This window comes from Tachypleus tridentatus, chromosome 1, assembly GCF_004210375.1.
Source record: "Tachypleus tridentatus isolate NWPU-2018 chromosome 1, ASM421037v1, whole genome shotgun sequence".
Lineage (NCBI taxonomy): Eukaryota > Metazoa > Arthropoda > Merostomata > Xiphosura > Limulidae > Tachypleus > Tachypleus tridentatus.
The window spans coordinates 47,267,609-47,339,697 of record NC_134825.1 but is presented as its reverse complement, the minus strand read 5'-3'; the positions used below and the strand labels follow the sequence as shown (position 1 = coordinate 47,339,697).

Sequence of the window (72,089 nt, the reverse complement as noted above, 5' to 3'; positions counted from 1 at the left end):
ACTGATAGATGGAAGACAGCTAGAAAACAGCATCCACAATCAACTTATCGGTCACTGTAATCAAATATAGTCGATAGATTTGAACGTCACTCTTATAGAGCACCTAAAACTCTAAAATGCAGTGTGCAGCTTTGAGGCAACAAGGCTCAAGTTATGATCTCTCTCACACTCCTAGTCGAATCCCACCGCACCAAACCTTTCAGCGGTGGGGGCGTTATAATGTTTCGGTCAGTCCCACTATTCATTAGTAAAAGAGTATCCCAAGAGTTGGCGGTGAGAGCTACTGACAGCTGCCTTCCCCTTAGTCTTAAACTGCGAAATTAGGGACAGCTAGCGCAAGTAGCCCTCTTATAGCTTTGTGCGAAATTAAAAACAAACAAAAATACATTCCATAAGCACCAACCATATATCCGTGATTGGCCGTGTGTTTGATTATATTGCGTCTTTTGACAAAACATAAACGTATTTAATTTTATTTTGTTAATATGATACACTGGTTATAAACAATATATAGTTTTTAACTTTTGCTATGGCGATTGCAGCTATTGTTTATTTGTTGTTTTTTTGCAATTTTAAATGCTTGTAAAGATATATAGAATTCAGTAATACATAATATAATTAGAATTAGTTTACTTCTCGATAGGTAACAACTCTCCAAAGAAACATGCGGATCATGACAAATTTAATGCAATTTAAAAATAATGGATAAATAAATAACTGTGTATGAATGATGAAATTCAGCTGAAAAAATTTAACGGTAACAGATACGTTGAAGAAATTTTTTTGTTTTTTTGTTATAATACAGAAAATTCGTTGGCGCACGATTATTTAACGACATGATAAATTATTAAATTCTAAAATCGAAATTTATTCCTAAGTTTTTATAGAGATAATAAAATTGTCGTATAGTAAAGATTGAAGTGTTGAAATGAATAAAGTTTATCAACTACGATTTTTACGTCCCTGACCGCCAGATTATATAATTACCTTATTTAATTAATAAACAACTAAAACATTTTATTGTTAAGAAGTAAGATAACACAAATAAAAATTAAATATATACGCTCACGTGATTAGGAAATATTTCATTATCCGTTACATTTACAATTTCATAATCAGTTCATCACCTCGCCCTCTGGTAAATTAAGATGGAATGGCTATCCCTCTAGTAGCTTCAGCAGGAACTATTACGTCTTATGAGGCGCTTAGTGTTGAACCAACTTAATACCCCTTACAACGTCGAAAGTCATGTAACTCAAAACCATACAGTGAAACTAAACCTTCCCAAATATTTGAACTTTTGTAAAGTTTTATTTTACGTATTAAGAAAAGTATTTAAATTAACATTGGTTTGCTATCCGTCCCTAATCTAGTAGTATGAGACTAGAGTGAAGGCAACTAGTCATCACCACCCACCGACAACTCTTAGGCTACTCTTTTACAAACGAATATTGGGATTGACCGTAACTTATAACGCCCCCACGGCTAAGGGGGCGAGCATGTTTGGTGTAACAAAGATTTGAACCCACGACCCTCGGATTACGAGTCGAGTGCCTTAGCCACCTGGCCATGCCGGGGCAAATAAACCTGAAAAATCTGTTTAACGTTACTCTCAGTTCCCGAAGTTAGCGAATCACAATAGTGTTGAAATTCTTATATCAAATGTTTCGCAGTATGTGTTACATTTTCTGAAGTTTTTATTTTAACTGCTGTTTCATATCTTCTAACTTTTTGTTTAATATTTCCATAAATGTTTTCTATTATAAAAGTTTATTTTGTGGGAAGTAGAAAATGCATGGAATCCATTTGTAGAAGAACTGGGTAAAAGTAATTGAAAACCGTACAGAGAAAAATATATAACATTTCCATAAACATCTTCTATTATCAATTTCTCTAAGTACAATATCCAATTAGTTCCCTCCCCCCTATAGTACAGCGGTATGTCTTCGGATTTACAATCCTAGAATCAACGGTTCTATTCTCCTTGGTAAGCTCAGCAGATAACCCGATGTGGCTTTACTATAAGAAAACACAAAAAATTACTTTTTCTTCTTGGTACTTCTACGAATACTTTTGCGTTTTCGATTTCCTTCAAAATAAACTTTCATGACTGCTTTTACATATACTTTTGTATATAAATGTCCACCATTTGTTTCTCAGGTAGTACCTTTATTATGATTATTTTGGCTACTTTTGTAATATTTTCACTACTCATTTCTAGCATTGTTTCTTTCTTTTTTCATTTTTTGTACTGCCTTCATTACACATTTTCATAACTCTTCTGTACTTAAGACTTCTGTCACTGTTTCTGTACGTTCTATTTCCGTTACTTTAGTACACACTTCCATCGTGGTTTCTGTATCTTTAACATCTGTCGGTTATCTTTTTTCCACTCCTCTCTCTCTCTCAATATATAGTTCCATTTTTATCTCTGTATTTCGTAAGTCTCTCTCAGTATATACTTGCGTTATTGTTTCCATGTTGTTTTTCCCTTTATCACTCATTTCCTTTAATGTATTGAATTCTCTTTCAATATAATTTTTTTTCACAATTATTTTCGCATCTCCTTCAGTTTACCGTTCTAACTTATGACATTAAACACTAGGTTTTGTTACCAGTGGTGGGCAGAACACAGTCCATTCATTGTTTAGTTTTGCGTTCAACAACAACCAAGCTAAGTATATCTTACTTTTCTTGATACTTAGCTGTTTAGATAGTTCTATAGTTGTGGGTTATTAACCCATCATCGTTAGAGCTATTGTAAACATTACTTTTTCACTGCGGTAAAAATGAACTTGTCAAATCCAGCTTATAAAACACGGATAGTGATTTCGGTTGACCTTCTTAAATTTGAAAGTTTTTAACCATAGAATTACTGTTGTATTTAGCTTTTTAAGCACATTACATTTTAAAACTATTTACAACAAACTGTGTGTTGTTAAGAAATTAATTACATTCCAGTCATATCTTTATACAGCAAGAACATAAAATTACACAATATGTTTAATCCACTAGAAGTGAAATATAGAGAAATAAGTCAGTAATTTAAGGATTGCTATATGGCTTTCTATCCAGTTAAACGTTTTGTCTCTTAACTTAAAAGTAATAAACTTTTCGTGAATTCTTTTCTCTGCTTGTTGTTCTTGTGTATTTTAATTTTACATTAAATATTTTTAAAGGATCAATGCAAGGAATAGATATTTAACTGAAAATCAAATACTGAAGATCACAACTTATGGAATCCATATAACAGTTTTCAACATTTTATATTTAAATAAACATTTTTTCTCAATTTTTTTCAAAATTGAGACGTGATTTCTAGAGTTGAATAGAAGATAAAATACTTCAAAAAATATTAGGAATAGTCAAATGTATAAATATAGTTCCCTGTTGTTCAGCAGTAACTTTGAGGATTTATAACGCTAAAGATCAGATTTTGTTAACCGAAAATGGCGCAGCACAGATAGCCCTATGTAGTTTTGTGCTCAAAAATGAACAAATATAAACATAATTTTATGTTTAATAGCACAAAGTGTTAGAATTAAACATTAAATACAAACAACTGCAACAGCTCTTTGCGTTATTTTAAAAATTTATTTTTATTTTTTCATTCGCCTATCAGTCACAACAGTTCATAACCCTAAAGTATGAGCTCGATGACATAGGTAAAAAAACTTGGAGAAGTTTACCCTATTTTTTAAAAAGTAGTTGAGTTCCCTATTTAAAAAACACAAAAAACTATAGTATTAAAAATACAATGAAATCAATACAGCAGCATGTACAACCTAAACATGTAGGGCGCGTTCAGTATTCTTATTGGTTCAATTTAAGATGGTATTTTTTTTTTGACAAATCATTAAAAAAATGCAAAAGGTTCCACAATTTTAGATTCAAAGTGCTTTCGCAGCCTATGTTTGTTTTTGAATTTCACACAAAGCTACTCGAGAGCTATCTGTCCCTAATTTAGCAGTGTAAGACTAGAGGAAAGGCAGCTAGTCATCACCACCCACCGCCAACTCTTTTACCAACGAATACTGGGAATGACCGTAACATTATAACGCCCCCACGGCTGTAAGGGCGAGCATGTTTGGCGCAACGGGGATGCAAATCCGCGACCCTCAGATTACGAGTCGTACGCCTTAACACGCTTGGCTATGCCGGGCCCGCAGACTATCAGCAGGAACGTGCAAAAGTCATGTTGAAACATGTTGAACTTTGCAGAGTTTTTTTACATTTGTATGTAGTGCAGATAGCCTTTTAAACTTTCATTTTCATCATCTGCTCACGTCGATATAAGAAAACAGATTATCTCAAAACTCGTAAAATTAAGAGTAAGATAAGAATAATCAAACTGCTAAATCTTGATTCATTTTGTTCAGTAGTCATTACTGAATTTGGTCAAGTTTATTAAAGCACACTTCAACTGCGTGATTAATAAGAGGAGAAAAAACTTTGTCTTTTATAAGAGGTAAAAAATATTTACGTACTTTGTAAAAACACAAGACTTACAAGAAATAATACCTTGCTGGTTTTCCAGCACATTTAACATCTTAAAAAAGTTTCCCCAAAACCAAAAAGTGGAGAAATGTTAATATCTACTGTTTTTTATTTTAACCTTTACATTTTAAACATTATAATTAAGGTAAAAAAATAGCTTAAGTCGGTTTGTTGAATTATTAAATAATAAATATAATGAATTAACTACTAGGACTTGACGTTCGTTTCCCCGCATTAGTGAGATTAACCCACGGCTTTTGACCTAAAATGCGGTCGCTTAAATTATTGAAGCTAGACAGGAAGTAGAAAATTGAGTGTCGTGCGCAACTCAGTAGTCTGTTCATGTGCCCTATCGAGCGTGTTGAAAAGCATTGGATCAGCCCGGAAAATCGCTGCCCTGGAAACGACCTAGTTCGAATGATTAGTTCTGTAATTAAATCAGTAATTGTTAGCATATGTTTCCTTTGCCTATTTGACTGAACAAATTTTGGAGACGAACATACAAATAAATTACACATTACTTATTCTTACTGTAATACTTTCGTAGTATGAAGTGGTTGACTTACGTATTAATATCATTTGTACAAGAATTATAGTGCCGATTTTTCTTAGCAAGTTCGCAACAGATATTCATTCTTTGTACCAATTACTTTTCGTAACTGAGTAAGCAACATTCTTTAACGAGAGGTTTGTTACACGTTCATTTGGTAAGTATATGTCTTGTTTTCAGCCTTCATTATTATTCACTCATTCACTGAACTCGGTTAGTCAGCGGGTTTTTGGACTTAAAATGCTAAAATCCGGGGTTACATTCCCTGAAATGAACAGAGTGCCTGTTGTGTAGCTTTGCCCTAAGACAAACAAGAAAGTCATTCACCACCAATTTTATAAAAAGAATACACAACGTAGTTGTGGTGGGTGTTTCCGTTTAAACTGTAAAACTGGCATACTTTATTTTGCAAATTTGCATAGTATAGTATATATCTATTTTCATCTTATAAGCTACGTTTGGACTGGTATGGCCAGGTGTGCTCGACTCGCGATCTGAGGATCGCGGGTTTGAATCCCTGCCATACCAAAGATGCTCGCCCTTTCAGCCCTGCAGGCGTTATCCGTTGGTAAAAGAGTAGCCCAAGAGTTGGCGAGGGATGGTGTTGACTAGTTGCTTTCCTTCTAGTTTTACACTACTAAATTAGCTGTCGTGTACCTGGCGCGAAATTCCAAAACAAACAAACAAACAGAGGTCAGTTGTAAGTCCGAGAGCTTAAAATACTGAAAATATTGTTTCGATACCCTCGGTAAGCAGAACATAAAAAGCCCACTGTACAGTTTTGAGCTTGAAAACAACACCATCAACCACAAAAAAAAAAAGACATGGTAGTTCAATACGCGAAGGAACAAACATATATTTTAAATAGTTTTATGTTATATTTTGTAGAGCTGGAAATGTCCTTCGATACATGAAAGGAATACTTTGTTGTAACATAATACTTAAGTAACCTCATGGAAAGAAATCTGACTAAACAACAACAACATAAGTAAAAATTAATATCATAACTGGCTACTGATAAATAGTATATTTGTTTACTCTAAGAAATTGGCAGAGGAAAATAACAACAAAGGTTTGATGTGTATTTAATAGTATACTCTTCTTTCCAATATCATAACATTTCACCTGCTTAATATAATTCACACCATAACAGTTGTTGTAAATGCAAACTGATGGTGTGTGTATGTATATATACAGGGTGTTTGGAAAGTCACTGTGTACTTATATATTTATTAACAGACAAAACTGCACAGTGATTTTCCGAACACCCTGTATTTATAAATGTTGTCTACACCATTACCATGACTGTCGTATCATACCCGACATGATGACTCCTAGTATTAGGTGAAACATCTCATTGCAACTTGGTATGAAACACATAGTGTGGTTAATATTTTACTGTGCTTTCACTCATGGGTTCTTAGAATTACTAATGTAGTTTATCTTACGCTGATACTATGGGTGCTTGGCCCGATACGATTGCAAAAATACTGCCTTGCTGGTTTTCCAGTTATTTTGAATGAAAATAAATTTAATTTAAATAAAATAATAATAACTAATTAAATAATCATGCAGTGTTAAAATAGTAAAGCAAATATGATGTTGGGTGACAATCGGTCCAGCGGTTCTCCAGTTATAGAAGAACACAATGCCCACTTTTGTCAAGTAATTTACAAATTACTGAGCTATTTGATCTCTATATCATGTTAGTGTTATATATTATGCACTACAAATATACATGTTATAGCATCACGTTTAGTGATTCAGCTATATCAAAATATCTTCCTGATGGACATAACAACGCCTGTGTTGAAGTCAAAGATCTTTAGGCGGAAACCAATTAAGTGTAGTCATGTCAATTTAATATATATATAGAGAAATAAGAATCCCAAAATTAACTCCTAAAGTCACATTTGTCAACATGTTTAGAAGGTACCATTCACAGATATCTAAATTGGGACAGGATAAAAATGTGTGAATATACTTTCTTAATGCTATCAAGAAGATGAGTGGTTTGTTTACTACACTTCCAAAGAAATAACGAAAAAAAATATAAAGGAAATGAGAATATGTTATATTTCCACAACACGCATTTGCTATGTTGTACGCCGACTACGTATTTTCTTAAATACCAGATCCCAACAGATAGGGGCCCGGCATGGCCAGGTGGGTTAAGGCGTTCGACTCAGAATTTGAGGGTCGCGGGTTCGAATCCCCGTCGCACCAAACATGCTCGCTCTTTCAGCCGTGGGGGCGTTATAACGAGACAGTCAATCCCACTATTCGTTGATAAAAGAGTAGCCAAAGAGTTGACGGTGTGTGGTGATGACTAGTTGCCTTCCCTCTAGTCTTACACTGCTAAATTAGGGACGGCTAGCACAGATAGCCCTCGAGTAGCTTTGTGCGAAATTCAAAAGCAAAAAAATTATTTTTATTTTAACACCTATTATCTATTTATATCTACTACTAATAAAACTTAACAACGAAAATAAATGCTAAATGGATTTATTTTGCAACGTTTCAGTATTATTCCAACTTTAGACAAAAAAAAGGATTATGGAGGAATGTCAATTGTAATTTGAATATTACATGAGACACGCAGGCGTGGAACGAGACAAGTTAACAGTACGCAATACAATATTAATAAAACATTGTTAGTGAAGTACAGGACAAAAGTATAATATATATATATATATATACATTCACTTGCATATATTATATTTACATAATACATATTAAAATCTTTGGCTGCTGAAACTATATTCATTATTATTATTTTTATTAGCTTTACTACTACTCAATGAAATGCTAGATAGTGAAACTATTGAATAGTTTGATAAAGAACAATAACACCCTTGGGGAGTTGTAGTTATCTTGAAACTTAAAACGAAAAAATGAAGGATGTGTTGACTTTGATTGTTTATAAAGTGAACATTACAAGAACATTATGAACAAAGTCGGTCATTGTATAGTCTCGATCGACTATTCAAAATCTAGTACCACACTAGAACTATACACAAAATTGTTTATAGTGTAGTCTTGACTGTTTACAAGGTTTATGTAATAGTATAATTGTATATCGAAAGTCAGTTAAGTAAATTCTCGACTTTCTACGAAGTCAGTATCACAGTACGATATATATCCAAAGTTGATTAAAGACAGTGATGACTTTTAATAAAGTCAGTATTACACAAAGATTTATGTCCAATGTCATTTAAGTAAAAATCTTGGCTTTTAATAAAGTTATAATAATGGGATGATCTATCTCAACGTTTTAAAAAGTACAGACTCACAGTTCTGACAAGTTCGAAGCAACAGCTTACTGTTAGTAAAATATAAAGAACAAACCTATTTATATCACTTGAATATTCACAATAGCTTGCTTGAAAAAGCGCATCTGATCAGGGATGGTGGCTATGGGGAGGAGGGGTTGTTAGAAATATGTCAAAGATTGTCCATTAATGATTATTGAATTCTAGTTTAACAACATTCTCTTAACATTTCAATATATTGTATATTTGAAGTTGTTTATTATGGAAAATTGACTGAAAAAGGCAAATATGCTAGTAAAATGAATTTAAATTGCCGATTGGCATTTAATTTTTACCTTTTTTCTAGGTGTTCTTCTGTCACTACGACAAGTTATATGGCAATGCTTCTGATTAACAGCACGTGTTTAGACGAAACTATTGCCTTTTTGAATTTGATAAAACCACTATTAGCGGTCTTATAAATATTTGAGCAGCAGCGATCAGGAAATAAACTCTCATAATAAAATAAACTTCATATATTGTGTTTCTGTTGTCGTCTGTTAACATAACCAATAGATGTCGCTAGTAAGAAACATGATTTTTAGACTGAACGATAATTTTTCCGAAGCATTTTCAAATAAATACATCAGTGACCGCTGAAGTATTCCAGTTTATTTCTTTTTTGGGGTTTAACCAAGATCGTTTCATAACATTCAAAATATGGACGATAATTATTATTCAATTTAGATGCTTTTTTCCCCCAGAATTTTGAGATGCTTGATTCAGAAAGTTAATATGACAAATCAAGTGAAACGGAATGCACGTGAAAGAAGAAGAGATATAACAGTAAATACACATATTATTATAAATAATTTTAGCACAACTATTAATAAATCTGGAAGTTTTGAAAATAGACAATTGACCAAGCTGTTAAATAAGTTTAGGAACACCGTAAGATAATGATGCAAATAATTTATTTAATTAATAAGTTGAAATATACAGTATAACGTAGTAAAACTCCTAATTTACAAAAGGACTTCGAAAAAGCCTTTGGACTAACAGTAATAAAATGTTAGAACTATAATATGAGTAACACGGGCATAATTTCACTTAACAATTAATAAATAATGGCTTGATCAAATGTTTGAATGTAATTTTTCAATATAACATACAATATAAATTGTTCAACATATTTAACATAAAAATGGAAAGTGAATAGAATATTACATCCACCTTAGAATTCTGAATATGTACGACTTGAAAATGTATACAACACAAACAGTAAGCACATTTTTCCTTTACTAATGTTTTCTGCAAATAAACTTGGATTAGATATGTGCTGAAAATGCTTAGATGCTTCATGGAGAATATCTAAAGTTTTAAAAAACTCTTCAAAGGTATATGTGTAAAATAGCGATGAAAGCATTGTGCTATTTCTTTATTATTTCATTTGGTAAGTAGAAACACGTCATTAATCTTACGGCTTGTATTTAGACTTTGTTTATTTAAATACGTAAGTATGCACTATTTTGTTCATTCGCCTTCATAAGTTACACTTCCAGTAACTTTTGATAATTATGTAAACTAGCATAACATACATACTCATGTTTCACTGTATGGATCAAAGGTTCCCTTCCATTATTATTCACAGTGACCTCAATGTACAAATCAAAGGTCGCTATTGTCCCTATTTCCTTGTATAGCTAACAACACAAACAGGGATCTTTACCCTGTACAAAAACTCGTTAGGCCACCAACCCATGGTAGCTGAGCACGTGTGCCAAGTTTTGTCCCGCTAATTTGTGAGAGAGAGGTACAAACACGGTTTCATATATGGCGTCCCTGGGATCATGAAGGGAAACAGACACACAAAAGCCAATTTCAGGTTCAGGTTCAGCTACCCTACAACCTACTCTTTTATTCCATCATGACTGATTGACTTTACGGGAATATCTTTGTAGAGGGCTAGAAAACATAGATAATGACACACAAATATGCTTCTTCTAACTCAAAAACAGTGTAAAGATATAGTTGGACAAAGATATATACATATATATGAAGCTACAAGTTATATTGATATAGGATGATCCCCTTGATATTTGCCCAAAAGAGCTATATGCACTAGTCGTTACTAGGCCTTGCGGAAGTTCGAGTATAGTGCCTTAAAATGACTTTGAATATGCAAATCAGATAGAAAAGAGGCAACCACAACTGATATAAAGTAGTGTTGAAGACACAAAATATTTAAGCACTTAAATCTTATCAAATAAGAAATTTAGAATTTCCAGGACGGAAATGTAATGTATGTAATGACGTTGGAAACCAATGAAATATAACACATCTTAGGTCACTAGGACCATCCAGAAAGAGACCCACAACATATCTTACATCAGCATTGGTAAGGAAAGTACGGTGTCTCGTAAGAGATGAAAATACACGAACACAATTTTCAGTACCAAAATCAGTCCATGTGCTTCAAGCAACAGCACAAAACCTAAGCAAGAAAGATCTCCATTTGAAAAAGAGCCCAACAGGCATAAATTCACTAACAACAGATTTCCCATGATACTCCCTGTTCGACCATCACAGACGTAAAATAGCTGGAGATTGAAACGAATGTTCATAATATTCCACAAGAAAACATACTGGTTAAGTTCAAGCCGCCTATGAATTTATGTGAAATCAGAATACCGAAACAGGCATTGAGAAACTTGTCCTCTCACACTAAATAGATTATGGAAAGCATGTAAGGACGAGTTATGTTCTTTGAATATGACAGTATTTTTTAATAGAAACTATCTTGCAGAATTATTATCAAGATGCACGGTCGTCAAAAAGATTACTACTGGGCGTGACAACATGGAATGTAATCTTTGATAGATTGTTTAGGCAGAGTATTCATCATGAAACTTTGTATAATGGACTGTAATCGTTCTAATATAATGTACTCAAATCTCTGTACTATGTATAAACATACATGTAAGGAAGAAGTTAGGACATTAATAATAAAGATATTAAGATACTTTTATTCTGTGTTTGTACCAGTCGTGAGGTTTTTAGCACTCCACTGATGTCAAAATTGTTCTTCAAGTGATAAATGAAATGTTTCATGAAGTCATGGTTCGCACAAAATAATATGAGAGCCGATTTTTTTCTTTGTAACTACCTTAACCAGAGCGTTTCATAAAACAGTCCAAAGTTCTTCATCTTAGCTAATAACAATAAACCTACACTGTATGATTATTATCAAGATGACCACTCATAAAGTAGAGAATGGCCGGACGTGCCGACATGGACTTAACGACGTGGAGAGGCTCCAAAATCACTTTAATGTCTCACTTATTCGACCTCTGTAAGCCGGTATACCAAAGAACATCTGGTAAACAGAACTCATCAATGACTGTGAAGCATCTTTTGTCTGATCGAATGACGGAATTCTTCGACTGTCAGCCTTATAATGCACCAATGATCCTAAAGTGCAGAGTGCGATTTTTTTCTTTGTGATAACGGAACGCGAATGAGGGACCAGTAAGCCCACAGTCTGGCATCCTAACTAATGCTTCACGCTTAGTGCAACTGTCTTATTTTTCGATTTAGGCAATACATTCGAAACGTTGACAGTTTTCTTTGGTTATTGCTGTGTGACAAAAAGGTAGTACCATGATTATAGAAGACGTACAAATAGCGACCATCGTCGATATAGGCTTGTTAACAGGGAACTGTTTAACACGTCTTGAATAAAAATGGCCATGTCTAATTAAGTTACACCCACACTCATATACTCCAAAAGTTACAGAATATTAAGATACTGCACGACCATGCAAGCCTTAACAACACCTGGAGACAAAGAAGCTCATGGAATTTGAAATGTAAATTTGAAAGGGGGACATTTGATTTGTCCTCCGCAACCGATTTTATATTTTCAAATATATCTGACCCCAAAGTGTTGTTTTATTTCGGAGGTACGTCGTCTTGTTGCCAATAAAATCGGTGCAAACGAACAAATCTCTCTGTAACTAAAGTACATCTATTTAATCATGATGCTGTAAGAAAAAAACTTAAAGTGACAAAACCAAGTGTCATAGTAAGCACTTAAATGCTTTAAGCATCTCCTTTGGTTCACCTTACAACTTTTGTTATTTGTCTGTTTTTGAGGTATCACGTGATAGTAAGCCCTATTTTTATAAGACCATTGCTGGTCATTTGCATTTTCCGGATAGATCTTTCTTTTCTCTACCATATATTACACGAACCTATTTACATAAAGAAGTATAACTACTTTTCACCTCTAAAATGTTTTTTATGAAAATAGTTACTACGTAATTGTTTCGAGGAATTTCATTTTTTTACTGTAAGGGGTGGGTAACTTTGATATCCAGGAGGTAAGAAATCTTCTAAAATTGGAAAGATCCTGAATGGAAGTGGCTGCCTATGATATTTTGCATCTTTATTTGACACATTATGTATTGATAAATCTTGATAGAAGAAACTAATCATTATGTTGGAAAACAATTATAAATATACAGAACAGCAGACTTCACTGTGATATGACTCTACTATTACAAAGTTTCATTTCAATGTTAGCATATTTTTGTTCATGTTTTACTTGTACTGCTTGTTAAAATTAGTATTTAGTTTTCATTGTTTTTTAACCTTGCAGTACTGATTAATTGATTAAAATAATATATATATATATATTATAATAATAATATATAGACAGGATGGTTTGTATAACCCCAGAAAATAGAAACCAGTTAGATGTTGAATTACTAAATACATTTTCTAAAACTGTTTTGATAATCATTAGTTCCCAATTTGTTGTTAAAGATGTAATATATTGTACTTCAATACAAAAGCAAACTTTACAATAATAAATACACTATAACTAATTCTAGTACGTTTAATTTTAGTAATAAGTACATTCATCTGCCTTACATAGAGTTATTGTTTTGCAAAGTTATACACAGGGCTATTACGTTGTACCCGAAGCAGGGATCGAAGCCAGAAATTTAGCTATATAAGCTCCGAAGTTTACTTGTGAATGATCAGAGGGGCACTATATTAGGAAAAATTATCTCTATATATTATAATCATACGTCACACAGAATGAAATGTGATCTCTTAAAATACGCATTTTTACAAATAAACCAGTAAAAAAAACAAAGATGGTAGAACTGTACGTTTGAAAAGGATGATTCTGGAAGACCCTAAACTCAACAGTAACATTTAGAAATTGTTAAGTTAGTATTAGCTCCGAAAAATGTAATACAATATTTTTAATAGGAAATCTAATTTCCGTAAGTCTTAATTTGCGTTTAACAGAAGGAAGGCTGAATTGTAAGATACTTTGTGAATAAGCTCTTGTTCTAATCCGGATATAACACGTTGACCACAAATTACATTACATACACACATAGACAGACAGAAATATATATACGTGGACAAAGCTCCTTACTATTTGATTTTATCAGGCCTAGAATGTGTAAGTTATAGCTATAGTTACTTTTATATTGTTTTTATAAATTTTTTTACACTTTAGCAATTTAGGCAAAACTTCCGGCTTTTCTTTAATGAACGGGGCATCCTTCAGATATGTTATGAAAAGGAAGTAAAAAGATAGATATAAAAAATAACATAAGAAATAAGAATAGGCTTACAACTTTCGAAACAAAAAGATATTTCCAGACTTGTGTTGTTTTAAACACACATGGTAATAAACGTATCTCCGAAGATTTAGCAAATATAAGACGAAAGTGAAGTTCAAGATGAACTAGAAATAATATTCCTCCTGGTGTACATATCTTGAACATGCAAACGAAAGTGGACCACAAGATGAAGAAAGCAAATACGTTGAGGCTGTATCTAAAACCTAATTGAGAAGATAAAACAAGGAGTTGCAAAGTATAAATTTTTTTTATAAAAAAACGTATATCTCATTAAATTCAACATTTACATAATAATATCTATGAAGATTATAGATTCATACATTTTGCTTTGAAAATTTTAGCTGCGATTATTCTACACTATCAAATTTATTGTAAAATACCATTTACTTAACTATTAGTTACAAATTTCTATTTTGGAATAAAGAATTTCTATAACAATATGATGCATATTTCACGCTACATGCTAATCAGTAGAAAACCACAAAGCATTATAAGTTTTTTATTGCATAACAAAATTTCACAAGCAAATGTTGTAAAACAACATCACAAGCCACCATCTGTTGTAAAACACGGAAAATATTTCTTAATTCAACGTTTCAAAATAATGAAAAAGACCACCCTAAGCCTTCATAAGGTACACAATTTTCTTAAGTTTATATAGAAAGTATAAAGGTTCAATATCCTCCTTAAGGTCCGTATAACCTTTGTAATTATATGTGGAGTTTATAGGACTATACGAAATGTTATGGATTTAAGTTGCTTGATCTAGAAGTGAGCGCAAGCTTTATCATGAATTTTATGACGTTCAGCACATATGTTTTCAAATACAGAACTTAAGTAAGCATTACCTAGAATATAATGTATTAGTTCCCATTGTTAATCTATTGTTTTCAACCTTTCGATTTTAGTACATCTATTTGCTAAATACAGAACTCAAGTAAGAACTAAGTGATCCCACTAATTTACAAGCCTCACCCAAAATATAATGTATTAGTTCCCATTGTTAATATATTGTTTTCAAATGCATCTTTTGATGTTTAGAAAATTCTTAATTTGTTTAAAGTTCTGCTGAGATAAAAATGGTGTGCTTTTCAGACAGTAGGGATGCACCCACTTGGTCGTTTGGCTACAATGTGTTCACATACTCAAAATATCCATACTACTCTTATTTAACACCTTCTAATAAGCAACCACACCAGATATGATGCTGCATAAACAGTCTGATTTATAAGCGGATTAAGTATTTATATCATCATTGCATTCTATTGCAACCAGTACATAAAATACTGTCAGCCTTGTATGAGAGAATTACTACTATTCATTGGTTGTACTTCCACATATCTAAAACCTGGTATGGTCTGGTGGTCAGGACATACGACCATCAAACTGCAGATCGTGGGTTGAAACTCTGTCACTGAACATGCTCGCCCTATTGTGACGGTCAAAGCAACTATTCGTTGGTAAAGGTAGCCAAAGAAAAAATGGTAATAAGTTGTTGACTAGTTGTCTTCCTTCGAGCCTATCGCTTCAAAATTAGATACGGCTGTTGAAAATAGCCCTCGAGTTCATGAAATTCAACAACAAACATTTCTCGTATTATAAATTAGTGGTTTCTGATTATTCAATTGACAAAACATTGCAGTAAAAGAATATATTTTAATATTTTTTGTGACATTGGAGAGTTTTTATTAGTAGCTTTGCAGTTGAAAACTGTTAGGCCTTAGCTTTCTGTAACTACTTTTATTCAGGTATATTTAAGGCTCTTTCCACAATTTCAGTCCACGTATAATGCATTTACTTTAATTACGTCTCATAAATATGATATAGGTAGTTCTGGAATTGCCTGAAACTTTACTTTTTGGTCAAAATTGCTCTCTCTCATGGTAATTCTAGAAGGTTTATACTCGGTTGTCTGGGCTATTGTGCAACCTCGTTCTCTCTCTCTTGGAGTATCGGTCATATTGAAAGGTGATGCAGGAGTTTAAACAAGAACGAAACGAGAAATATTACTGATTTAGGAATTATAGAATTGTGGGATACTGTACTAAAACTCTGATCTGACAACAAAATTTAATATTGATATGTTCCGTTACTCCTTTGTTTAATGAAGAAATATTTTCTCCTTGCTACAGTAGCTGGAATAAGAAAGCCCCCCAGTTTTAAATGTTAACAATAAGACACCGATACCTGTGTCTGTAGATAAAGAGTTGTTGTTTTTTTTTCTGCATTGCACTTGTATTAAAATCGTTTCGTTACTGTCTGTGTTAATTTTATTATTCTGCAAATTTTTTCTCCGAACCGGCAACATTGCAGTAGTTAATGTTTTTTGGTGACTAAGTGAACCTTGAAATACCATAATAGTATGGTCATATTTTTCATCATTTCACGTGGTTGTATATGGATAGTTTTATGCATCAACTTGGATGAACGTGAGTATTTGCATATGTTCTTCAAATAAAAATCGTTAATATTGGTGACCGAAAGTTTCGATTTTGAGATATCTTTAAGTTTGAAATACATTTAAGCTTACTTGGGATTTCATATAGAATGTGTGTTTGTGTGAATATGGTTTTCTAACAGCGAGTGTGATGCTTACGAAGTCAAATAAAAAAAAGACAGGAATAATCGTTATTTTTGAATTCTAGTTTGCTCAAAACGCTTCTGTATGAAACAGCTGAAGAAGTTCTCACACTCGAACAAGGAAATAATGTAGAAACTGACAGATCAGATGATAAATCAGGTTAAAGCACCCCAATATAGTAGAGAATGATTTAGTACACACAGGTATAATTGTGACGTAAAATTAACAAGTTTATGTTTCAAACAAGATAGGTTTAAGGGCAGATTTATTTTAAAAATTGGCGAGTCTGAATTAACCTATCTTTTTAGTAGACACAAATGTTACTTCTGAAAACTGTTACACTAAAAGCTAGAAAAAAAGGTGACTTTAAGTATGACCTTTACTAACACTAGGCATAATGTGAATGCACCTTTCCTAGTTTTATAACTGTTATTATTTATGATTACAACATATGCAATATTACATTAAGTGAGAAAAATGTCCCTTGTAGAAAACAGTTTGTTTATTTAGAACACAACAGTATTAAATATGAAGTACAAAATGTAGTCCGTTCAGAATTACATGCATTTAGTAGATTTTTAATATTGCCTTTGGTGTGGAAAGGATAAGCTGAAAATCATTCATGGTAAAATAACACAATCTGGGGTATAAGTTGAATCGATCATCACACTTTACTTCAAAGATGCAATGCAACAGATGTTGAATTTACAGTTTACATCCTATAAAATGGAGGGACAGAACTTTGATACTGTTAAATTCAAATGTTTTCTAGAGATAAGAGCACTAAAACGCCAGTGGTTAAAAATTTTAAAACTGTTATAACTTTATTTTATAAGCAAGTAAAATTTTTCAATTTTTCCAATGACCAACATGAGTAGTAGAAACCATTGAAATCCGTACCTTTATGGTGATGTCATCAACTAAGTTTGATCAAACTTTTTATAGAAACCATATTAGCCAAATCTGAGTGTTTACTTATAAAAACTACATTAGATTAAGTCTGACTGTGTACTCATAGAAGCAATGCTATACAGAATCACCTGTATCTATGGTAACATTATCACCAAGCTTAACTGTGTTTTATGGAAATTATATTATCCAAATGTGTATGTACAGAAATGTCAAATCATCATACAAGATCGAGTCAATAAATCTTGAGGGAAATGTCATCGTCTGAGTTTTATTATGTTTATACCAAAACACACATTAATCAAACCCCAGTGGGTAACAATGGAAACATTATGATCTAAACCTGAATGTGTTTCTACGGTGTTGATAAAAAGGAAGAAAAGAGTCAGTGCCATGGAAATCTCACTCAACCAAGTGTAAAAAAGCACACAAAAACCTGGTGATTTTTTACAAACATAAAGGTTTTTTACATACACTAGAGGTTTTTCAACTGTGAAGCTCTTTAAGCTATAACAGGTTTGAAACAAACAAGTGAGATCAAAAGCAAATAACGCAGACGGCGAAATAAAGCGAAAACGAAAGCTTTAAAAATCTATATGATTGAAAACTAAACAAATCTCAAAGCTAGTGAAGAAATTATCAGCGGAACTTCGCACAATAGCATATTCATAATAATTTCAAGGAATGAAAGGGAGAGTTCAGACAAACAAAAACGAATTTAGGGTAAAAAGTGTTTCTCCGATGTTTGGGGCACGGCTCTCTACAAATTTACAAGTATTCCGGTTACATATACAAATTCCTGCTTGTCTGAAAACTAAATCAACTAATAAAAACCTATGTTATTGTTGTTTTAGTTCATAGCTATAAAAATAGGTTACTTGTCCTTTGTTCACTGCCGAGAAGCGAACCCCGAATTTTAGTGTTGTAAACTTATCGTTAACCAAAAAAAAAGGATGAATTTTCTTGTACATATGCATTAGAAGCTAATCGACTAGTGAAATAAGTTGTGAAATAACTGCGAAAAAAGAGATTTTTGAGGTATTTAATGCATGTTTGTTTTTGAATTTCGCGCAAAGCTACACAAGGGCTATCTGCGTTAGTTGTCCTTAATTTAGCAGTGTAAGACTAGAGGAAATGCAGCTAGTCATCACCACTCACCGCCAACTCTTGAGCTACTCTTTTACCAACGAATAGTGGGATTGACTGTCACATTATAATAACGCCCCACGGCTGAAAGGGTGAGCATGTTTGGTGCGACGGAGATTCGAACCCGTGACCCTCAGATTACGAGTCGAGTGCCTTATCCACCTAGCCAATGATAAATAGAATAATAGCTAGAGCTTTGTTCCTGCGTCCTGAGAAGATTATTTTTTGAATTTCTTGCAAAGCATCACGAGAGCTATCTGCGCTATTCATTGCTAATTTAGTAGTTTAAGACTATAGGAAAAGCAGCTAGTTATCACCACCCACTGCCACTAACGTTTGGGCTACTCTTTTTGCCAACGAGTACTGGGATTAACCGTAACATTATAACGCTCCCACGGCCGAAAGGAAGAGCATGTTTGGTATGACAAGGATTTGAACCCGAGACGCTCAAATTAAGAGTCGAGCGTCTTAACCACCTGGCCATGCCGGGTCGTCCTGGCAAGACTTTTCAATGCAATAAATATGTTTGATAGGGTGATAAAAAACTTGAACTAATACCCTTCACTTGCCAAGGCTAAATAAATGATTTTATAAATCTTCTTGATCCTAAGTAAAAGAAATAAACTTCTTAACAGAAATTACTGTTTCTCAAATACATCACCTATTCTTTCGTTTGTCTAGAAAAGCTCCGTGCATTAGAATCTTGCCAAGTTCTGCGTGAGGAGAATTCGGAAGCAGCGTTAATCGATATCGTAATTGGGAAACAGTTCTGTTTTGTTGGCGCGAAAAAAAAAATAGTTCGGAAGCTTATACACTGAACTGAAAAGGTCATCTGATTTGCCTGTTTGTAGTTCCATATGTTAGAACCTTCATCCTTCCTGGAAGAAGAGAATTTAAAGACAGCATTAATTTATATCGTGACCGAAAAATAATTGCTTCACTGGTTTAAAACATATTAACTCGTAAACTAATAAACTAAACTCAGAATATTATGTGGATTTTCTGTTTCTCTTGTTATAAAACCAGTTTTCAGCATTTTCACACCGTGTTTAAAAAATATATTTTACCAAACACCCCTTTCTGGTTCGAATAGGCATCGCCAGTTGGGTTAAGGCGTTCGACCCGTAACCTAAGAGTCACGGGTTCAAATACCCGTCACACCAAACATACTCGCTCTTTCAGTCGTGGGGGCATTATAATGTGGAGATCAATCCCATTATTCGTTGGTAAAAGAGTAGCCCAAGAGTTGGCGGTGGGTGGTGATAACTAGCTGCCTTTCCTCTAGTCTTATATTGCTAAATTAAGGACGCTTAGCGCAGATAGCCCTCGAGTAGCTTTGCGCAAAATTCAAAACAAACAAACAATCTTTTCTGATTTTTCTTTTTGCATATCTTCAAATATTTCCATAGAAGCAAATGTTAATACTTGAGTGGTTACAGGGTACAATGATCTCCAATAGTTTTGGTTTATTCTTGACAACTCATTTCAACATGTATAACACATGTTGTTTTTCCATGTTTTGTGGATAAAGCTGTTAAGGGCCCTTTCTTTTTCAAATTTCAACCACTATTGTATTTGTTCAAGAATTTGTTAGTCTGTTCGCTTGGACAACCAACTTCTTGTTTCTTTACTAATATTAAGTTTAATTTCATTTTGTAGAAACGTTTTTAACTATTTTACACTGACATTCTGAGGTACAATATTTCACATATATTCTAAATTTTTGAGATATTAAAATGTAGTGTTCTGTAATGACCTGTGTCGAACATTTACCGAAGTGATTCTGGTCATTATAACACCAATAAACATTAACTACTGAAAACTTGTGTCTTAATCAAAGATATTATTAAATTTTTCGAGTTATAAATGAACACATTTCTATTAACAGAATAGAAAAGATTTAATATTAATTTTTTATTACTTGAACTGAAACACATCCATTGGTTGTAATGTTTAATATAATGAACTTTGCCATGGCTATATCAACCTTTTTATAACAGACGGTTTAGAAATATGTATACGACAATAATATCATCAAATAAATATCTATCTACTTATCAAAATTTTCATTTATACACATTATTGGAAATTAAACATAATAACCTCTGTGGTTTGGAATATAGTCTTAGCAGTTAAATACATGAGAAAGAAATCTTGATATGTTGTAGGCAGAATTAGGTAGGATTTGCTTAGGAAGAATGAAGGCATTGTTTAATCACATAGTCCACTAGCTTTAAAATGTCCAGTGGAGAAAAAACATAATTGGCCAAAAACTGGCCTTGAAAACCAGTAAATAGTAAGGTTTGTTTAGTCACTCATCTTCACCGTTTACGAGAATTCTTAAATGGACTTCACCCAAACAGTCATCAATATAATAATTTTGTGGTATGTATTTACATGTATATGCCTGTAAAATACTTCAACAGAGAAGGTCCATTGTAATTTATTATATGTTTCAAACAAAATAACGTAATTCAAGATAGTGATAGCGTATTCAGTTTAGTTGGACATAATAACAGAATCTGTGACGATCTGCTTAGTGCAGTGTAATGTGAACAAAAGTGGTAATACTACTTCTAGGGCTAACTGTTGTGTTACATCACGCATCTCGTTTAATCCAGTGTCATGTCTATGCACAGAAACTTCGGATTATATGTTGTTACTCTCAATTTATATAACATAATAGGCTGCTACTAGCGGATAATTCTCTGATGATTTCCAAGTTTTGTTGATTTTTACACGTAACACTGTTTGCACTGACATACTGAGATTCATGAGTAACCCAAGATAGTTTTGAGTGTGAAATGAAAATATGTCTCAGTTATTAGATGGTGTACTATAACACAATGAGTTTCTAATATGTTGTAATGTGCAGAGTTTCATGAACTATCTGACACTAAACTTAATCACAAAAGAGATGAAAATATTAAACGGCAAAAAGAGAAGAAAACATCTTCCAAAGATGGCACTACGAATAAAAAAACAACAATTCCATTAAGAACACACAAGCTGCATGTGGGTAAGTAGCTTTTAGAGATAACGATCCTGAGGAAACACATAGCCTGGATAATGATGATTCGAGTAAGAAAAGGATTCTAAAACGAACAAAATATTAGTATCGATAACACAATACGGTTTTTTAAAAACTAATACTTGACGAAAACAAAGTAAAGACATAATATGCTTGAAAATAAAGTTTTAAAAAGAACATTTAGACAGACTGATATTTTATCAGAAACTTAGATGAAGCACCACAATAATAAAGAAGAGTGGTGGATTTAGATTATAATGCTTATAATGAGTTGTTCAAATAGCTGTAAAAACATTTTTGTTTTACTTATTTCACTAAAATTCCACTAAAGGGTATGAACACATAGTTTGATAATGAGAAACTCTCAATAATACGTGTTATATCAAATGTAAGTACTGAATCAGATGGTGTACAGTTATACAGCAAGGATAAATAACACTATGTAACAAAATTTTTACTTTTTCTTGTTCCTGGGCAGAAAGTGTTATTTTTCAATTGCTTATGCCTAAAGTAAATGGAAAAGACCTATTTTTCTCTTAAGTTTTAGTTGGACATAATAACAGAATCTGTGACGATCTGCTTAGTGCAGTGTAATATGAACGATAGTGGTAATACTTCTAGAGCTAACTGTTGTGTTACATCACGCATCTCATTTTCCAGAACATTCCAGATTGATTTAGTGCTGAGTAGCTGATAGAGAAGTTTCTCGAACTCACAAAATATTTCAAGAACATTCTAGAATGTTGTAGAACTCACAAGAATTTTCTAGAATGCTGTAGAACATACGATAATTTTCAAGAGTCTTTTAGAATTTTCTAGAACTTTCCATAGTAATATATATACAGGGGCTCACCGTTCACCACTTTACTTTATTTCTAACTGCCTAAGTGAACGCATTGACCTATCTGATTTTATCATAGATTACATCAAGAAGCTGCAAGCATTCTCCAGACGCATTCTGCTACGTATGTGGCCAATTTATCAAGACAAGAGCGGAAAAGTACTTTGTGACAGCATCTGCTAAAATGTGTGAAGCTTATAATACATATTTTGGCATGCCTGTCGGGGAACAAGACAAACCCTGGGCACTTCGTTTTACCTGTGAGCACTGCAAAAAACTGTAGAAGGTAATACGGACAATTTTTGTTTGCTTGAATAGTAAGTTTTTATATTATACAAATCTTTGACCTTTTAAAATTTTATTATCTTTTAATTTATAATTATTTTTTTAATTTCCAATAGCATAGAAATAATATCACAAATAAAATATTTTGCATGAACTTCTTACACATTAGCTGTGGATGAAATAAATTTATTCTTCAAATAACAATTTTATTTTGCTCTTTTACAGTATGGTACAGAGGGGAAAAGAGAGCCATAAAGTTTGTTATTCCAAGAATTTGGCGTGAACCCACTGACCATTCAAGCAATTGCTACTTCTATCATCCATCGTCCCAGTGCCACACTGCCCTGAGCTCCCTGTAACCACTCTGCCAGAGAGAAAGCAGCCATCCTCAGAAGAGAGCAGCAAATCAGAAGAGGGAGTAGACTATGAAGATCCAGATTACAATTTCAGAGGTGCAACTGGTAATAGAAATCCACATTACCCCAACCAAAGAGATCTCAATGATTTGATCAGAGATCTTGGACTATCAAAGTCGAATGCTGAACTTTTGACATCTAGGCTAAAGGAGTGGAATTTGTTAGATGAAAGTGTGCAAGTCACAAATCAGAGGAATCGTCACCGGCATTTTTCAAGCTTCTTCACTCGTCAAGATGAGCTCTGCTTCTGCCACAATGCATCCGGTCTGTGCGAGGCAATTGGAATTGTCTGTAACTCGAACGAGTAGCGCCTTTTCATTGATAGCTCAAGTAAAAGCCTAAACGCTGTGCTACTTCATAACAGGAGTAAGTATCCGTTTCTTCCCCTGGTTCATTCGGTGCACCTCAAAGAGGAATACAACAGTGTCAAGACCTTGCTAGAAGCCTTGTACTATAATGAATATAGCTGGGAGGTTATCAGATATTCAAAATGGTAGCATTCCTGATGGGTCTCCAAAGACGCTTTACCATGTTTCCTTGTTATCTTTGCCTATGGAACAGCAGGGACACCGCAGCGCACTACAACAGGAAACACTCGCCACCACGGACCGAGTTCTTTGTGGGAAGGCACAGTGTCAAGTGTGAGCCACTAGCGGACCTTCAGAAGGTGTTGTTCTCACCATTGCACATAAAATTGTGTCTTATGAAACAATTTGTCACAGCTCTTCATAAGGAGTCTGCAGCCTTCATGTACCTTTGAGACTTCTTCTTTAAGCTGTCTGAGGCGAAAGTCAAAGTTGGTGTCTTCGTTGGACACAAATAAAGAAGATCCTGGAATGCACAGAATTCCCCAAGAAGTTCAGTAGCAAGGAAAAAAAGCTTGGGGCAGCTTTGTCACAGTGGTTTAAGGCTTCTTGGTCAATCACAAGGGCGAAAATTATTTAGAACTGGTTGAGGCTCTGGTGAAGAACTACGGTAAAATGAGCTGCAGGATGTTCCTGAAAGTCCATGTCCTTGACGCTCATCTTAATAAATTCAAGAAGAACATAGGAGCAAGACGAGTGCTTCCACAACGACATTTTTCAAAGTTCTTCACTGGGATACTATGTTTGGGGGCTTATACGTGAATGTGATTCACATCACAGTCGTAAATCTCGAAAAACTACTCACTTCTAAACATTTTTGTATAACTTTACTATAAATACATGCTAATCTTGATTCATATGTTGTTTTATTCAGAACTTATGTATAAGAAAATGTGTAAATTTGCCCGTTTTTACATAGGAAATAGGTTAATTTCTAAATTTCATTATCCAGATCAGGGGTCACCAAACTACGACCCGCGGGCCGGATACGACCCTCGAGGTCATTTTGTCCGGCCCGCCAGCAGCTAGCCGCTTGAAAATAAAAAGTGACATTTCATCAAATGTCCGACTGTCATAACAAAATAAATCACACGAATGGTCGCTTTAAGCTGGCAAACACAAGACGTTACGATAAAAAGAAACAAGGTTGTCACGCGCATTTTTAACCAATAGGAAAATTCTTCTTTCGTCCTTGCTGCCCGTTTATTCATATCGAGGCACGTATCTATGAAAGCATTAGGATTTCAAAAACAAGTACAGACTTAACCCTCGTCTTATCGATTCGTCTTGTAAATTCAGCGGCCTAGGGTTACCGCTTCAGCAAGCTCATTTCTCTTAGTAGTCGGGTTATGCGCTTTTCGTAACTCGTTCTTAGGTAAGTATCGTGGCAAACGTACGTTTCAATATATTTTGTTTGTGCTTTCTTGGACCAGTACAATACTTTTCTCACAGCGTTCTGTGTTTTTCATTTTCATATCCTGTTTTTTTCACCCATCGTTATGGCTGCTTTTAAAAGAAGAAAAGTGGACTCTGGGTGTCGTGCTTTCAATGAAGAATGGGGAGAAAAGTACTTCTTTGTGGAAACAAAAAACCAGAAAGCTACTTGTGTGATATTCACCGAAAGTGTCGTCGTTTTGAAAGAGTACAATCTTCGGCGTCACAATGAAACAAAATATGTATCAACATATTTGAAATTTTCAAGAAAGTTCCGTTCCGAGAAATTTGAATCCATGAAACGTGTTTTTGAATTTCAAAGGAATCTCTTCACGAGAAATTTTGCTGAAAATGAATCAGTCACTCGTACAAGTTACAAAATAGTGCATAGGATGGCAGAGCGAGGAAAACCTTTTACTGACGGCAACTTCATCAAAGAGTGTATGATGGAAACAGTAAATGAGCTGTGTCCTGAAAAAGTGAATTTCTTTGAAAGTATCAGCCTTTCAGCAACTTCAGTTATACGGAGAGCAGAAGAACTTGGAGAGAACATCGCATTAAAGATATGCTAAAAAGCTAGAAATTTCCTATGGTATTCTCTGGCACTGGATAAGTCTACTGATCTCTCGAGTACGTCACAACTTCTCGTGCTCATTCGTGGAGTTAATTTAGACTTTCAGATCACGGAAGAGTTGGCATCAGTTTGCAGCATGCACGGAAGAAAAACTGGAGAAGACATTTTCATGGAAATGCATAAAACTTTGCAAGACTATAACTTTCAGTGGAATCAGTTTAGAGGTGTAACAGTTGATGGAGGAAAAACATGGCTGGAGTAAAGAAGGGTCTGGTGGGGCTGATCAGGAAACAGTTGGAAGATCTTCAACTCCCAAGCGCTCTGTTCATACACTGCATCATACATCAGCAAGCACTCTGTGGAAAAGACTTAGATATTTCTTGCGTACTGAAACCAGTAATTTCTGCAGTGAACTTCACTCGGTGTCATGCACTTAATCATCGCCAGTTCAAGCGTTTATTGAAGAAATTGATTCGGTTTTCTGTGGCTTGCCTTATCACTCGGCGGTGATATGGTTCAACTGCGGTAAAGTCTTGTCTCGTTTTTATAAGCTGAGAAGTGAAATAGAGATATTTCTTATCGAGAAATATAGAGCCGATCCACTTCTGTCGGATCCAACCTGGTTGTCAAAGTTGTCATTTTTGGTTGACATCACATCCCACATGAATGAATTGAACTTGAAACTTCAGGGGAAGAATAACCTTGTCTGTGATCTCTATAGAATCATAAAGGATTTTGAAGAAAGCTATCATTGTTTGAAGCACATTTGGAAGGAGAAAACCTCTCTCATTTTCAGTGTTTCAATGAGTTTCATGCTGGAATAACAGAAGATGTCAACCTGGAGTTTCAGAAAAAGATTATTGGTAATTTAAATAAGCATTTTAGAGAGATTTTCGGATCTCGACAGAATTGAAAGTGACTATCTCCTTTTTCAGAATCCTTCTGATTGTGTCATTGATGACGTGCCAGTGGAACTTCAGCTGGAGGTCATCGACTTGCAAGGAAATGACTTGTTGAAAGCAAAACACAGAGAGGGGCAACTTATTGAATTTTACAACTGCATACCTGAAGATGATTTTCCAAAGCTGAAGCAGTTCGCATCTGGTATGGCATCAGTGTTCGGAACAACTTATGTCTGTGAACAAGCATTTTCAAAAATGATGTATGTGAAGTCGGTACATCGATCAAGGTTAACTGATGAACATTTGAAAACAATTCTAATGATTAGATGCAGCAATTCAAAACCAAACATTGAAAATATTTTGAAAACCAAATGCCAATTTCATAAATTTCACTAACTTTTTTGCGGCTTAGTCAAATTCAGAAATGTAATCACTACGTGCGATGTGACAATTGTTTTTGCTAATGTCACCTTCTTTGATAACCTTTTGGTAAATAAACATGTTGGTTGTATTTCTGTTTGTTTTTTATTATATGTGTGTATTGCATGCTGCTCTCACATGGCTAATGTGGCATCCTAAACTTAGTGTTAAGTCTTTTACAGAGAGCTTTCGTTCTACTTATGAGTATTGAACATAATGATCATGTGGCCCGCGCTTCTCATTCCCCAAGTAATCTGGCCTCCTGTGAAAAAAGTTTGGTTACCCCTGATCCAGATCATAAAAGCAAAGTTTGAAGGGAATAATGGCCATTTTCTGTACTTTTACAACATAAGCAATTAAGGAATAACACATACTATCCAGGAAAAAAAAATTATGTTGCGTAGTGTTATTGCACATGAATAGGCCATAAGTAACTTAACAGTTCAATCTTTGTTTAAATTTTATAAATTTTAACATTATTCTTGCTGGTAACTCCTATCAATAAATTAAAATGAACTGGAGATCATCATACAGGTGTTTTAGGAACATGTGTCTTCATGTAAAGAATCGTAACGTGACACAGTCACAAAAACTGATATTAAAGAAGAAATTAAAAGTCGATAAATGTAAAATTTTGTTTGTGGCATAGTGCTAGTTTATAAATAATATAAAACAACTTGACAACAACCTTTGACTGTTTTGTCTAATCTTAGTCAGGAGGTCTAATTTAGTCGTTGTCTTGGTATAATCTTAGTCAGGAGGTCTAATTTGGTCATTGTATTTGTCTAATCTTAGTCAGGAGGCCTAATTTAGTCATTATTTTTGTATAATCTTAGTCAGATCTAACTCAATCATTGCATTGGTATAATATTAGTTAGTAGGACTAATTTAGTCGTTGTCTTGGTATAATCTCAGTCAGTAGGTCTAATTTAGTCATTGTATTGGTATAATCTTAGACTGGAGGTCTAATTTAATTATTGTATTAGTATAATTGACAAAATTATCACACGTTTTAATCATGTCTTAATTTGTGGTTAGTATTTAAAGGTCAAACTATAACAGTGCTTATCACTACATTCAAATAAAGCTTCCTGTAAAACAGTCAAACCATGGCATTGAAGATTTACTGCAGTTGCACTTTCCTTTACTATACTCCTACAAATAGCTTAGTAGTTACAAGCAGTTTGCTTTACATAAAAGTGTTACATCTCTCATAGTTTGTATTTCCAATTATTCTGCCAAATTGTAATGACACAGCCTTACTAGGTATAAAAAAGTAATATAATGATAATAGAGAAAAATATAATTGTGATTGTAGTATTAAAATGTGTGTTGATTTACACAGTATAATGTGTAAATAATTTTAACAAAAACTAACATTATTTCTTTAAAGCTTCAGAGTTTCGTCTTCTCATCGTCACTAATGACTAAATTTAAAATCAATGAGTATTTTCGTCCCCATTATAACTACTCTGGTGTCTAGTTTGTTTGTTTTGGAATTTTAGTACAAAGTTACAAAGGGTTGTATGCACATAACTGTTCCTAATTATGATTCGGTAAACTAGACAACAGAAAACAGCTAGCCAATATGAACAATTGTTAATTCTTGGGCTACTCTCGTCTAACTGTATAGTTATAGTAGAATTTGACCATAATTCTTATAGTACATATATGATCCCAAAATTATATGCATACTTTTTGAGCAGGGTACACAAGCCAAAGCCCTCAGATTCACAGTTCATATACTCACAATACTCATAAAAGCAGAAAAACTCGTACAGGAGAGTTTGTAAGATGTTAAAAGACCCTTCCAATCTACACTCCAAACTAATTATAATCAATCTTCTCATCTGCAAAGTAAAAGTTGTGGTTACGAAGTAGAATATTCAGACTTAAAAATTATAATGAAGCACAACATATATTTTTTTCCTCAGTGAAAGCAGCAGCTGTTTTCATGAAAATAGTGGTCCAAGAAACTGAATTACTGTGTACCTATCAAACGAAGTGAATTTTGGTCTGCCGACAATTCTTTCTCTTTCGGTGTTTGGGCATTGTATGTTCGTACCCTGGAGGGTCAAGTTCTCTTTGACCTCTTCCTCCTCTCCGTACTTATGTGGTCTTGCAGTATTTGATAGTGATATATACTTCATTTTTGGGTCAGAGTGAACTGAATATTACTCCGATCCTTTTCAGAGCAATGTCCATGTATTGTGGCACATATATGGTTATTATTTTGCCCTATCAACTGGATGTCAGGTTTGTTGGTGGCACTTTTTTTTATTCATTATGTATGTGTATATATATATATATACATATTTTATTATATATTTATTATTATTATTTTTTTTTATGTTTACAATATATATTGACCGGGGAGAGGTGTTTAGGACTAACTTCATCATGTATGATGTACCTATCAAGTTCGCATTGTAATTCGTTTTTCATCCAATTTTTATCGAAGTACGTTATTGTACTATGTAGGAGTATATCTGGTATGGTTGGTATGTTCTGATATTTGTGTATGAATTGAGATGATGTAGTTCTTGGAACTATGCTGTTGTGAGGAGTGTGTTTTGGATTGTTTGTAGTTTGGTTTTAATTATTTGTCACTTACAGTTATCCTTGCTGGAGTGCGTAGTCTATTACTGGTATAATATATGTTTTATAAATTTTTAGTATTTTGTCTTTAGGTGCTCCATTGCTTTTGTCAGTTAGACTCCTAGCATAGTTGGTTTTTCGCGACTTTATTTTTAATTTCGTTGACATGGTTAATCCATGTTAATTTTGAATCGTAGGTTAGACCTAAACATTTTGCCGATGTGGCAGTCTGAAGTAGTGTATCATTCATATATATTTCTGGCTGTAAGTTTTTTGTTTTGTTAATTTCGTAAAGACTACAAGTTGTGTTTTTGCTGTTTATTTTTATTCTATATTTTTGACAGTATTCACTTATTCTATTTAGTTGCGGTTGTATGTTGGTGGCTGCTATCGTGGGTGTTGTGGCACTTTTCCAGACTGCCACATCATCTGCGAACTGTGAATAGAATCCATGATTAGGATCCTTCAATGGGATATTGTTTACATACATGATGAAGAGTACAGGGCTAACCACTCCTCCCTGAGGGACACCAGCTTCTGGAGTAAAGTACTCGGAAAAGGTACCCTCTATAAACACTCTACACTTTCTATTTTCCAAAAAGTTAGATAGCCAGCGAATAATTCCACGCGGTAGTCCCATTTCATTCATTCGGAACCTTAGACCATCGTGCCATACTGTGTCGAATGCTTTCTCAATATCGAGGAAGCAAGCGACAGTGCATTCTTTTTTATTGAAGCTATTTATTATAGTTTCGGTTAATCTAATTAAATGATGTGTCGTTTGTCTAAATTTCCTGAATCCATTTTGTTCTTCTGGTAATTTTGATGTTATCTCCAAGAATGTGGAGAGTCTATTACTGGTTATTCTTTCGAGAATTTTACCTATACAGCTGGTCAACTGATTGGTCGGTTTATAGCTGTTAGGTTTATTTGCTGGTTTTCATTCCTAATAGAACATTAATATAATAGTGAGCTTCCAAGAAACTGGGATGTATCCTTAGGATAGAGATAAGTTAAATAGTGTTTTAAGGTGGTCAAACAATTTCAGAGTGCCCTGTTTTAGAAGGATGACTTGTATTTCATCTTCACCTGGAGATTTATTTTTGTGTTTTTTATTGCTTCAATAAGTTCTTGTAGGGATATTTCTTTCGTAAGTATCGTGTCTTCGCAGTTTTCATGGTTTGTCACGTGTTTTGTGTTTGTCTCAGATATGTTCATTGGGAAAATTGGTTCAAATTGTTTTTTATTGTTTAGTATATGGTTGGTGACTTTATTGTAGAAATATGTATTCATATCTGGATCAGGATGAGTTTTAAACGTATTTTGAAGTTGAGCTTTGAAAGCTTCAGCTTTTTCTTTATTTGTGTGTGCTATTGTATTATTGTGCTCAAGTGCAGGACATTTCTTTACAGCTGTATTATCATTGGTGAGTCTTTTAAGGCGTGTCCAGAATTTTTTCGGCTCAGTTTTATCATTCAGTTTTGAGCAGAAGTTATCCCATTTTTCTTGTTTTTGTTGTTTTATTTGTGTTCTGATGTGATTTCTTATATTGTTTATTTGCGTTTTTGTTTCTCTGTCTCTTATTATCATAAACTGTCTTTTAATTGTCTTCGTTTTTTGATTAGGGTAATTATTTCGGTATTGGGTTTCCATGTGTTGTTTGTTGTTTTATGGTGTTGTTTTGGTATTGTTTTCTTGGCTGCTTTCTGAAGGCACTCCGTTATTGTGTGACAGTAGGTGTCCAGCTAAATATGGGTTTTAACTTCTTTTATAACGTTATTAGGTAATAGATTGTCTAATTCCTGTTTATAATTTTGTCAATTTGCTTTACAATAATTAATTTTTTCTTTCCTGTAGGTTATATTTTTATGGGGGCGAGATCGAGGACGCAATATATTGGTAAGTGGTTGCTATCAACATCTTTTCCCACCTGGAATTTTAGTTTTTGGCTCATGTTATATGTGCAAAGGCACAGGTCAAGTATGTCACTGGAGTTAGTGGCATACGCTATGTGTGTAGGGGTGGTATCATTTAGAAGGACTATACTGTTATCATCTATGAACTGTAGGAGACTTCTTCCATTGTTGTTTGTGTACCTGCATCAAAGTTGACATTTTTACTATTTAGGTCTCCAATAATTATAGAGTTATGGTTGTGAAAAAATTTGTTGAGTAATGCTGTGTCTAGTTGTTTATTTGGTGAGCAGTATATTCCTGCTACAGTTACTTTTGTATTGATTCTTTGCAGAATATCCACAGTAACATATATCGACAATTGTTTGTTTGGTTGGTTTTTTTTAATTTCACGCAAAGCTACACGAGGGATATCTGCGCTAGCCGTCCCTAATTTAGCAGTGTAAGACTAGAGGGAAGGTAGCTTGTCATTACCACCCACTGCCAACTCTTGGGCTACTCTTTTACCAGCGAATAATGGAATTGATCGTCACATTATAATGCCCCCATGGCTGAAAGGGCGAGCATGTTTGGTGTGACGAGGATTCGAACCCGCAACCCTCGGATTACGAGTCGAGTACCTTAACCACCTCGCCATGCCAGGCCTATTGCCGACGACGTAAGACTTTTTTCTGGTTTAGGACAAGCTATAAAAGAGGTATGGAACATTATCATAACATTTGCCCAAAGGTCTCAGGGAACATTTTGTAGAGGAAAATGTGACCTTAAGTAGCAATATAAGCAAGTTTAATAACGTTTCCTATAAGTAGAGGCCCGGCATGGCTAGGTAGGTTAAGGCGTTCGACTCGTAATTACACTGATTCGTTAAATTCTGAAATTTCTGTTCTTAGTGTGTTCGATGAAATATAAAGTGGAGTGACGACGATTTTTAATTGTTCAATATGTTCTGTAAATGTACAGTTACAATACGTTTTGTACAAGACCTCTAGAGGAAATTAATCAATAGTATTTGATATGTTGCTTTATATGCTAAACAGTCAAATAGAAATATTTTAAATGTTCTATAGTTCTAATAATAGGTTGAAGACATTTTATTTTCTGATTTAATTACTGATCTCGTATGGTGGGTGGTAGATACTGAATTGCATGTTGAATTACTTAAAGATATTAAAGGACCGGATGCAGTTTGTACAAAAAATTTTTATTTTTTTTTTTTTTACGGTTAGCTTTTGAAGTGTATGGATTTGCTGCCTTCTGTTTCTGAAGTCAACTTCGTGTTTTTGTTTGAAATGAACTCAACAAATCGATCGTGAATTAAGGCGATTTTGCATAATTGGCGTCCTTGTTGAAATCGACTGAGCTGAAATTCGTAAAAATATACTGTCCTAAATTTGTGAGTAAAAAAAAAAAGCGTACATCCATAAATTATTAAACGATAAGGAATTCAGAAATTTGAACAGTTATGCTGTTAGAAATATATGAAAACAGGAGTGCATCGCACACTTTCTGAATCTCTTGAGACCTACCTGAAAGAACTGGCTTAAACCTCGTTTCTTTTAGGGTCATAAAGTGGTTTCCCTGAAAATAAAAGACAAAGTACTTGTAATTCTATAAACATTGATTTTTAGATATTACTTTATCTGTTAATTTTCAACCATTTCTTGTAAATATGGCAGAAAAACTTTGTGCATGTATACATGAAGGCCAGTTACGAAATACATTTTTGTTTGTTTTGTGTTAAGCTTATAGCTACACAGTTAACTTTCTACGCTTTGTCCACCGCATGAAATCGAACCTTGGAGTTAAACGCTGTAAATCCTTAAACTTACGACTGATTCACCGAGAGACTTTGAATACGAGTATATAACAGTTAGTTACTGTTGCATCATTTTTAACACAGTAAAAAAAAACGTTTATTTTGTTTAAGGCATACCTACTAAGCAACCTACCGTTGTCCCAAAATTTGAACTACTAATCATAAGGAAAATAATCGACAGTACACTTGGGCTACACTTTTATTAATGAGTAATGGAATTGACCAAACTTATAACGTCCCACAAGGCTGAAAAGGCGAGAATGTTTGGCGCCTGGTTTCGATTCCACAGTTTGTGAATAGAGTATCCTAACCACCAGGCTAGGTCACACACAGTAAATAACCTTACAAACGAAGTGAATAAACTCGACGTTTTTACTTTTGTCTGAAATTCTACGTTAAGCAGTGTTTTGTTATATTAAGCTAGTGTAACGGTTATCAATAGTTATAGTCTTACAGCTCCCACTCAACATTCTCTCACATTTTACAGACAGACACATAATTGTTTATTAATATCGTAGTAACGTAAGCAAAAAAAATAATTTAGCGCAAAATAGTTATTCTGAAGAAATATCCGTTTTTGTCTGGTGTGCCTAACATGTAAAATTAAAACAAACAAACAAACTTATCAAAGATGTCTGCGTTGTATTTCCCCACTTTAGGTTTCGACTGTTAGAATATTAGTTTGTTTTGGATAGCACGAGGAGCTTCATTCTCAAGGGTATTTTGGAGAGGACATTTTGAATTGCTGGCGTAAGTTTACATCAGATCAATGATAGTCCACAGACCTTAAGTACGACTACTGATAAGTGTGGAATGTATAGAACTGTGAATTGAAGGTATGCTCTTATAGTTCAAAAAGTGGTTACCAAAACAAAGTAGGTGGCTAAAGTTCGTGATACTATCCAATGTGAACCATAACCCACCATCAAAAACTTCATTTAACCCTTAACTTTAGGTTCTATACTATCCAAACAGCATTTACAATGATGTTAAAGTTTTTATAATCTCATACTGTCTTCGGAATACAATAATATGATTTTTAAAGCTACAAGTGTTTTAAAAACATTATCCACCAAAAATTATCCTAAGAGTTAAAGGGTCAGTGACGTTTGTGTATTTAACTCTTAGCGTCTTCTAGAAAATTAACATCATTGTATTGTAGTAAATAGTTTCTTAAAATTGTTACTTTCATTAAGTTACTGCTTTCTCTTTTTTGAGTGATTAATATAAGCTATTTAAGACTAAAGAATTCTTTACGTTCAAATATCACAAGTAAAAGTAAACCCTTTAGAATGGACGTTAAGCTTTAAATAGTTTTATCTTGATTTTTCTTCGTGCAATACCATATATTGAAAAACTGTGATGCTAAGCGGAATGTTATACATGATTGATTTAAAATGTAGAACGGTGAATATGTTTTGTTATTTATTGACAATAATTTAAGTATACTTTTCAATCAGTTTTTATTGAAATTTAGAATGTACTGCCATCTGTACTGTCGATGACAACTACCGTATTTACAGATATAAAAGAATTGACATAAAAATGTTGAAAGCCATATATTATAAGGAAATTTCTTATGACATTTGTCAGTATAAATTTCAAAATATACTATGATTACCTAAATTGTTGTACTTTAAAACGCATCTTCAGCCCAGTACTGGTTTCGAGTAAGAAGAGAGACATATTAAAACTGTTTCTAGATGAAAGATCATCTTTCATTAATTCAGCACAAACTGGACATTATAGCTTATACAAAGTGACATTGAAGTTGTAAACTGCTTCTGTTAAAATGTCATCACTTGCATATTAATAAGTATTATACATCACGTGCTATTTATAGATTATTTATTACCAGGTAACAATTCACTTGTACTCATAGTATTAATTCGTAAATGTCATAGGCCCACAAAATATAATATGTATAGCGTTTACTTCAGCAATAATAGTCAAATTCCAATTTCAGAATGAAGTACGCCCAACAGCATCGTTATCAATTGTATTTATATGTTACTCTTAGAAGTACATGATACATAAAGTTAGAAGTATTAACTTTAGTTTTCACACTTAAACGCCATTCAAGAGCATAAGAATATAATGTTGACGCTTGTTTTTTAAGTATCATTACGAAGGTAAACTAATACGTAGAATCATACACTGACTGCTCTATACGTTAAAATACTTTTGTTTTTATTTGCGAGCTTCAGAGCTCCTACCAAACGCTTCATTTGACAACGTATTGAGCAACGTACCTTTTTGCCCAAGGAAGAAGTCCAACAGTTTGCAAATGATAGAACAGCATTTTAATTTAGGGAATAGTCCGTCTATAATTCTACATGTTGGTTGTACTTCGTAGTAAATTAACCAAGATCATAAGTCACACCATATGCATAAGTATACATCATTCATAAAAGAACACATAATTTGTTGTGAATTTCTTACAAAGCTACATGGGATCTATCTGCTCTAACTGTCCCTTATTTATCTGTGGCAGACTAGAAGGAAAGCAGCTAACCAACACGACTACAGCTAACTCCTGGGTTACTCTCCTTCCATCGAGTAGTGGGATAGAAAATCACATTATACCACATATGTGGCTAAGGGAGTGAGCCTGTTAGGTGAAAATCCACACAATATAGGTTAATGCGTTATTTATACAAGGACACAATCCACATAATATACGTCAGTGTATGTTTTTTAAATAAGAACATAATCCATATAGTATAGAATAGTATATGTTATTTACAAAAGAACATGATCCACACAGTACATATTGGTTATGTTATTTAAACAAGAACATAAACCACACAATCTATTTAATATATGTCAGCGTATCACAAATGTTCTCGGTTCACGGCGCCCCTAAGCAAAAGGAAAAACCTAACATTTCCGTTTACTAAGTAGTTGTGTCCAAACAAGTTAATATTTAATAATTATTTATGTCTTAACAACTTAGTAGCCGTTTCAAATAATAATACATGTAAAATGAAAATAAAAAAACATATTTTTATTTCATTTATAAATAGCCACAATTACTAATGGAATGTGTGCGTCTGTTGAGCACTGCACAACTTCTCAAACCTTAGAATCAGATTGGATACCGCCACTCTCATTCCTGTTCTACATTGATTTTCGCGCGGTACTTGCTTTTTATTACAGCAACCACCAAAAACTCAGCTTCGCAGAGATATGACGTCGCAAATGGAATTAGGATTCCCTGAGCTTTAGCACTTAGCAGCAAATATTCATCTTTTATTGATATCCAAAACTCAGTTAGTTCCATGTTGCCAAATTTTGTTTTTAAAGTCTTGTTACAATACAGTTCAATAAGATTTTCTTCTTCTACAGAGGTGAATTCAGATGGGGCCTTAGCTTTAAATATGTCTTAGATTCATGCAAACTTCTCCATATCTTCTGGAAAGTAATTTTCAAATCAGTCATTGTGTTGTGTTAGGTGCTCCTCAAAAAACAGATTTTAGTTCGTGGGTCAAATAAACTTCATTGGATTTAACAACTTGCTGCAACAAGGGGAAACAGTCTTTGCCACCATCTTCGTTTATTTTTCTTTTCCATAGTAGTAACCTTTTTCTTAAGGCTGAAACTTTCTCTGCGAGCTTCAGAATGTGCGTGTTGCTTCTCTGCAGAGAGAGACTGAACGCATTCAGTTTTTCGAAGAGATCACACAGGCATGCTAATTTGGACAAAAAAATTCAGTATCCAAGAAGCTTTTAACACATTCTTGTTCATCTTCTTCGAGATAAGAGTAGCTACAGTCGTAATTCGAACACACGGGACAGAACATTCCCAAGGGATAGCCATCGCGAGCTACAATAGTACAACAAAGATGTGTACTCAGATCCCATATCCTCACACATTTTTTTTAAAAACCTCGCCTTCTGTGGCCGAGTTCTTATAAAGTTCACCACTTTCAACACACTTTCCAAGACTAGGTTCAGTGGGGAACTCAGGTGCTTTGACGCAAGAGTTTCCCTATGAATTATGCAGTAGGTTCACAGTGCATCAAGAGTTTTTCCTCCTGAAATCCTTCATAACAGCTGGACATAAGGCGACCACCATCGGTACAGAAGCTGACTTACTTCGTCCAGTTTAAGTTGTTTTCATAAATAAAAGTGTGAAGGATTTCAAACAAGTCTTAAGCCTTTGTACCTGCAGTGATACTTTTACAAAAGAGAAGGTCTTCAACAATTTTGTCACAATCCACGAAACAAGTGTAGCAAATCAAATGAGCATCATTGTTATTATCCGTCGCCTCATCTAACTGTAACCCGAATTCCTTCCCTTTGATTTTTTTCAATTAGCTGATAGTTGAGGTCTTTATCCACGTGTTAAACTCTACAACTGAGAGTACTGTTGGATAAAAGCACCTTTGAAAGCAGTGTTCCCTCAGATTCATCTACCATAATGTTCACCATATCCACTGCGATGGTGTGAGGCTTTTTAGATTTCGTGACTCTATATGCCACCTTGTATGATGCTAGTAAAACGCTGCTTGGTAGTAATGCTTGTTTCAAAAATGTACCTTTTTGTTCTTTCAGTTTTTTTTTTAATTTTCTGGTAAAATATTCACGGGGTTTATTAGCCATGTTAGGATGACTGGTCTTTAAATGGTATTTTAGTTTACTTGGAAGCATGCATTCTGCAGCTATAACTTTTAGACATAATGCACACTGTGGACACTCTTCATGATTGACATCTACCAATGTAAAACCAAAATCTAGATAAATATCGTCATATTTCCGTTTCCTTACAACTTTGCTGCTGGTCTGTTGTTCGCCATCCTTTCTCCACTTCCACACTTGTCATTAATGTTCAAGAATATTTTCATTTTTATACACAAGGACTAAAAATCAACAAAATAATTCTCTGAATTTTGCGAGACCTCGTGGACACTTGATCACAACACCTTTCAGTTATTTAGATTACTGACGCACCCGGAGAGTCGACAGGTATTTATATACAAAATCTAAGATACGAGGAAGTTCGAGAAGTTACTGGCGTAGCCGAAAGAACAAGTAAACAAAAACATATCTCAAACTTTCGAGAACGTCATCGAAAGGAATGTAGCCCTATATAATGTTAAAACTGTGAACTACCTCAAGCTAGTAGATGGTGCGGTGTCCGATAAATGTCGATATCACTGTGTTTCCCTTGAAATTTTGAAATTATTGATGACGAGAAACCCACTTGAAATAAAAATGTATCTCAGAACGGCTGGTATGGGTATTATCACTTTTATTGACAAGGAAAGAACAACGTTTCGACCTTCCTAGGTCATCTTCAGGTTAAGAAAGAGAGATTTTGCAAATGACCGATGCTGGACATATGTCTTAAGGACGAGAGTATAAACGGCAACGGGATTGTAGGGGCGGGGCAATTGGATGTTAGGTTACACTGCACAACAAAATTTTTGCTTCTTGAACATTGTTGGGTGTTCCTTATAGATTTTTGACTGCTGATCACGAAAATAACATCCGAATTTGCCCATCACGTACCGTTTCATCGAAATCTTCAGTTTCACCAGGACATTGCTACACTGAAAAAACGATATCAGAGCAACTGAAATCCGTTAGTGCTTGCTGACTTTTGTTGAACACTGCAACGTGATGTACCGGACATTGAATACAAACGAAAATCTGGAGCAAAACACTTTTAATTATGTTGAACTTGATAGCGTATTAGAAACATAAACGCAATTAAATACGTTATTGCTGGTAAACAGTTAACTGTCTATTTCTCAGAGTTCCTACGTGATGAAGCAAAACCAAAACTATATTTGTGCATACCCACCAGGTACCTGTCACAATCAGCAAAAATTTTTCAGGAAGCAAAACTTTTCAAAAAAATTGTTGTGCAGTGTTATTAATCAGTATAGGTATAAAGGTGTTCCTTTATATTGATTTAATCTTGGTTTTAGTTGCTGTATAAGTAGGGCGTCTTTGATTTTGCGTTTGTTTACATTTGTTTTCCTACTTAGTATCTGTGTGTTTTCTATGGTTATGCTGTGTTTATTTGATTTGTAGTGTTCAAAAACGTATAAAGGTTTTTTTTTGTGTTCTTTGCAAAAACTGTCACGACTTCTATATTGGAGAAACAAGCAGAAAAATGGAAACTAAATTCAAAGAACAAAAAAAAACATCTTCACATGTTTTTGAACACTGTAAATCAAATAAACACAAAATAACCATAGAAAACTCCCACATAATAAGTAGGGAAACAAATATAAATAAACACAAAATCAAAGAAGCCCTAATTATACAACAACTAAAACCAAAATTAAACCAATATAAAGGAATACCTTTATACCTACACTACTTAATAACCTAACATGAAACTGCAACGCCCCCTACAATCTCGTACTCGTTTATACTCACGTCCCTAAGATAAGTATGTGTCCGGCAACGGTCTTTTGCAAACTCTTTCCTTCTTAACCCGAAGATAACCTAGAAAGGTCGAAACGCTGTTCTCTCCCTATCAGTAAAAGTGCTAATACCCATGCCAGCCGTTCTGAGATACAAAATTTAAAATATCCGTGGCGCCCTGGGACACCGCGGCGCACAGTTTGGGAACCACTGGTATATGTCATTTACACAAGAGCCAAACCAAATAATATACATTAATATATTCCATTTACACAAGAGTATAATCCACACAACATACATTAGTATGTCACTGAAATAAGTGTATAATCCACACAATATACATTAACATGCTCTATTTATGTAAGAGTATAATATACACAATATATAACAGTGTGTGTCATTTACATAAGAACATAATAAACGTAATGTTACTAACAATGACGATACTTAAATGCTATTCGAACGAGGAAGTATTGTACGCAGTGTGAACATTGGTTGTGCCTGAACGTCATATGTACTGCAACATAATACATTTAGGATTATCATTACTAAATATCTCCGAATGTCATTTACTCGAGGACATATATCCCAACACTTCTGCATTAACTATATTGTAGTAGCTCATTCTATTCTATTCACACAATATATTAGCTCATTCAACTGGAGCAGGTATATAGTGATTAAAATGACAGTAAATCAGTTCACAGTAACAGAAACTGACTACATAGAACCAAGCTAATTAATAGGACTGTAGCACCAAGAGGATAGTTTAAGCTATACTTGTTTACTGGTTAAACTGTACGCAGGATATTTCGAGTCAATAAAGTTCAATCTCTTATTGCAGTAGGATGCTTAAAACTAAGTTAGTATGCAAGATAACAGCAAACATAGAGCAATTAAAACCTTGATAATTAATCTCACTGTACTAAATTAATGGTAGTTTTCCCGATCTTCTATGGCAACAGTATTAGGATGCTTAAAACTAGGTTATTATACACGATGATCACAGACATAGTACAATCAAAACCTTAATAGATCACCTTAGTGTACTAAAAATATGGTAGTTCGACTGACTGTAGAAGAACCAGAATAAATTAAAGCATAATACTTTATTTCAGAGGAATATCTGGGTTCTTATAATACTATAACTTCGACTTTTATTTACAGCAACGTTCTTGTAATCTTAGTAATGCATCTTACCTTATAACCCTTGCACTTTACCTGACCTTTACAACAAAATTATCAAAACCACTCTAATTTACCAGACGTAGCAAAAGTAGGCCAGAAGCGTCACTACATATTAAAACAAAGACTCGGGGCATAACCAATACGAACGTGGACAATATAAACTGTTTGCTTTACATCAAAAAATGTCCCATGCTAGGACAGCGACAAGTCTTCGGATTTACATCGCTAAAATCAAGGGTTCGATTCCTCTCAGTGGACACAGCAGATAGCCCAATGTGACTTTGCTATAAGAAAACACACACGCACATCGAAGAACATGCATATGATAAATCACGTTTCTATTAAATGAGACAACAAAATGTTTCATCATACGAGCAGTTTTCCCCTGATTGTCTGTTAGTGGCATTCATTATTAAACTAGAAGTATCGGGTAGTTGAGAGAAAGGAGAGAGCATCATAAAGAACTTATTTGAATACTGAATTTTAAATAGTTTATGGTAAATGTCGTTTATACACATACATCCTCCTGTTGTTCCTTATTATATAAGAGCTTTTATACCTTTAGCTGGTCATTAGTAGACAATTTGGTTACGTAAAATGTATAGATATGTCTTATATCAAAGTGAAAACAGTAAACACGCTATTAAAATATACAAGATTGATTTTAGGAGAGAACAGAAATGAATAAATCAAAATCAAACATTAGTATTGTGTCTTTAAAAAACACAAGATGGTCTTTAAAAGTCTAAGTCGTTCTGTAAGTATGATGTTCGTTTCACTCTAATGGTACTGACAGAATGTGTTTGTTGTTATCGGAATCGGGAGAAAGTGGAGGTTGACTTCCACAGTCTACTTTTGACTAACAGGATTAATAGACTATGTTAACCAAATGCAATGCCTCAAACTTGTTAAAAGAGTAATGAGGCTAGACGTGATTCAAGGTACTTATCCTTTCTCTACAAATCTCTACATTATTAGGCGTGCTATGTTTGGGACGCTCACGTCCTTTGCAATAATAAACAATTAAAATAACGCTTACATTTCCCTTATTAAAATAAATACAAGTATCATTCTGAATGTAGCTAGAAACAAAAACTATCAATCATTTTCCATCGTAAATCAGCTTATTTTAACGTGATAAACATAATTCACGTTTATAAAACATTGCTGTTTATGGATATTCAAGTTCAAAAGCTTTTTCTTCTATTACGTCGAAAAAACAACCAACCACTAAACCCACCACTCTGTTTTATCTAGATGATTAATTAATATGTGTTAATATTTGCACCAAACTTACCCCAATAAAAAACAAGTTTAGTTTATACCATTAGCAATGTTATTTTGCACGCGAATAGTTTAGAGCGCATCATTATATGTGAGCTATAGATTTGATCTAAGTGAGTCATTCACATGCCTTCATTGGCATGTGCATATATATATATATATATATACACACACACACTCATGTATGTGGAAGAGCCCAAACGATAAGGACAGTCGCTTAGTATATACCATGACATATTACGTATCATGAACGCCATTCCTCAGAGAGCCGTATTCCCTTTATGACTTAATAAATAACTTTATTTTACGACTTACACAGTAATTTATTACCAACGTATGTCCTGATATACAACCAAATTTTCCAGATAAAAAATAGAGAAGTTTACTACGATAACTGCTTACAAAAAAAATCGAGTGCAGCTGTATTTAATTTTATTATTAACATCTATGTTATATCCGTCTAACATCTATTAGCAGTTTTTATTGACGTCACAAAAGTTTTCTACTCTATTACTATTTCTTTCCATAAGTACGCATTCATAACAACATTAGCTATTATAACTAAGATAATATGAACTGTTACCACTTAGAAAACAATATTAGTTACTGTCATCAAGCTAACAATACCAGCTGCTACCACTTAGAAAACAATATTAGTTACTGTCATCAAGCTAACGATACCAGCTGCAACCACTTAGAAAACAATATTAGTTACTGTCATCAAGCTAACGATACCAGCTGCTACCACTTAGAAAACAATATTATTTACTGTCACCAAGCTAACGATACCAGCTGCTACCACTTAGAAAACAATATTAGTTACTGTCACCAAGCTAACGATATCAGCTGCTACCACTTAGAAAACAATATTAGTTACTGTCACCAAGCTAACGATACCAGCTGCTACCACTTAGAAAACAATATTAGTTACTGTCACCAAGCTAACGATACCAGCTGCTACCACTTAGAAAACAATATTAGTTACTGTCACCAAGCTAACGATATCAGCTGCTACCACTTAGAAAACAATATTAGTTACTGTCACCAAGCTAACGATACCAGCTGCTACCTCTAAGATAACAATATTAGCTGTAACCACTAGGATAATGACATTGGTTGTTACCACTACGATATGGATATTAGCATTTACCACTAATATAACGAAGAAGTATGATAACCTTTGATTTCATAATAGCAAAGAAGTGTTTGTTAGCTATCTCCAAGATGAAGAAATATGTTGCCCATTTGTTTGTTTTTTCTTAGCCTGAAGATGACCTAGAAAGTTCGAAACGTTGTTTTTTCCTTATCAATAAAAGTGTTAATACCCATACCAGCCGTTCTGAGATACATTGTGTTACCCATTGTTACTAAGACAACTTAGGAAGGCGTTAACTTTTATTCCCCAGCTGCTTTTGGGCCTGGATCTATTCTATAAGTTTTATAGACAAGTGGCATAATCTCTATTATAACATATTCTTCCTAATGACATAAAATGTTAAATCCACTTAGGGTTAGCTTTTAAAACATACGTTTAGGAATATAATGTTGAAGGTATAAGGTTATTTGCTTCAGATAAGTTATTAATACACCTCTTATATATTTTACTACAACGATTAGTTGAAACTTAAGAAAAAAATTCTGGCTCGTAAGCTTTCTTAAGACATTTATATTATAGCTTAATATATAAATAAAATAAAATAAAAAGTAAATAGCAGGAGAAAACGCATCTGCTGGTGTATATTATTTTAATTGAACAATTTTTCTATGCTTTATTAATCCATAGTTCGTATGTAGTGATCAGGTTTATACAGACATGATTTAAACCAGTATGGTTAATGTAATGCACATATGCATAGGCAAGTTCTACTATTTTCGATCAGAAGACAGTGTAATGTGAGTTTGGTTATTGAATTTCGCCCAAAGCTACATAATGGCTGACAGATCCTAATTTTGAAGTGAAACACTAGGAAAGGCAGCTAGTTGACACAACTTATCAACAACTCTTGTGAGACTTGTCACACCAAATAATGAGATTTGAACATCACTCTAATAACGCACCTACGGTCCAAAGAGTGAAGTATGATTTCATGTTTATGTTTCATGGTAACAAAAAGCGTCTTCCGATTTACATCACTAAACTCAGGGGTTCTGTACCCCTCAGTGGATACAGCAGATAGCCCGATGTGATTTTGCTATAAGAAAATACAAACAGAATGTGAAACATGGAACCTCAAGCCCACAGTTAGACATGCTAGCTTCTGTGTTGCATTTAGCTTATTTCCTGTAGAAAATTTACAGATAAACTGGTAGTTTATACATATAACGTTTTTATTGTTCTTTTATTTAAAGCAAAGCAGTGAGCTGATACGGAATGTACAGACAGAAGCTGATTCAGAAACTGTTTCAACACTTTTCAGATCTCTGAAATATGATTATAAAATTAAACTGCGTTTAGTATTGTTAAGCACACAACTACATAATTGGCTGTCTGTGGTTCGCCCAATACGGTTATCGAAATCCGGCTTTTCAACGTTTTAAAACTACACTTACAGCTGAATCACTGGAGAGGCATAACATTAAGTATTATTAAGAAAGACCAGGTTATGTCTGCTAACCACAGTAAGTTTTACACATCCTAAAATACAAGGAATGGAAAGGATTAAGCTGTCAGTCATAAGAAACTTTGTTTAATTGATAGTTGATTGGTTTAATTCATTTTCCTTTCCCTTAACAAAGTAAGTACTGCTTTAAGTTAAATATAATACAATAAATAAAATTACCAGTCCTCTTTTTAAAAACAAATCGGTAGACCAAGATAATTTATACTGAATACATTAATCAATGAATTCAATTTATCAGTACTCTGTTCTAAAGAAAATTGTCAGTATAGTTAAGTCACTACCCATTTTAATTGAATACAGTAGTTGGTGAAGCTAAGTTATCAGTACTCTGTTCTAAAGAAAATTGTCAGGAGAGTTATGTCACTAGCCATTTTAATTGAATACAGTAGTTGGTGAAGCTAAGTTATCAGTACTCTGTTCTAAAGAAAATTGTCAGGAGAGTTATGTCACTAGCCATTTTAATTGAATACAGTAGTTGGTGAAGCTAAGTTATCAGTACTCTGTTCTAAAGAAAATTGTCAGTAGAGTTATGCCACTAGCCATTTTAATTGAATACAGTAGTTGGTGAAGCTAAGTTATCAGTTCTCTGTTCTAAAGAAAATTGTCAGTAGAGTTATGTCACTATCCATTTTAATTGAATACAGTAGTTGGTGAAGCTAAGTTATCAGTTCTCTGTTCTAAAGAAAATTGTCAGGAGAGTTATGCCACTAGCCATTTTAATTGAATACAGTAGTTGGTGAAGCTAAGTTATCAGTACTCTGTTCTAAAGAAAATTGTCAGTAGAGTTATGTCACTAGCCATTTTAATTGAATACAGTAGTTGGTAAAGCTAAGTTATCAGTACTCTGTTCTAAAGAAAATTGTCAGTAGAGTTATGTCACTAGCCATTTTAATTGAATACAGTAGTTGATGAAGCTAAGTTATCAGTACTCTGTTCTTAAGAAAACTGTCAGTAGAGTTATGCCACTAGCCATTTTAATTGAATACAGTAGTTGATGAAGCTAAGTTATCAGTACTCTGTTCTTAAGAAAACTGTCAGTAGAGTTATGCCACTAGCCATTTTAATTGAATACAGTAGTTGGTGAAGCTAAGTTATCAGTACTCTGTTCTAAAGAAAATTGTCAGTAGAGTTATGTCACTAGCCATTTTAATTGAATACAGTAGTTGATGAAGCTAAGTTATCAGTACTCTGTTCTTAAGAAAACTGTCAGTAGAGTTATGTCACTAGCCATTTTAATTGAATACAGTAGTTGATGAAGCTAAGTTATCAGTACTCTGTTCTTAAGAAAACTGTCAGTAGAGTTATGTCACTAGCCATTTTAATTGAATACAGTAGTTGATGAAGCTAAGTTATCAGTACTCTGTTCTTAAGAAAACTGTCAGTAGAGTTATGTCACTAGCCATTTTAATTGAATACAGTAGTTGGTGAAGCTAAGTTATCAGTACTCTGTTCTAAAGAAAATTGTCAGTAGAGTTATGCCACTAGCCATTTTAATTGAATACAGTAGTTGGTGAAGCTAAGTTATCAGTACTCTGTTCTAAAGAAAATTGTCAGTAGAGTTATGTCACTAGCCATTTTAATTGAATACAGTAGTTGATGAAGCTAAGTTATCAGTACTCTGTTCTTAAGAAAACTGTCAGTAGAGTTATGTCACTAGCCATTTTAATTGAATACAGTAGTTGATGAAGCTAAGTTATTAGTACTCTGTTCTTAAGAAAACTGTCAGTAGAGTTATGTCACTAGCCATTTTAATTGAATACAGTAGTTGGTGAAGCTAAGTTATCAGTACTCTGTTCTTAAGAAAACTGTCAGTAGAGTTATGTCACTAGCCATTTTAATTGAATACAGTAGTTGGTGAAGCTAAGTTATCAGTACTCTGTTCTAAAGAAAATTGTCAGTAGAGTTATGCCACTAGCCATTTTAATTGAATACAGTAGTTGGTGAAGCTAAGTTATCAGTTCTCTGTTCTAAAGAAAATTGTCAGTAGAGTTATGTCACTATCCATTTTAATTGAATACAGTAGTTGGTGAAGCTAAGTTATCAGTTCTCTGTTCTAAAGAAAATTGTCAGGAGAGTTATGCCACTAGCCATTTTAATTGAATACAGTAGTTGGTGAAGCTAAGTTATCAGTACTCTGTTCTAAAGAAAATTGTCAGTAGAGGTATGTCACTAGCCATTTTAATTGAATACAGTAGTTGATGAAGCTAAGTTATCAGTACTCTGTTCTTAAGAAAACTGTCAGTAGAGTTATGCCACTAGCCATTTTAATTGAATACAGTAGTTGGTGAAGCTAAGTTATCAGTACTCTGTTCTAAAGAAAATTGTCAGTAGAGTTATGTCACTAGCCATTTTAATTGAATACAGTAGTTGATGAAGCTAAGTTATCAGTACTCTGTTCTTAAGAAAACTGTCAGTAGAGTTATGTCACTAGCCATTTTAATTGAATACAGTAGTTGATGAAGCTAAGTTATCAGTACTCTGTTCTTAAGAAAACTGTCAGTAGAGTTATGTCACTAGCCATTTTAATTGAATACAGTAGTTGATGAAGCTAAGTTATCAGTACTCTGTTCTTAAGAAAACTGTCAGTAGAGTTATGTCACTAGCCATTTTAATTGAATACAGTAGTTGGTGAAGCTAAGTTATCAGTACTCTGTTCTTAAGAAAACTGTCAGTAGAGTTATGCCACTAGCCATTTTAATTGAATACAGTAGTTGGTGAAGCTAAGTTATCAGTACTCTGTTCTAAAGAAATTTGGCAGTAGAGTTATGCCACTAGCCATTTTAATTGAATACAGTAGTTGGTGAAGCTAAGTTATCAGTACTCTGTTCTAAAGAAAATTGTCAGTAGAGTTATGTCACTAGCCATTTTAATTGAATACAGTAGTTGATGAAGCTAAGTTATCAGTACTCTGTTCTTAAGAAAACTGTCAGTAGAGTTATGTCACTAGCCATTTTAATTGAATACAGTAGTTGATGAAGCTAAGTTATCAGTACTCTGTTCTTAAGAAAACTGTCAGTAGAGTTATGTCACTAGCCATTTTAATTGAATACAGTAGTTGATGAAGCTAAGTTATCAGTACTCTGTTCTTAAGAAAACTGTCAGTAGAGTTATGTCACTAGCCATTTTAATTGAATACAGTAGTTGATGAAGCTAAGTTATCAGTACTCTGTTCTAAAGAAAATTGTCAGTAGAGTTATGCCACTAGCCATTTTAATTGAATACAGTAGTTGGTGAAGCTAAGTTATCAGTACTCTGTTCTTAAGAAAACTGTCAGTAGAGTTATGTCACTAGCCATTTTAATTGAATACAGTAGTTGATGAAGCTAAGTTATCAGTACTCTGTTCTTAAGAAAACTGTCAGTAGAGTTATGTCACTAGCCATTTTAATTGAATACAGTAGTTGATGAAGCTAAGTTATCAGTACTCTGTTCTTAAGAAAACTGTCAGTAGAGTTATGTCACTAGCCATTTTAATTGAATACAGTAGTTGATGAAGCTAAGTTATCAGTACTCTGTTCTTAAGAAAACTGTCAGTAGAATTATGCCACTAGCCATTTTAATTGAATACAGTAGTTAGTGAAGCTAATTTATCAGTTCTCTGTTATAGAGGATATAGTGAGCATAGTTTCGACACTAGCCATTTACCACTAGTCCTCTCTACTACAGACAGTGGGAACTACGTTACCGGTATCTTCTATGAAATAATAACAGAGTTTGTGTGATTAGTTTTCTCTTATCTGAAGCGATTTAAAAATTAAGTTTTTGTTTAGAAATTTAAAGTTTTGTGTCTTATATCATACCGTAGCAATTTGTTTTTCAAATTTGTAACTTAGATGACAAAAAGCGAATAACCGTCGAGATTTTACTTGGCTTCAAATATGTACATCTTCTGTGAAAACTTGGCTATATTCCGGGAGGGGTGACGTCGCGAGAGTCAAAAACACTAGTCAGTTGTCACTACAGATATTGATTTTATTGTGAGGATATACAGCAATTATTTTGAGAATTAAAAAGCAAGATGGTTTGAGTGCACTAAAAGAACCAACAGGGATGCAAGGAATAGTTTCTTTCATTTCCCTGATGATTCATTGAGAATAAACATAAAACTAAACGCGCTGACTTCTCTACAATCACGTATAGCAGGATATACTAGGATCATTTTGAGCATAACTGCAATAGAATACACATGAAAAAAAAACTGGCTAGATTTGGTTACCAAGTATCATACAATAAATTAAAACCAGATGCCATATTAACAATATTCTGTGGTATCGGTGTTTATAAGTCTGAAAAACAAAAGGAAATAGAGACAATAACACTGAAGAATCAGCGTAATTAGAAGAGACAGTTCACCAACAAAGAACCAGACCTCGAAAAACCTACGAAAAACATAAAACCTGTTAATTACAAATATAAACATAATTTCGTGAATGATAGTCCATTTTAGTTATTCCTCTTTTTATTTCATTATGAGATTTTTATTTAAATATTTACAAATTTCCATGAAATCACAAGTTGACTGTTATTATTAGTAGTAGTAGTACTAGTTATTGTATTAATTGTGTCAGGCGCACATAAAAATCGAAAGTTTGACCAACTCGCTAACTGAAAATTACAAATCCAGTTGTCGATGACAACCTTTTAATTTAACACTGAACCCCCAGTACCAACTATTAGATTGCTTCAATTCGACGGAAACAAGATATCTAGCATTAAGGTGCTTCTATTCAACAGATACCTGATATCAAGTATTAGATTGTTTCTAATTGACGGAGACCCGATATTAAGTATTAGGTTGTCTCCACTCCATGCAACCCGATATTAAGTATCAGGATATTTCTACTCGATCAAAACCCACCATCAAACATAAGGTTGTTTCTAATCAATGTAAACCCGGCATTAGTTGTTTGGCTGTTTTTACACGATAGAATCTTAATATAAAGTAATGTTTGTAATTATTGATTAACGTAAGTATCAATTTTTTATTTAATCTGTACATTATTATAATTATTTAATTTATTTGGCTAATGCATTTATTTATTCAGGGCGGCTTACAGGTGCTTTCCTACAATGTTCTATATAAATATATGTATGCAACATTACATAATATCTAATTCGTGTGGCTTCTAGTTTTCACAGATAATTTAATACTAGAAACAAGAAAAAGACTAAAAAAGCTACATTTTATCACCAGTTTACTTATATAATATTACTCTTCTATATTATTTATTAGCTATGTTGAACTAATATATGGTACAATTCTGCTTTAGATACATAAACAATGGGAAAAGAACATAAGAAAAGATCGTTTTACTGAATATGTCAAATTATGGATAGAAATAAATAACCAAGGTTAACCCAAAGTAACACAATATATAAGTTTCGTCATCTAAGTTTGTTTGTTTTTTTTTAATTTCGCGCAAAGCTACCCTAGCTGTCCCTAATTTAGCAGTGTAAGACCAGAGGGAAGGCAGCTAGTCATCACCACCCACCGCTAACTCTTGGGCTACTCTTTTACCAACGAATAGTGGGATTGACCACCACACTATAACGCCCCCACGGCTGAAAGGGCGAGCATGTTTGGTGTGACGGGAATTCGAACACGCAACCCTCAGATTACAAGTCGAGTGCCTTAACCACCTGGCAATGCCAGGCCTGTTATCTTACGTACGTTTTTCATAATTTAGGTGTTGGTGTATGAATTGCAAATAGAAAAGTAGTACATTCCTATCTACACTGTAAAACGTAACAAAGATTTTACCAAGAACTAAACTCATTTTTAACTCTAGAGGTTTTAGTTGTTATGACAGCGATCAAAACCACCCCTTCCGAAGAACACTCAGCTTAATAATATTGTAATGACGGATCGTCTAAGCTTTGCTTAGCCTTTGCTCTTAACTACAAACACACAAATGTTTCCATTTTATATTGTTCGAGGAATAAAGTATATAGTTCTTGCTGACCTTACAGTCAATTAGAAAGGATTGCGTAATCGCTGCTTGCAACTTTTTATTAAATGTTCCTAGTTTGTTATCTCAGTAAACATCATCATTTAATATTATTGGTTATTGAAGATATACGAATTTATAAGCAGTCTTGTCAGCTTCATGATACAGCAAAAGTGATTTGTTGCAGTGCAAATGGTTGATTAACCAATTTATAACATGATTTTGGTACAACACTCCTATGTGCTAATATACGACGATATTTTTCTGTGCACAGCCTTCTACAGTCTGACTTACAGATAAAGTGTGTGTGTGTTTTCTTATAGCAAAGCCACAAAGGGCTATCTGTTGAGTCCATCGAGAAGAAACGAAATCCTGATTTTTGCGTTATAAATCCGTAGACTTACAGCTGTACCAGCAAGGGACCTTACAGATAGAACATCCTTTGTTTGCTAATCTTCAAACTTGTTTACCGGTACAATATTACTTTACACGTGCGATTTCCTATTCTCAACTTCAGGGTTACAGATTGAAAATAATAATTTTAATATTTCTGTGCTTTAATTCCACTTAAATATCTCACATTCTAAGATTGGACATTAGAGGTAAACCAATAATTTGTATCGTTTGCTATTCTTTGATACTACTTAGCAATACAGAAACATACAATAATAAACATTTTATCTATTAGTAAAACAATAACTTGTTGTCAGCCATTAACTGCAACACATATTTGTAACTGCCAATGTAACAAAAGTAACATTTGCCCTTGTTTAATTATGCTTTATAACTAATGACTAACACAACCATTACCTGTATCCACAATCTGCTTACAGCTACTCCTATCTGTAATTACCACGTGTATAAACCATTGTATAAACTGCTTGTAAAGAACTCTACAAAACCATACAATCCTACTCATTTATACAACTTGTATAAATATTTGGTTTATTATATAATTATTCTTGAGTCCTCATTACTAATCTAATCTAATCTAATCTAACAACCACGCTTACTTGGTATCAGTTCAACTTGCGTATTCGTGTTGTTTAGCTAACAAGTCAATACGAAAGTAATTCAAGTAATAAAACCTTTTTGCTAACAACCACAACTACGAACGGCTTTTTACATTTTAGTACTACAATTATCCAAAATAAATTAATTTAGATTTATGTTTGTTTCATTCCTAGCTACCAGTACAACATAGCTTGTTCGTACACATTGTATTTCAGTTGGTAACCTCACCTACAAACGTAGCTCCCGCTATTTCAACAGTAAGTCTATGGCCTTATAATGCTAAAATTTGGGTTTCGATACTTGTGGTGGACAGAACACAGACTGACCATTGTGTACCGTTGTTCTAAACAAAGTGCAAACTTAATTACAACTGATTTTACTTATACTCTGCTACATTCATTCTGTTTACTGAAACACCACCAACTTACATGTATCCATGGTTTAGGCGTAACGAAGAAGCTGTTTCGTAAGGAGGAACGCTATCCTCAGGAAGCAGACAACAACGACAACATAGCATATCTGAGGCCGCCTGCCGTAGTTCTCTGTTTAATAACAACAGCAATGTTGGGTTGACAAAAGCGTGTACAAATGCCACATGCAGGCTGACTTGGTAGGTTAAAGAGGTCGTTTCCAATCTGGGCTGAGCGAGTGTGATAGTAAAAAGAGGACCCCAAAAGATGAGGTAAGCCACGAGAAGGACAACAAACATCTTTACACGGTGGAGTCCTTCCCTTTCCAACCTATGTATATAGTTGTGTATGTGTTGGTGTTCTCCCATGTCGCGCTCTGAACGCACCGAGATCATAGTGGTTACCAGACCAGCTACTCTAATGGCCTCTAGATTTGATTTGGTTAAATCTCGATGCAACTTCCGCAGGTGAACAGCAGTGAGTAGGACACAAAGCATGTTGACCGATACCCATAAAACGTTCAGGACATAGTGACGAACTGGTCCATATACCATAGGACAAGCTTCTCCTTGCACTGATTCTCTAGCTCCAGAGAGGGCGCCACTGAGAAACGTAGGGCCGAGGTTAATTGTAATACTGGCAAACCAGATAATGAAGAACCCAAAAGCTACACACTGACGACTGTCCAGAGGTATTCCATGCGATTCAGCACGATTTTGGCGAGTCTGCAGTGAAGGCTGACTTATTTCTGGAACCAATGGTGCATCGTTGATAACAGACGTGAGGAGATTGACTGTGGACACAGTGACAAGTAATAAAAAGATTGTTTCTAGCACCGAACACTTGGACAGGTTTTGGCACATCATCACACTTACAGCTAAAGGGACCAGAAGACTTGCTCGGACACAGTCCACCAGACCTTGGTGAAACAACAGTCCCTGGGACCACCTAAAATAAATTAAATAATTTCAGAACTATGTAAAATAATATCATTATTTACTTTTAAAATATTCTGAGTCGTTCAGTCATGATTCGATAATAATGGTTACTCTAGAGTGAAAATTCTTTTCTGTGATTTTGTAATGTTACCAACGAACCATTATATATTTAATCAATTATTTTTCAGTGGTCGTGAATTTTATTACTGACACTCACAGTGTTTAAAGGACAAAATAATATTTTTCGACATAAATGTTTGAACTGTTATTTCAATGAACGACATACTTTTATATCTGATATTTTACACAGATTGCAAGATAAAGAATATATTGATACAGATTTTTTTAAAGTTTAGGTGTACTTCATTGATGTAGTTTTAACCTTAGCAGTAAAATGTTCAAATACACATAATATTTTCATTTTCTATGGAATGTTTGTCTAAAAATTAGTGGAGAATTTCCCTTAATGCAACTTGTGACACATTCATTAACACCATCACAAATTTTCTGAATATGAAACTTAGGTATTAAAATATATTGAATTAAAATACCAAAACATCATATTTCACACTTTTCAAAGCCTGAGATACACAGTACAATCCTGAAGACATATGAATAGGAAATCATAATTTTGCTATTTTAGGCACAATTAGTAAGGCGACGAAGGATGATGCAATTTGTATTTTTTGAAAGTTACTGAACTCCAGGGGCTCAGCGGTAAGCCTGAAGGCTAATAACGCAGAGACCTGTAGTAAGAGAAAAAAATTATAAAAATAGTCCATTGTGTAGTTTCGCGCTTGCAAACAAACAAGAAAAAGTTACTATGTGTTGTACTGTTAATGACCTTTAATTAAGGTTGAAAAATGGTGTTTTGATATTAAGATCCTTGGAGTAAATTACTCTTAAACTTTCTATTTCTTTAAACATTACTTTGTTGCAAGGTTTTGGAATTATAGAAAAAAGAAAACAATCTCCGTAGTTTAAAAATTATTATAACAAATCGGTGCCATTGATAAGTAATTTCAACGTGATTTATAATCATATTTTTTGTTTTAGTTACACTGCTGAATATTTATTGTTACTGCAGACTTTTGGTGGTTGGATACAATTTTATCTAAAGCCTTAAAACACAGAGGTTTATCACCAGAAACGCAGACAAATATATTTGACAAAACCTATAAAAATGATAGTAATTCGAATGAAGTTAAAATATATCCAAACACTCTAACATCACATTCAAAACAACAGCTTGCAATCTGAGTTAGATACTAAGGCAAGTATGCAGTCGAAAATTTGTGAAGTTATTGTCGTTCTTTTTCTACCTTTTGCTTGTTGAAAAGGTAAAACAAAGGACCGACATGAAAAAAAGGACCTTTGCCCTTTCATCTCAAGGGACGTTGTAATGTAGTATTCAGTCCCCACTAATCTTTGGTAAAGAGTAGCCAACTTCAAAATTATGAACAAATAGCACAGGTTATTTTCGAGTAGCTATGCACGAAATTAATAAACAAACAAAGAAACGAAATTCCAAAGGTACAAATTCTTGTAGACATTACTTTGTAATTTGGATTGTTGACAGAGCTATTACATTACTAATATTGTAGACATTACTTTGCACTATGAATTGGTGATAAATCTAATGCATTACTAGTATTGTAGGTATTACTTTGTCCTATGGATTGTTCATAAATCTAACGCAGATTTGTCTATTTGTACTATGAATTGTTGACAGATCTAGAACATTACTAGTATTGCAGAAAATACTTTTTACTATAGATCGCTGACAGATGTAGCACAATACTAGTATTTTTATGAATATATATATTTTAATAGTAGTACTGAATTTTCCTCACTACCACTACATTGATACTGATGACCGAAAGGCTTTGAGACAGGCAAAAATATAAAATAATGGAATAGTGTAATCGTCTAAGATAGCATAACGTAGAGTTTAGGAACAATAAGAAACTGATGGTCAATCTCGGTTGTCGCAATCTCTAAAACCAACTATTAGATAAGAAAGAGTTAAAATATCTATCCAGGTTTCTGCTAAACTCATTCAAATTTACTGCCTCTACATTGTCTGAAGGCAACCCATTCCATCGGCCAACAACCACCCTATTTGAAAAAAATAAAACTGTTTTCGCTGAAGATGACTTCTACCTTGTCTATATTTTTATTTGTGTGCACTAGTTCTGTAATTCTTGCTGTTAAGAACGAAAAAGTTTGATACATTACCAATTCCTCCTACAATATTAAACATTTCAACCAGTTCCCCTATAATTCTTATTTTTCAAAATAAAACAATTTTGAGGATGTATATATGTAAAAACGGCTGTTATGGATAGAGAAAGCTCTATGTAGAGGAGAGAACAACGTTTCGACCTTCTTCGGTCATCGTCAAATTCACGTTGTTCGCTCCTCTACATAGAGCTTTCTCTATCCATAACAGCCGTTTATACATATATATTTTTCTTTACAAGTGGGTTTTCTCGTCATCACGAATTTTGAGGATCTTAGTCACTCCTCATACGACAGCCCATCTTTCACAGGTACCATTTTACTTAACCTCCTCTAAACCCTTTCCAACAATTCAGACATGATACAATAACCCAAATGTGGCATAACAAGTGAACTACACAACGAAATTTTAACCTCTTTAGACTGTATTCTATATTTCTGAAAAGAAAACCAAAAATTATATTTGCTCCTCAACTACCAACAGCACAGTGCTCGGATGGTTTAAAAGACTGATTACCCATTATACCAAGATCTTTTTCTTTCATGACACTCTTAAGGTTATTCCCATCCAAATTATACTTACATCTCAAAGTATATTAACCCACATGCATTTATTTGCCAAACTCACTAAAATGACTAAATGATCTAAATCCTTTTTGCAAACCAGTAGCATTCTCTTCATAGTCAGCATCACCCAAGACCTCAATATCATCAGCAAAATTATGTAATTTATTGGTGATTCCTTCATCTGTGTTATTAATATAAATCAAAAAGAGCAATGGTCTTAAGACTGAGCCATGAGGTACACCACTTGCAACATTAACCCTCTGTTCTTTTCACTCAAGTCACTCTTCTATCCAATTTATTACTCATCCCTCACACCTATAGAGATAAGTTTTTTACAAGCCTTTTAATGGCAATTCATCAAATGCTTTCAGAAAATCCAAATACGCCACATCTACACCTTTACCCTCATCTACAAATGCAGTAATATTTTTTTACGGCGTGTCGAAAGATTTGTAAGACACAATTTTCCCTTAGTACAACCATGTTGACCAACTGATAAAATTCTAAACTTTTTTTTTTTAAATAACTGTGCAAAGTATCTTTTATCAGACTTTCCACAATTTTTCCCAAAACTGAAGTAAGGCTAATAGGACTATAATTACTGGGCAACTTATATTATCTCCCTTGAAGATAGGAGTGTCATTAGCTAGTTTCCAGTCTGTTGGTATTTGTCAACTATTTAAGGACTTATAAAATCAATGATCAAGGCATTCACATATCCAGTCTATGACCTCTTTTAAAACCCTCAGGGAAATATTATCTGGCCTAGAAGCTTTACCATTCTTTAAACTTCTCAACATTATTTTAATAAGCTCAGAATTTCTGCAGTTGTCTTGTTCAATTTTGTTTTCATCATTTGTTCAAGGTGAAGAATACTGTTTAAGTCTTCTTAAGTAAAAACTGAAGTAAAAGCACAATTTAACAACCTAGCCATTTAATAACCATCGCATATAAGCCTTCCTTTACCATCCTTTAAGGGTCCTAACCCCATCCTAACATTTGTTTACCCCTAATGTACTTAAAAATACCTTTACAATTATTTTTTTATATTTTCTGACAACCTTTATTATGCAATCTTTTGGATGTCCTAATTACTTTTTGACCAACTTAATTGATATTCTGTAATTTTCTATAATACCAGTCAATTTAAATTTCCTAAATTTGTGATGTTTGTCTTTAATTTTGTTTCTTATTCCCTTTGTGAGACAACCTTTTTTAACTTTTCTTTCTGTAAGGAATATATTTGTTTTGAATATTAAAAATGTTTTCTTTAAAAGTTTTCACATTTGTTCAATGTCTCCAAATAACTCAGTTGCCCCATTCACAACAGATAACTCTTGTGACATCTCTTCAAAATTTACGTTTTTGAAATTTTGGATCACAACAAAATCATTCCTTATTTGCACACACAACAAAACATCAAACCAGATAAGCAATGACCACTTGTACCTTCGTATTCCCCAGTTTCCACCCTCTGCACCATTTCTATATTAGAAGTTAACAATAAACCTAAAATAGCATTATTTCTAGTAGGTACGTTTGAACAGTTTCGAGAAATCCTTTCCCTCATTGTTTGACTTTAGAATATCCCAAACAATATGTCGAAAATTAAAATCACACATAATTGTAATATCATTAACAGTTGAAATTGTAAATTAAAAGCACACATAATTGTAACATTATTAACAGTAGAAATTGTAAAGTTTCTCACTAATTTCATCACTTTCATCAGACTTTCCAAAATCTTTTCTCACAATTTATGTAAGATTACTATAATTACTGGAACATCATTTATTACCTCTCTACTAAGAGCTTTTGTCATTGATATCCACTTACAGAAATCCAAATAGATTTAATCTTCTTGCTATTGTCCTTAATATTTTCAGCTTCAACAAGAAGTAACTCACATTTTATATGTACAGGCACTTCTCCCTGCATTTTTACTACTCTGTCCCTATTAAATAACCTATACCCATATATTTCAAAGAATCTTCTGTTATCTTAATCATCTACATTTAACCATGTTTCAGTTATTCCCATTATATAAACATCTTCTATTCATACCAGTGCCCTAAAACCATGTATTATATTTCTTATGCTTGTAAAATTACAATAGTAATAATTAAGCCTATTCTTAGAACTACTAATATACTGATTTCTTATACTGAACTTTCTGTCACAATCTCCATATCGTTTCATTCGTTTAATCTTCTCCCTCACCATATCTAATCATGGTTTACAACTTCCTTCACAGCTGAGCTAATAGCCCTTGCAAATATGCCAGACACTTTTCTATTTAAGTGCAAACCAACCATTCAGTAAGTTCCCTCCTTCCAATGAACTGATCCCACAAGACCAACCAACTATCCTGCTCGTTCTTACATGGTAATTTCAGCCTATCATACAGCCCCAGTGACCTACTCAGAATTTTGATCTCCACAATTAATTGCTGGCAGTATTCCCGACACAACCAGTTTGGCTTATACCAGAACCCTTGTACTTATTATAATATTAGCTCCTCTGACTTACACCTCCTGTTTCGTTAGCCCCTACATGCACAACAAAAACTGCATCAAAGCCAGTTCCCTTCATTATATCTCTTACTCTGTCAGTTATGTCTTCCACCTGTGCCTCTGAGTAACATAATCTTACTCTTTTTCTTCCTGTTTACTCCACAGACTATTCTCTCCACATGCCATGTGAAAACACCACCTATAACTATAGTTAATAATCCATATCATTCTCTATTCCTCTTGCTTTCTCTCCCTCCAATAATTCCTCACCTATCTGCACAAGCCAAGGGTTGAACTCTGTTTCTCAATGGAATAGGGTCTTTACAATTAAGTTAACTACTTTTAACCCTAATACTACTAGTTCTAACTTCCTTCTTAGCTAATGCCTCATTTGCATTTAACAGCTTAAGCTCCTCTTTTAAGTCCTGTTCTTATTTCCCACAGTTTACACTTCTATTTATCTATTTCTTTAATTCTAGTTAGGACAGTTTCCAACCTTTAAACTCTACATGTAAAGTGAAAAATTTCACTGCTAGCTTCATTAAAAGTGCACAGTAGTTCAGAATTCTCAAATAAAACCCATTCGTTACAGCTATTGCAACTAACAAATCGGGAATGCTTAGCCACTGAACTAGTCTTAATCATTAAATTATTTACAAAATTAAAATAAACACTTGATACTATGCTTGAACACCAGTAGCCTGTTGTTAAAACTATTAAGCATACGTTTGACAATTAACGTTTTTAGATTATATTAAATAAAACAACGTATTTGTGTTACAATTTCACTACAAGTTCAATTATAAATAAATCCAAAGAACCGTTGTTCGTACTAAACCTAAAATTATATTACTGAGATCTAATTTAAAAGGTTATGCCTACTATTTTAGTCCCCAATCTTACTGCATCTAGCTGTTTTTTGTTAAGAAACTTTAATTTCTAAAGATAAAATAACGGAATCAAATAATATTAAAAAATCCACAATATTATAATAGCTTAGCTTTCTAACGTTGAATTATAACTAAGCTTACTCAAACGTTATAGTACATGTTACACTACTAAAATCTAAATTAAAAGCTTATACCTACTGCTTTTCCAATGAAAAAATAACAAAACCATATAATATAAAAAAACAATGTTTTAAGAACTTAGCTTTCTCTTTTTATACAGCGCCCTCTATCACTCCTGCATGATAGCAGCCCCTAGCGTCTGGAGTTTCAACTCCACTCCCGATTGAATGTTATTTTAAATCAATTTTAAATAATCAAAACCAAAAGTAGTGATATATGATAAAACATTACATGTACAAAAACAGCCAAATTAAAATAAAGGGATGAGTCATATAAATATATCTTATCAAAAATAAAAAGCCAAATTATATAATAGAACACACAATGTAAAGGCGTAACGTGAAACTGGCTAAAAACAAAGGACTACTTGGACCAATTTGTATTGTAACTTCAAAAAGTAGCAACACGAACATAATAAAAGCAAGTTGCTCCTTTTTTCTTTGTTCAACTTATACACTTTAGCATTACGAATTTTCAAGGATTTGCTCCTTTATATAATTCGGCTCCTTTATTTTCATTCTTTAATAGCACATCTTTATATTACTGGTCCCTTTATTTTTATTCTTTGATAGCACATCTTTATATTACTGGTCCCTTTACTTTAACCTGACTGTTTATGTACATGGGAAATGTTTTAATTAAACCTTACCTCCTGAGAGGTCGTTTTAAAATTATGAGCATCATTAAGAAGACGTTCGTTCCAACGCCTAGCAGGGCAATGATGAATAGAGCCGTTGCCTCTGTGGTCTGAGCTGGATGGCATGGACTTAACTGAGTGGTAGATGTCGCATTACTAGTAGTACTTGGGCCAAACCTGACCGGATTCATTCTCACCGGTCAGCTGTAAGAAACAAGTTTCAGTAAATTAGAACTAATAAGTAGCAATATTAGAGGATAAAACTGGTAAAAATTAAATTAATTACGAGGGCTGTTCAAAAAATACGCGGACTGTTTGAATTGCGCGGCTCCAATTGGTTCCAGGGGAATCCGCTTGGTGTCGCTAGGTTCGCACAGATCAGCTGATTACGACGCCATTTCCCGATTGCAGATATCTTCATTTGTGTATTAGCTACGCGGTTGTAAGTGAAGTGCGATTTTTTCGTTTGGCGGATTTCAGAATGAATGACCTGAAGGAGCAACGACTTGCTGTGAAATTTTGTGTTAAACTTGGAAAATCTGCGCTGAAACTTTTGCTATGCTTAACACGGCTTACGGTGATGTTGCTATGAAACGTACGGCATGTTTCAAGTGGCATGAACGTTTTAAGGATGGTCGACAGTCCATTGAAGATGATGAGCGTCCTGGACGTCCTTCCACGTCAACTGACGACCCACACGTCGACAAAATCAACACCCTGGTGCGGGCAAATCGACGTCTGACTGTCAGGGAGCTTGCTGAAGAGTGTGGGATATCAGTTGGATCTTGTTACGAGATTTTGACCGAAAAATTGAAGATGCACCGCGTTGCTGCGAAATTCAGCCCTCAGAACTCGTGAGTTTTTGGCCAAACACTCGATCACTGTTCTTTCCCACCCCCCCTACTCACCTGACCTTGCTCCTTGCGATTTTTTCTTGTTCCCCAAAGTCAAAAGACCCTTGAAAGGAAGAAGATTTGAGACGATTCCCGAGATTAAAGCAAATGCGACGAAGGAGCTGGAGGACATTACAAAAGAAGCGTACCAGGACTGTTTCAACAAGTGGAAACACCGTTGGGATGAGTGTGTGCGTTGGAGAGGAGAGTACTTTGAAGGGGTCCCAAACCTGTAACTTCTAAATAAAGTACATTTTGTTTTATGACGTCAGTCCGCGTATTTTTTTAATAGACCTCGTACTTTTATGTATGTCCAAACATAATAGGTCTAATTGTTTTCAAACGAAGTAAATCTAAATCGATATCAGTTATGAGCTGCATCAATATGTTGTCTGATATTACTTTTAAATGTACAAATATTGACTATCCATTTTATTAATTAATAATATTTTATTAATTAATTGGTAAGAAAATGTATCCTAAACATCAAAATAAAATATTCAAAGTATATGTACCTGGAAGTTTATGATAATATAATCATTTAGTCATGGAAAGTCAGGTGATGGGTACATTCTGTACTTAAACGTGTCTAATGAAATAGAATTTAGATGATTGGAAACAAGAATATGAACTAGAAGCACGAGCTTTTGGTTGTTAAACACTGTTGATTTCATGTGTGGTAATTAAAATTATGAGAAGGCATTTCAAGTTTTAATGTTTAAAATTTTCATGACAAATATATTTGGTAACTGAAATCGTCTGGTAGCATAAATGCTGTTTAGCCAAAAATTTCTAGTATTAAAAAGTCTTTGGGGCCTTGAGTGGCCAGAAGCGCCAAGAACGATAATCATCTGTCTGATAGTAACAATTTACGAAATCACAAAATGCCACATGGCATGCATGGATAGCAAAGCATAGATCCAGAACACATACGTGCTAGGTAACATCAAGTGTCTGGTGACATGAATGTTTGGTAAATGTCATATGACATAAAATATTTCATATCCACAGGTCTGGTGATACAAATAGGTGGTAACCAGAGATGTTTAGAACTAAAATAATCAGGAGTTAAGCTAATAGAACGGACGGCATAAATGCTAACAAAACGTGTTTATGTTAAATGGAATTGGGATATGTGGTTTCATTTTTACCATGTTATTGTAAGCTTATCACAGTTTTGGAATAGTCAAAACAAAGTATGTGATTTTATACGAAACACTTCAGGTTAAAATTAGCAACTGTCATGGTGTAAAGGTTTTTATAAATACAAAACTGGTGAAACGTGAATATAATGAATTAGGCTTACTGCATTTCTAAACATTATATTCTTTATTAAATCCCTTGGTGTTTTTTTAGAATAAAAGAGTAGCATAGTATTTTAAATGCATCATATACATTGTCAACGACGTGTTTCGTTCAAACACAGAGTACATCACTCTTGTTTTCGGAAAACCCTAAGTAACGGTATACCCACTAAGACTAGTGTGTTTCCAGCCAAAAGTAGAGTAATACCCAGTAGTGGTAGTTTTATTTTAACAGAGGCTCCCAGAACTGAAATGCCGCAAAAATTAAGCAGAAATCAAAGTCTAGAACGATCAAAAATACTTTACGTGAAAAAACTGCGTCAAAAACTCCATATCCCAATAGGAGTTTTATGCTACTCTAAAAAGAGTAAGCGAAAATGACACTGCTAATAATAAAAGTGGTCGAGGTAGAAAAATTAAAGCTATCCAAAAGTGACGTTAGTTATTTTAAGTGATGTTCCTTAGGATATATACGAAGATCGAATACCATTATTTCCAACAATATTGATGCAAATACAAACTAAAAAGTAAAATACACATTAACATGTAGTGGTCTTAAGGAATGTGTAATTGCTCAAAAACTACTGCTAAGAATTAACCAAACTTAAATATTAAAATTAGAATCGGACCACACACACACAGTGGAATGAATAAACTGGTGATATGTGCCATTCAAAAATGAATCCATATTCAGATTATTCAGAAATAATCAATGACAGTTTGTTCGACAACTGAAATGTACGTCTACAATGAGGCGTGGTGGGGAATCACTACAGATTTGGAGCCCACTCCGAATGCTGAGAAGAAAAAAACACATTCTGATCTGTCAGCTTCCTCCATGAACGCAATCCATTGAGTGGAAATTCATCTTCCAACAAGTATAAAACAAATAAGGTGAAATGACACTAACTATTACACTCATATCCATGGTCTGGCCTACACAAATCCTGGTATGAAAAGCCTTGATACTTTATGGGTTTATGTAAACCTGAGAAAGTTGGAACTGTGTTTCAACATAAACACAATGTTCTCTGCTTTGTTTAGAGCAAAAGGCTCTACAGAGCTTGATAATTCGTTTTAACCATAAATTCATCATCTAATTGCGATTATTGATATTTGTACGACACCTGTATTGTGTAGCATTTTAATGTTGCCACAATTACTTGTCTGATATTATATGTTTAACAAGCACAAAACTTCAAGCTAAAACAAATACAAAGAGAGTGTTACATTAATATAATTCACATTAATTAATATAAATGCACCTCCTAATTTTGCAAGAAACGAGTACTTTTTAATAACAAATGAACGAAAAAGGTGTTAAAGTCCATTTGTGTGTGTAGCTTCTTTTGATATAGTAGAACAAAAATATATTGTAAACCTCCAAAATACGTTTAATTGTTTTTTGGGTTACGAAAAGCGATATATATATATTAATTATTTCTATTCTTACGTAGTAAAATTTATCGCGATTTATTACACTACTGACGTTACGTATTACGATTTTAAATAGTTTGGTTTGGTTTGAATTTCGCGCAAAGCTGCACGAGGGCTATCTGCACTAGCCGTCCTTGATTTAGCAGTGTAAGACAAGAGGAAAGGTAGCTAGTCATCACCACCCACCGCCAATTCTTGGACTACTTTTTTAATCAACGAATAGTGAGATTGGCTGTGGCATTATAATGATCCAACGGCTGAAAGGGCGAACATGTTTGATGTGACGGGGTTTCGAACCCGTGACCCTCGCATTACGAGTCGAGTGCCTTAGCTACGTGGCCGTGTCGGGCCTGATTTCAAATAGCCGGAAGTTTTAATTTTAATTTAACAGTTATTTACATTTCGATATGTATCACATTTATGATATTTGCCAAAAAGATTGATAGATACTGTTTACTTTCTTAACACAAATATATTTCAATATTCAAGCAGCAATACAATTTATAGTAACGGTTATTACAACTAGTTATTACAAATGATTTATATACAACAGTTTTACAAACTTACAGACAATACTGAGTTTTATATCTGGTCTAGAACTGAATATTTTATCGACGATCCAGGTCTACGACGAGGAAATTAATTCTGAGTTGATATTGTTACACCACGATTAAGCTTGTGCTATTTTTTTGCTGGCCTCACACCCTTACAAGCTGACTTTGTACCGACGAAGATATTTAATGTCCTCATAGAAATACTAAAGTCCGAAGTTAATTGTATGAAGTTGCATGGTCCGCAATGCTCGAAATCTATAAACGTTCCTCATCAAATATCTGTTGTTCTCCGATTAATAAGTGTTAATCACAATTACAGCTTCCGACACTCACAGTATACTGATTGTAGATGACCAATAATAATATTGTCTCTTGGCGCGTTGGTTTATACAGTATAAGGTGAGATTCTTGAACATTCATTAATGTTCGAAAACACTTAAGCCACATATTGTTTATTCTCACTCTAGAGAATTTTCTATAAACTTAAAGAACATCAAACTGAAACACACGTAGGTGTTAAAATACACGTATTATTTGTCTGAAAAGCTCATCTGTATACAGCAATGAGCTATCTGACAAATTTAATGTGTTCTAGTAAAGGATTGTATACTTATTAAGGTTTATCAGGATATTCTGTCCATAATCAGGGGTCTCTGTAAGAATTGATTATAAAAATAAATGATCAACGGAAAAATCCTTTCTAATGTGATGTTAAATTAATAACAACATTAAGTTGAGTGTTTCTTCAGAGTTTATTTTGGAAATACCACAAATTTCCTTAGATATCGAACTTAAAACGTAAAATGTTCGAAGGAAAACTTCAGAAATCGCTCTGATGGGAAATCATGTAAGTAGCAAAAATCTCTTTGAAGTTAGTTTAAAAGAACGCATTGGTTAAAATTCAAAATATCTTTAAAGATTGTTCTAATCGAAAATCACTTTGTGATGACATGCTGCTCTCTAATAGTAAGAATCGTTGAAAGATTATTGTAAGAGGATGGGATACTCAAGTAACTGTTTGATTCGGGATCGTTTGTTAGAATGCAATTTTCAAAACATTAACCTCTTTTGAGGCCGATTTGAGTAAGAAATATATTCACTGGAGCATCTATCAAGATTCAAAAATCATTTTGCAAGATATAATGTTTAAGATAAGATTCGCATCAAGAAATATCTCTTCTGAAAAAATTTATTTTTTTATTATTTCACAATTTTTACACGTTTTACTATTTCTCCTAATGTGTAAAAATAGTATTTCCGATGTGTCCTTTTTTTTTTCTGCTACAAGTCAGTGCCTTCGTTTTAATAACTTAACGGTAAAAAGTAAGTCTATTGAAACACTATTTATATATACGAATTTCATAATTACGCTGAAAGCTCAGTGATGTACTGGAGTCTGAAAGGCCCACTATGTGTGATAATATTATCTTAGATTTGATTTGGTTTGTTTTGAATTTCGCGCAAAGCTACACGAGGGCTATCCGCGCTTGCCGTCCCTAATTCAGCAGTGTAAGACTAGAGGGAAAACAGTTAGTCATCACCATCCACCGCCAACTGTTGGACTACTCCTTTATCAACGAATAGTGGAATTGACCCCTACATTATAATGTTCTCACGGCTGAAAGGGCTAGCATGTTTGGCGCGACGGGGATTCGAACCAGCGATTCGCGGATTATGAGTCGAGTGCCTTAACTACCTGGCCATGTCGGGCCTAATTTTTTTTTGACTGCAAACGTTTTTACGCTCATTTTGTTTGAAATATATAATGGACCAATTAAAAGTAATATGAAACAAACAAACTAACAATTACTAGACCTATTAGACTCCATTGCTTCTGCAGCCTTTGGTGTTCAAACCATAATGTTAAATAGGCATAAAATTTTATTTTTCAAAATATTCTCTGATGTTTCAGCCACTCAAAGGTTAACTCTGCATTAATCTTCTCCCGAGATGAGGCTTCATCGGAAGTTACTAATTACTTGTTAGTAATTCTTAAACTAAGTCAATCCTCCTACCAGATAGAATATTTCAGAAAAGTTTACTTACCTCTTGCTAGAACTTCTTATCCCATTTGATGAGAAACGTACATATCTCTGAATTAAGTTTGGAACGGCTTGAATGGGTAATGCTTTAGAATTTTTGTTTGCTTTAGAATTTCGCGCAAAGCTACTCGAGGGCTATCTGCGCTAGCTGTCCCTAATTTAGCAGTGTGAGACTAGAGGGAAGGAAGCTAGTCATCACCACTCACCGCCAACTCTTGGGATACTCTTTTACTAACGAATAGTGGAATTAACCGTCACATTATAACGCCCCCACGGCTGAAAGAGCAAGCATGTTTGGGGCGACGGGGATTCTAACCCGCGACACTCAGATTGCGAGTCGAACGCCTTAACCCACCTGGCCATGGGTAACAAGTAACGAAAGAAACTTTATTATAAGTAATAAAAGTTTCTTTTATTATCAATTCAAGCTGTCTCCAAACTTTCTTTTATAAAAGTGGGTCCCTGGTCATAAAAAATGTCTGAATAAACCTTTCGACTCGATGTTGTTGTTTTTTTCAGAGTCTAACTTGCCACTCAAGGGAGAACCCTAAACCAAGTCTGGATCAATCTTCTTACAAAATGGATTTTCAGAGAATTTTACACGGTACATAAGGGCGAACCCAAAACAAATTCTAAATCAATCTTCCCATTAAATGACTTTTCAGGTAGTTTTACATATCACTGATAGACGAACCTAAACCAAGTTTGAATATATCTTCCCATTTCGTGAGGGTTTAGAATCTTTCACTTGAAAATCCCTTCTTGATAGAAAAAGTAGCTTTCACAATATCTTGGTGATAAGTCCTTATTCATGAAGATTATATAATCTACTTAATCCTGAGTGTATCAGCTTTCTTACTGGCCGTAAGTATAATAGATATTTATATACCTACTTACAGGACTAGTTTGTTTTTATTGAATAAGATAAGTTGAAAAAATAATAAAAAGAAATTAACATTTTCTTGTTTTACAGTAAATTCAAATACCGGTGGAGCATTATATTGGATTGAAATGAACACCATAGCAGTGAAAGTGACCGACGTTTCAAAATCTCTAAACTTTTTATTTTCAAATAATCATTTGTTATTATAAGTTAAACCCGTAGTTCAAATTCAATGTACAATTACTTAAATAAGTAATCCTCAACATACCTGAGATTCTTCACTCTTCCAAAGAGGCTTGTTTGCTAAGACTAACCGTTTCTTTATGGCTTCCTATTCGGAAGATGTTTACTCGACAAGGGCGCCAATATTTCATGCTCATTTCGACTACACTCCATGTCTTGCACGTGCAGCTTCCCGCGGCCTGTACTGCGAGGTTTTATCGTTATTTAACTCTACTGTCTGTTTGGTTCATTTCATCTTGTCTCGCGGCCACGCACTGTAATTCCTAGGTGGCGCGTGCTCAGTATAATATATTACGTGAAAAATGGTCAAAGTGGGACAATTACTAGTTGCCGAAACCATCAAACAACCTTGTGGTTGTTGGTGATTGATAGTTATCACCTAGAACTGAAAAAAAAACAACTGCATCAGAACATTCTTCTAATATTGAAATGTTGAATGAAAAAAAAACCTCTAAAAGATTTCTTTAGGTATGAACAACTTATCATAACAATAAAGAAAAATCGTAGATGGATGAATTGAGTTTGAAATTGAATTTGTAAACCACAAAAAGGTATTTTGTAGTTTTCCTTTCACACGCCCCGTACAAAATAATAACATTATTGAAATATTTTGTAGAGAAAAAAGAACGCTAGAAAAATTATGAATTACATATAAGCGAATGATAACTTTTACAAAAGGCAACAATCATTTTTTAATAATGTTATAAGAAAAATTGGTTTATGAAATGAACTGCTGCATAATATTTGTTTCTTTTTCGAAATCTTATTGCTGCGACAAAATAATTAATAAAATAATTAGAAGAAAAATAATTAATAAAGACTAACTAAAACTCACAATTCGTTCCATGTATGTATTTTTAACCCTATTTAGGCTTACAGTTGCTGCAAACATCGTGCCCTAAAATTTTGTAAATTGTTGTTTTTCGACAGCTTAAAGTATAATACTTTATTTGAAATAATTTTTAATTCTTTTTTTCTCTCTTGCAAATTTAGCGTATAACATAGAACACACAATCCTGGAGGATCAGACATACTTGAATCACAATAATATGATCTCAGTGGTATTAGAATTAGACAGTTTCTCACTTTTCAAAAACTAAGCATCACCTTTAAGGACGTCAGGTGTCAAGAGTGTATCGGAATATGAGTCCTTAAATAATGTTGTAGTAACTAGCAAATAACGTGCTATCAATTGGAGTAAAGTACTTCGAATTTTAAACTATGTATTTTTGATACACGATTATTGAATTTTAAACGAAATAACCATAATGTGTACTGAAGCTATTTGAAACAAAATTCAATTAGACAGTTTGAGGACTTTTTTCCAGATCGTTTTGGTGTAAACTAATTGGAGCTTTACAGGAAACAAGTGGGTGTTTATTTAGTAGTGTTCAAAAAAGAAGCTGTGGAATCAATGTATTGTTTTGTTTTATAATTAGGTTTTGGTTTCTTTGCAGTAAAACAGCTAACTACTTTGATAGACAAATGTAGAATACAGAAACATCTGCATAAAGAAAGAGAAGGATCGAAAGATAATACGTTTTTTAGTATCTGATGTGTCGAAGTCAGAAGCGTTACAAACGCTAGATTTGTTTGCGAAAAGGAACGTCAACTATTCCATTATCTGGTTATTTCTTTATTATTCTGTAAATGCACATTATACCTCTAATAAGTGATGTTCTTGTATTTTGATCATTAAAATCAGTCTTGCAATGTTTTAAAGTACTTCTTTTGTAGTCATTTTACACATCGTTTTTAAACGTAGTTGACAGTATTAATATACGTTTTGATAAGTTGGTTTCCGTTGAGATTATAGAAATGTCTGTTTAAATTCCCTTCTGCTCTTAGAGTATAACAATATATATATATATATATATATCAAAACGAAAACATAATTAGGAATTTCTTCTTTTTATGCTAAATTATTTGAAGCAGTAAACAAATTATTTTATTGATAAGTTTTAAATGACTTGTGTTTGCGCTAGTTTATCAAACAGTATTTATAGCCACTTTCTATTAGTTAATCTCCACATTTCAAGGTTTAACTTTTAAAACAGTTTTCAGTATTTACTTTATTTCGGTAATGATTTGGATTGTTTTTTTTTCTGTAAATAGCAAGGTTTTAATTTAGAACTATAGTTATTAGTTTTGTTCTACGGAGTAAACTTTATGAAAATTTATAAATAGCATTTACTACTTTAGCTCTACCTTCCACAATTTTACTTAAGAGTTAGTGACACTATTTAAGAAGTCAGTGTTTCGAAATAAATAAGTATTGTTTATATCAGCTATTTCGTACTTCTTAAAGTTTCAACTCGTAATTTTGTTTTTCTCAGATATAATCATAACTTAAGTCACAGCATTTCAAGGTTTGATGAATTTACATTACGTATGTGGTACCAATGTACAAAACAATATAATATATTTTGGATACTTTTGTATTTCCCTCTTACCAACCTGATATGCATTAAAACGGCTACTTCCAGGAGTTAAGTCCAAGTAAGTGCACTTTTATCATTGTAGAATAAGCAATAAAACATTTATGATTTCCTTACTTCCAGGAGTTAAAAGTTCAAGTAGGTGCAATTTTCTCATTGAATAATAGAAAATAACACATTCGTGATTACTGTAGTTAGGGTTACTTTGCTCCATCTCTCCTCTACCGAGGATTCTTTTTCGTTCTGAAAGGACGCCATTCTGCATCCTTACATAACACTTTTTGATCTATATCTAGTTTTAATACCTTATTTCTTTCATGAAAATGTTTTAGCACAGAACAAGATCTCTTACTTTTTCCACCTACCGTAAGACTTTGGTTTAGAATTAATTTTCATTACTTCCTCCCTACATAGTAAGAGGTTTTAATTTAGAACCAGTGTTTACTTCTTCCTTCGTGGCAAGATCTTAATTTAAATATGTTTTGCAGTAAGTTATTTTGACGTAAAAAAAAACATTTTATTTTGAGGCCACTTAGATAAAATTATTTGCACCTAGCAAAATTTTTCTGTAGTTTACTAAAAACTAATGACCACTAAATATCCATCACAGTTTCTCCTTCTTCTTAGATAGAACCAAACGAGTTCAAAAGTATAAATAAAATTAATATATTTTCAAGCATAAACACATCTGCTGTTGATAACAATAACATCTAAATTTATCCACAAATTAACAACTAAAATTTATTTTAAAAAGAAAAATTACTTCAAACATGCTTAATGGATTTACTGGGCATTCTCTTTAACCGGCTCGGCATGGCTAGGTGGGTTAAGGCGTTTGACTCGTAATCTGAAGGTCGCGGGTTTGAATCCCCGTCACACCAAGCATGCTCACCCTTTTAGCCGTCGGAGCGTTATAATGTGACGGTCAATCCCACTATTCGTTGGTAAAAGAGTAGCCCAAGAGTTGGCGGTGGGTGGTGATAACTAGCTGCCTTCCCTCTAGTCTTACACTGCAAAATTAGGGACGGCTAGCGCAGATAGACCTCGAGTAGCTTTGTGCGAAATTAAAAATAAAATTCTCTTGGCATGTGATTTTGCCAGTTGCCTCCACAATCATGAGGCAGATTCAAAGCTTAAGAGTATTAGATTAGTCTTAAGTATCTCAACTTATTATTCCAACTACCAAAATAATTCTTACAAATAAGAATAAGCAAATTTATTATCTAGAAATTGAAGCTTTGCACTTTTTCAACGCTTAACCAACTTAATTAACCTTATTAAAGAATTAATAACTAATATTTTTTACATAAAGTGTACTAATACATAAACACCGCTAGTTTAATTGAAATGTAATTGAAAGCACGCATAAAACATTCCTCCCCTATACTCATTAAAGGGGACCTTTGTTTCTTTAGGGTTTGTTTGTTTTTGTTGTATGGAAGACCAGATAAAAGGCAGCTAACCAACTGTACCTACCGCCAAATCCTGCATTTTCTTTACTTGAGGGGATAGCGAGATTTGACTGTCATTCTTACAACACATCCATAGCATTAAAGCACGTTCCGCAGTCCGGACATGCTAACACACAACCTAAAGAAATGTTATTATACGTGCTTACTATCCACTTATTTTATCAACTTTACGTTTTTAATTGCTACGACATTGTCAGTTTTGTGATACCAGCTTACGTCTCTCCAGTCGTTGTTGTGCTCAATCAGGAATTTAGAACATACACAAAAACAATAAAACAGTTGTGAAAGTAAAGTAATGCAGTGTTCAACGTTTCAGTCAAACGAACACGATATAAATTTTTTGTTGTAATTTCAGATTTTCTGCATTTATTTCTTATTCAAGTTAATAGTTTCGTATAGTTTGTGTTTTTTTTCACTTTTATTTTGAACACAATTTCTGCTGCTTTGTTTCTCCAAAGACTTTTTTTTTTGCAGCATGGGTCCTTAGGAACGTTTAGACGAAAAGTTTACTTAATGAAAAACAAAGTTTCTAATTAAGCTTATCATGAGTATATAACTCTTGTTAAAGCTATACAAGTAGTTCAGTTCATTAGGCATTCTCACGCAGAAACAAGTCTACTTGAAATAATATAATTATTTATTGTTTCTTCCGCAGTCTTTAAGTTTGTGTATTTACTGGTGTCGTGAAAACGTTAATACACAGTTTTATCTATATACATTCACATTAAAACCATATTCATTGTAAAGATAAAAACTTTTTATTATTATTATTATTATTGTTCTTGAAACTTTGTTTGTGAAGAATACTTATCTGTTTTA

General features: G+C 33.8%; 1 protein-coding gene across 3 annotated transcripts; it reads right to left on the bottom strand.

Annotated features, from left to right (window-relative positions):
* Window positions 1–13,115: 13,115 nt before the first annotated feature.
* Window positions 13,116–67,640, bottom strand: LOC143248861 (uncharacterized). Of its 3 annotated transcripts, none has more exons than XM_076497923.1 (5): window positions 67,386–67,640; window positions 60,017–60,208; window positions 52,057–52,986; window positions 32,906–32,957; window positions 13,116–14,167 (listed from the first exon to the last, which is right to left on the bottom strand). In XM_076497923.1, exons 2-4 carry the CDS (start codon window positions 60,193–60,195, stop codon window positions 32,942–32,944), a joined length of 1,125 nt encoding a protein of 374 aa, XP_076354038.1. In that variant the 5' UTR covers window positions 60,196–60,208; window positions 67,386–67,640; the 3' UTR covers window positions 13,116–14,167; window positions 32,906–32,941. The 3 variants fall into 3 exon arrangements, with proteins under 3 accessions (XP_076354038.1, XP_076353954.1, XP_076353863.1); XM_076497839.1 differs by lacking the exon at window positions 13,116–14,167 and adding an exon at window positions 32,580–32,739; XM_076497748.1 differs by lacking the exons at window positions 13,116–14,167; window positions 32,906–32,957 and adding an exon at window positions 34,935–35,806.
* Window positions 67,641–72,089: the final 4,449 nt, after the last annotated feature.

What these genes read in the sequence shown, in the direction of transcription:
- LOC143248861 (XM_076497748.1), bottom strand. Translation starts at nt 60,195, where the DNA reads ATGAATCCGGTCAGGTTTGGCCCAAGTACTACTAGTAATGCGACATCT. An exon ending in TTAAAACGACCTCTCAGGAG is followed by an intron (nt 52,987 to 60,016) that starts GTAAGGTTTAAT and finishes AATTTATTTTAG; the next exon opens with GTGGTCCCAGGGACTGTTGT. An exon ending in CGCCTAAACCATGGATACAT is followed by an intron (nt 35,807 to 52,056) that starts GTAAGTTGGTGG and finishes TTCACCTAACAG; the next exon opens with GCTCACTCCCTTAGCCACAT.